General features: G+C 36.2%; 4 protein-coding genes across 10 annotated transcripts; 2 read left to right on the top strand and 2 right to left on the bottom strand.

Annotated features, from left to right (window-relative positions):
* Positions 1-4,379: 4,379 nt before the first annotated feature.
* On the bottom strand, positions 4,380-19,361 carry LOC148848612 (denosine deaminases acting on tRNA). Of its 4 annotated transcripts, none has more exons than XM_088951842.1 (11): positions 19,087-19,356; positions 18,656-18,776; positions 18,199-18,374; positions 17,933-18,067; positions 11,137-11,247; positions 8,735-8,907; positions 8,574-8,650; positions 8,365-8,484; positions 6,115-6,202; positions 4,912-5,107; positions 4,380-4,796 (listed from the first exon to the last, which is right to left on the bottom strand). In XM_088951842.1, the coding sequence occupies exons 1-10, from the start codon at positions 19,253-19,255 to the stop codon at positions 4,994-4,996; spliced, it is 1,284 nt and encodes a 427-aa protein (XP_088807968.1). In that variant the 5' UTR covers positions 19,256-19,356; the 3' UTR covers positions 4,380-4,796; positions 4,912-4,993. The 4 variants fall into 4 exon arrangements, with proteins under 4 accessions (XP_088807968.1, XP_088807971.1, XP_088807969.1 ...); XM_088951845.1 differs by having other exon boundaries at positions 6,115-6,186; positions 19,087-19,340; XM_088951843.1 differs by lacking the exon at positions 11,137-11,247 and having other exon boundaries at positions 19,087-19,361.
* A 14,462-nt stretch (positions 19,362-33,823) lies between these two features.
* LOC148848611 (tobamovirus multiplication protein 1-like) lies at positions 33,824-34,766 on the top strand. Its single transcript, XM_088951343.1, has 3 exons — positions 33,824-33,871; positions 33,956-34,158; positions 34,199-34,766. Exons 1-3 carry the CDS (start codon positions 33,824-33,826, stop codon positions 34,764-34,766), a joined length of 819 nt encoding a protein of 272 aa, XP_088807469.1.
* A 1,512-nt stretch (positions 34,767-36,278) lies between these two features.
* Positions 36,279-38,877, bottom strand: LOC148848610 (low-temperature-induced 65 kDa protein-like). The gene is made up of 5 exons (XM_088951018.1): positions 38,667-38,877; positions 38,356-38,565; positions 38,018-38,200; positions 36,655-37,557; positions 36,279-36,511 (listed from the first exon to the last, which is right to left on the bottom strand). The coding sequence occupies exons 1-5, from the start codon at positions 38,749-38,751 to the stop codon at positions 36,483-36,485; spliced, it is 1,410 nt and encodes a 469-aa protein (XP_088807144.1). The 5' UTR covers positions 38,752-38,877; the 3' UTR covers positions 36,279-36,482.
* Positions 38,878-40,663: 1,786 nt separating this feature from the next.
* Positions 40,664-58,191, top strand: SHOC1 (shortage in chiasmata 1). Of its 4 annotated transcripts, none has more exons than XM_088948761.1 (9): positions 40,664-41,116; positions 41,429-41,515; positions 41,701-41,784; positions 41,871-41,945; positions 42,793-44,771; positions 51,179-51,386; positions 54,650-55,165; positions 55,975-57,453; positions 57,535-58,191. In XM_088948761.1, the coding sequence occupies exons 1-9, from the start codon at positions 40,763-40,765 to the stop codon at positions 57,604-57,606; spliced, it is 4,854 nt and encodes a 1,617-aa protein (XP_088804887.1). In that variant the 5' UTR covers positions 40,664-40,762; the 3' UTR covers positions 57,607-58,191. The 4 variants fall into 4 exon arrangements, with proteins under 4 accessions (XP_088804887.1, XP_088804886.1, XP_088804889.1 ...); XM_088948760.1 differs by having other exon boundaries at positions 55,960-57,453; XM_088948763.1 differs by lacking the exon at positions 57,535-58,191 and having other exon boundaries at positions 55,975-56,086; positions 56,358-56,537.
* Positions 58,192-60,401: the final 2,210 nt, after the last annotated feature.

Here is a 60,401-nt window from a genome sequence, read left to right as displayed (position 1 = left end):
AACCTTCGAAGAACAGCAATGGAATATGATGGAGCGTGGAATAGAAAACATGGTTTTTCCCATAGACTGGTCTGAGCTGTTCCTGTTCTTCTAAACCCAGAGTCGTTTTAAGTAGAAACTTTTTAGAATGGGGATTAATAAAGCAATATGAAAGGATTCTGATACTTTCAGACGACAGACATGAATGCCATCACGGAGCCTTACCTCTTATTTTAATATAAATCCCCCCAACCCCCTAAATAAATTAAATCAAAATACCATCCACAGGAACTGAAACTGAAAATGACGATTAATCTTCTCCTGCATCATCTGATAGTCTGTTATCATACCAACTTCAAAACAACGCCAACTGCAACTGTAATCGCCACACCGACGACGCATGCAGCATCTTCCATGGTTCCATTCGTATATTTTATATTTGATGTTTCTGGCTTGTTGTGGACTTGTTTTTTTTCTGTTTCGTTTATATATAAGCCGAAAGAAACATACAAACACATCGTCAGTTTTCACACGGAAGTCCAACTGCAGCGGGTCACCGACGCACACACTATGTCCACCCAAGCTATCCTGTCGATATACGTCATTCAGCACGAGAGTTGATTCAATTCTAACTCCCCACCATTTCTTTCTTTTTTATCAAGAATGTGTCCACTTCTTTCTTTCTTCCCACTGAAGTCATGCTTTGGCGTGTTTTCCACCTTTTCTAATCCAAACATGAATTGAAGAACAGAACAGTGTATCATGGGTAACTACCAGACTGCTGAAAGCCTGTAACCATAACCATTTGATTGGTAACTAATTAGAAATCCCGAGAACCAACCAAAAACCCAAACCGAACCAAATAAACAGCACTTGTGCCTACAATAAAAGTAACACGTTTTAGTTTTTAGCTTTAGTAGGACATGCATCCACTGTTAGTCCTCCGAAGAAACTCCAGTCCAGTATGACTCTGCCACGGGGTGCCCACTGCCCTGCCCTCTTCGGTTTTACAGCCACAATGCGTCTGACCGACCATGTGCAGAGGATCCACATGCACCTTCAATGGACCCATCCCCACAGATTCGCTGCAGCTGCACGGAAAGAAAATTGGAATATGCCGACCTCATCTTCTTCATAAGAGATGAACTCTTTAAAAACCTTTTAACATGTATCACTAATCTCAGTGACAAACATGGTATGATGTTGCTTTCTGGGTACATGCAATTGATACATACACAAATATAAAATATAGTTAGTTATACAAGTAATTTGATTGTTTTCGTGGATGTAAGGACAATCAAGCAGAATGGGCCCATTAGGATGAGGCTTGGTCCCTCGCCATTGTGTAACAATTTTCAATCCAGACTGTACAATTGAAATTTGGAAGAGAACCTTGAGTCTTAATGGGCCAAAAGTCATTCACACGCGAGCACGAATCGATTAGGTCCAAATCAGTTTTATTTATTTACGGATTTCTAACGTATTCCGTCTGGTATGGTTATGGTAGATAGTCTAGATATTCTATAAACAGTCACCTAATAAAGGGCGTTCCTTTTTGGATTTTGAGAGGGGAAAAGCAGGTCAATAGGATTTTGATTTCCATTGACCAAAAAATCCATATTATTTTCAGATTTATGTGGGGGTTAGGAAAAGTTTATTTTCCTGTGTACCATTTACTGAGGGAAAAGTCTCTAACACTTTAATAGAACAAAAATGACCCCAGTAATAACGAATTTTTATGGATAAAATGATCATTGCCTTATTTATCTGGGAAATAAAAGAACATCAGTAAACATATTTATCCGGCTAAGTCTTTCATGGGAAACACTTACCCAGTGCCTTTACCCAGGTAAGCACCTTACCAAAAAACCAAACGGGCCTTAAGAGATAAGACTAGAATTTGTAGATTGAATACCATCCTATTCTGAATTGGAATTAGATTGTAAAAGATGGGATATTCCTGCAAATTGCAAGTTGAAAAGTCCAAGAGTGGATTAGAAAATTTGGGCTACCACATCTGTCAAGAGTCAAGACTAATACCACACTAAACCATTTGTTTTTCCAAATATCGGGTGTAAAAGAATGGGAGTGCACAAATCCTGATTGTCAAATTGACAATTCCTTTTGCTTTATATTTGACTGTCTTGTTTGTAAGAATTAAGAGCCCATTTGGTTTGTATTTGGAATAGGAATCAGAATCAGAATGGTCTATTTGGTTCAAACTAAAATTGGAATGGGAATTACAATCAGTTGGAATGGGACTTCATTCCCAAGGGAAGGGGAGGGAATGGCCATTCCCTCAAATGGGGGAATGTCATTCCACCAGGAATGGGAATGGAATTCTAATTCTGCCCAACCAAACAGTTGGAATTGAAATGGCTCATTCCAATTCTGATTCTAGACTTGTATTCCCATGAACCAAGCGGGCCCTAGAATATGAAGTAAAATGATGTAACCCCCAATTTATATGAAACATAAGGGTGCTAAGATAAAGGGTATTTACTTGAGGGGTTCAACTATGAAACCATAAAAACATGGATCCAATCAACTGGTATCATAAAAGTGGTAACCAGTCAGGTGGTATTTATCTTCACAACTCTTCTGGTATCACATCTTTTCGGTAGCATAGATTTTTCTCTTGTTTGGGAGTGGGGTAAGAGGGAAGATGGTGTGATCCACTTTATTTAGAAAGAATTGTAGGAAGGTGGTGCAAATTTTGCATCACTTTTTCATATGCAAAATTTACAGTCAATAAGTGCAAATGGGACAAGTAAATTTTGCATCATATAGAAGTGCTAATCATTAGAGAGAAACAGATGCAGAACTGAATCGAATGCATAATTTACACCTGTTTCACACAGGTTCAAAATATCATTTCGTATCAGCCCGTATTGGCCAATACGTATACGATACATATCGTATCGAGAGAACCCCAATATGCCCCTACAGAGGGTGTACCGGGGTTTTGACCGGTTCAGGGGGTGGAGGAACCTTAAACCAGCCCCTCCGAACCAGATTTGAAAAAAAAATAAAAAGATAAAAAAAAATGTTCCAATGCTGCCCGATACACCTCTACCGACATATCGGCTTATCAATATTTAGAACCATGGTTTCACATTTGCACTACCAACAAATACAGCTTTAGCAAATATAAGACGAAACAAAGAAAATAGACGAAGAAACGAGGGTGGTTAAGAAAAGGAAAAGGAGATAATAAACCTTGTCTCAAAGATGACAAGAGATTTGGTATTTTACAGTTTGATAATGTACATCTTGGCATTATTTGTGTAGAATCAGATGCGGAAATGAATATAACAAAAGAATATGAACAGAAAAGACCAAAAAAGAAAATGTAAAGAGTCAAATAAAGCAATTGGGGGATTGGTTAATGGGATTTTTTTGTTCCCATTGATCAAGATATTCAGATTTGTAGGGCCCACAAATTTATTTTCCTTCAATATCACTAATCTGGATAAGTGATATTTATCTCGCAGGTAGATAACTTTTCCATCTGGGGGAAGTTGATGGGACAAAATTGCCATTTTTATTTTAAAATGGTCATATCTTATTTATTTGAAAAATAAAAAATATATATATGAATAAATACACTTACTCAAATAAATACCCGGGTAAATGCATCTATCCAGATAAATAACTTACTGAAAAACGAAACCATTTATACTCCACGACAGTGGTCGGCAAAGATAAAATACCCTACACCTACAAGCTACAACTTACCAAAACAATGCTACAAAGGGCCCTACACCATTCAAGCCAAAGGATAGTTTCAGCCTCCCAACTCGCATAAGAGAAAGGTGAGTGACCGAACTAAACATGAAATGATGAAAATGAAATTATCTGCATTATTTTAGGGCCTTTATAATTTCTTGCCTCGTTGAATCAGCTAACGCTGGCCTGAGTCTTGCACAAATGCCTCTGTTTCCGCCCTTGTTCATTGCACTTGCACCATTCATTTAGATTTTAAGCCATCACAAAGTGGCCCTACTCCAGTTCAGCCTCAGCTTTCGTTTTGCTTTCTTCTCCTTCACTTTTCTTTTTCTCACAGTTTTAACAATGACCAGCCCAGATTGTGTTTGACAATTATAATATCTGTTGCATATACAGCATACAATTTACCCTCTCTATTCCCACACTGTTCCAGTCCTAAATGTTGAGATGCTTGGCTGGACTTGTTCCGTCAGTCTTAAGACTTCTGGTCTATTGGTCAAGCATGTAACATACCTACAAACTACTAGCAACATTCAGATGTCTTCGTCTCTTTGAACCTGACTTGTCCAACCAATTAACTCTAGGTTTTACCCAGTTAAAAAAAATCTACACTTGAACACAAGATGCAAACTACGAAAATGGTTACCACCTATCAAATTATCAATATTAGCTTTGGACCCAAAAGGATGAAAATAAATTCAATCAGAAGCCACACATCCAGTCTTTTGAAGTTTTCTCAGAGTCACAGGGCACCACAAAGGACATAATTAGCTCAAATGTCAAAAGGATTTGGGGCTAAAATCTACCAGATGGACAGATTCGAGAACACTTTTGGGCCCTATATTGCAACATGGAGGATTCTGGTTCATTTAGACCCCAGCACTGAGAGGTTCCACCAGAATACAGGTTCTCCAAACATAAAGGTGCCTCATCAATTAGTTGGCCAAGACCAATGAGTAAATTTCATGAGTCAATGAAGCCATGCCCCTAGTTCATAAAATCAGCCCAACCTCAAATTGTATAATGTGGGACCAACCCAAACAAGAAGTTTCAGACACTAGATCTTTTCGACTTTGAACTGCTCCAATCTGAAATCAAACAAGTCAATCCAATTATACCGGCCAGTATTTAATTTTCCTCTTGTTTCTTTTGAGTATCTGTGCAAATTAGGCAATTTGTAAGATTTAAGCATGCAAGGATTACCTTCTTGGTTTTGAAGATAACAGGAGTCCTGTCTTAAGAATTCAAATAAAAACCACTGGACTTGAGACAAATAGAACCATCTTCACAGGCCTGATATAGAGAAAGCCTCAAGATCCAGTGGTTTCACAAACCAATTGCTGAAGGGTGGACTATCTTTAAAAATCTTCAAGGAGGATCTATAATCTTGAGATTTTGCCTGCAAGAGAATGTGATACTTCAGAACAATCTATGCATATACTGATGATCAATAAACATTACCAACTGCTACCTACTGGTTGCATAGATCTTTCATAGTTTGAGAATATAGTAACCAGGTTTAACCAAATAAGGTGAATGACTTGAATAAAACCCTAGATAAGGATAATGTCAACTAGATCTAACTGCAAAGAATACTATACTGACAGTGCTTGGTTAATAATATTCACAAGAGGCCAGATGTAGTACAAAGTCAGGAAACTCGCTCCCCTGAATTATGTGATGGCTTCCACCTGGTTCTCCCATTAGTTTCTTGAATGAAGATAAATACTTTCATGTTACCAAAATCATAAAAAGATGTTTTGGCATGCTGCTATAAAACAACTAAAAGATGTCACTTTTTGGTTGCTTTTTTTTTCTAGGACAAAGTTATTTAAATGAGTAAAAACCACCCTAAAGCCCATATGATTTTGTGCTTTGGGATGATGGCAATTTAGAGTGGTTTAGTGCCACTTCAGTAGGCATATTGTGCTTCTTGTCAAGTTTATATCCTTTAACCCTCTTTTTTCCCTAAATTTGATCACTGAACTCCTCAACTTGGAACCCTAATTCCAGGGCTTGTTCTTAGGGAATTGTAGAATCAGTTTAGAGCCTAAGTCCAGTAACAGAATATTAGCCCATATTCCAACTTTTTGTAGTTAATTTTTTTATTCAAGCACACCATCTTCATGTCATCTCAAGCCTAGTGTGTTAATCTAGTTATAAACCAGCAAAATCCTTCAAATCTCAGAATATTTTAAATCCTATATGTTGTTTTCTAAAACCTAGCAAATAGGCACTTCATAGTGGTTGCCCTCTATCAACCTTTTGATTTCTAATCTTTGTCCTCAAAATGCAATTTACTGAATTCCTAATTGAGTGTGTTCAAAGGGGAAAATAATAAATTCCATCTGAATATCTTTGCCAAAAAGTATATTGACTTTTTGATAGTAAATTACTATATATTACCTTCAATTCTCGATAAGATACCTCGTCAGATTGCAGTTCATCAAAGCATTCTTGTTTCAATGACAAAAAAAGCTGCAATAGTCGCTTCCTAGCATGAGAAAAATGCACAGGATATAATGATGTATTACCAGAAAAGTTCCCATTACCATCCATGCATATCAAGCAAGTGTAATACAACAGATGTAATGCTTTTAAAAGCATGAGGTGTATGCTATGAGGCATGCCATTAGTGAAATTGCCCTAGGGTATGAATCATGGACTCCTTAAGTTGGTACCTTTTAATATACAAAAAAGCATGCTTTTTATTGAGGCAGATTTTTTAATGCCACAACCCTAGGGTAGGCTATGCTATAAAAAGAAAATTGCAAAAGTAAACAATGTTTACCAGTAACAAGCTTCAAGAATGGGTTAAACAATCAACTTTAAGAATGGATTACCATATGACTTCAGTTGCAGTGGATCAACAGCCGTCTTAAGCCTAGGAATGGAAAGAAATAAAACTTAGAAAAGAAACATTCTCCCTCATCAAGCAGAACCTAGGGGATGAAAGATTTTAGGGCTCAAGATTGATGACAACAAAAGGCACCTTCACATTCTCCTTGGAATTTGTTAGAGCTTCTCCGGAGCCCAGGCCCATAGCAGAAGAGTGCCCATGTGAACATAGGCCCAGCATGGACCAGGCATATGACATGAACCAGAAAGAGCTCCCTCCCCCCCCCCCCCATCTTCTGATCTCTGTTCTCTCTGGGGGTGAACTTCCCTCAGAGGAGTTCCAGAGTTAGACCAAACCTAACAGAACTCATCATCAAAATATAGAGATTCTTGATTCAACTACCCAATTTGAGGGTTGGCACTGATTTTCATGTCCACAGTCTACCCTCTTTGTCTCTGATTTTCTTTTGTCAGTCCATCAGTCCATCCATGTTGACCCACTTGTCATGTTTGATACAATTTTTGTTACTTCTAAAAAATAAATAATTCATTTATCAAAAAAATTGAACTAACCCTATGCAACACTATTTTTTTTCAATTTGCATTCTTTGTTGGGTTTCATCAAATTTACCTTCTCTTATCATTGAATTTCTGTTCAGATTCCCATGTAGCATGAGAGTTTAATTATAAAACTCAACCCATCCCTTAAAAACACCAGTTCTCCCTCTCAATTTTTTCAGTTACAGGTCCAAATAAGATGTTTCTTCTTTTCCATCAATACAAATCAACTTAGCCTTAACCCTTAACCCCAACTGTATATGTTTGGCTACCCGAATCATGTCTTGTTATCATGCTCTACGCATATTTTCCTTAAACTATAAAACCTTAGATTGTTTATTACCGCTTTAAGTCTTCAACCACATTTTTCTTTGGTCTTTGACTTGCTCTTTTAGAGTCTTTTACTTGTGCCAAGTCACTCCTTAGTTGACCTTTTCCATCATCTAGTCATCAAATGGGGCTACTCATTTCTAATTCCATCCTTTCTAGTTTTTTTTTTTTTTGATAAGTAAAGAGTCATATTCCATTAATTCAAAGATCGGTTACATGAGAATCCCCTTAGAGAGGCGTGAGGTGCTGCCTCTCCATACAGAAAACACAAAAACTACATAAAAAAAAGACTGTTAGGTCTTATAGCTGATGTCTTGTAAAATTTTTCTTTTAGTATCGTTAGTATGCACCAGTCATACAGAACATCAAATGCAAGCCTGCACTTGTTATGGGAATTGCTTCTGCTGAGAACACTGAATTACTGCTGCTGCTGCACTAAATTATTGCTGCTGCTGCCGGCACCCACATCAGCACTTCAATCACCCTGCTCTAATTCCGACCAACATCCTCTTCAATTCTACATTATAGATGATTGATCCAAGATACTGGAAGTCATTAGTTTGGGGTTTGTCTTTATCATCAAATTTAATTATACCACCATTGTTACTACTATTTTCACTTAAATTGCAAGATATGTATTGTTACTCCAACTTGAAACCTTTTTTACCAAGTCATTTCTCCATTTTTCTAGCTTTGCAGTTATCTCATCTTTAATATTAGCAATCAATATTATATCATCAGAAAACAGTATAACATCATGGGACCTCCTGTAAATTTCTGTCTAAAATGATTCCTAAAACCTCTCCCTAACTTGTCTTGCAGCATCAGAGCACCTCACCTCATAACTCACTGTTTGAAAGCATTGACAGACATGCATGTGTGATACATACAAACTCAATGGAATATCTTAGATAAAGTTTGTTAAAGTACTTGCATAAAGATGACTCAGTAGAGGGGTACAATGCCCCCTTTGCAGAGGTGCCTTGCTTTCTGCCAGTGGTTCCAAGTATAACTTCATGCAAACCAGATTTATTCCAGCAGATAGAATACCTGGGTACAAAGCATAAAGCTTGCTTTTGTCAAGTAAATGATTTGTAATACAGTAATTGCATAGGTATAAATGAATCATCTAAACCTACCCACAAGTCAAAGTTGTTGCAGCAGTGTCTGATTGCTGAAACTCATTTGGCGGTATAGGAGCCTCCCAGAACAACAGCTGCAAACAGTGTAATAGTAGTTTTATCAAAATGCTAGTTTACCATGTTGATTGAGACATTATACTTTTACACACATTACAAACCTTGTTCACTTGAAATGGAGGCATTATCTCTGTAGATAGTTGAAGGATGCGATCACAAAGTGCTCGTTTCAAATGAATTTTTAGTGGGAATTCTTCGGAAGCATTGCTAGGAGGCCGCCCAACATTAATGGAAGATAGATAGACTGGCTGAAGAAAGAAGGAAAGTAAAGATCCTGCAAAAAGGGAGGGGTGAGAGAGAGTAACACAAGAGCAACCTAAAACAACACCAATCTTAGTGGAAAAAAACAATGTAGCAACAGCACAAATTAATAATCAAACTTGGCATTAATTGGTTCTTTTAAATAAAGTCATCAGAACTTGTTTTGAGTTCAAATTTGGCATTAATCGGTTCTTTCAAATAAAGTCATCAGAACTTGCTTTGAGTTCATAAGCATTTGTTCAAAGATGCTTTAGATCTATGAAAATGCTTATTTTCTGTTAAGATCAGCTCTGACACACACATACACACACAAGTCCATGTTGAGGTCTTAAAATTCTTAATCCCTAAAAAAAATGATCTCCGGTGAGCCCACTGACTGAAGCTTCGAAAACCCTGTACTTTCTAATATTGTTCATTCATTCATCCTAATAAAAGATATTTTTAAAAGATAATTAAAATTATAAAATCGTTTTTTTAGGGTTAAGAATTTTAGGACCCTAGCATGGACTTGTTTGGGCTTGCCTCAAGGGACTTGGTAGTTGGTACAAAGGCAGTTTGTAGAATTAGGAATGAAAGATGTAACATCACATTAACTATTTTAAATAATGAAATTGAGAAATAAAAAAAGAAGTTAAAAGTTAGACATGCTTGAATATGTTTTGCATGCTATTTTTATTTTAGTTTTGCATTTTTCACTTTGAATATGTTTTATGTATTATGTTTATGTAATTAAATTTGAGCTAATAGACATTTTTAAACATTTAGTTTAGAATTAGTTTGATTTTTTAATTAATATTATTTTTAGTATTTTCTTAATCTATTTTTGAATTTTTACATTTTGTTTAGCAATTTTTTGATTTTTTTTTTTTTGTGTTGCTTCAAAAAGGGATGCACCTCGCCTAGTGCCTTGCACCTTGGGCACAGAATGGCCTTTGCGCTTTTTTTGTGCCTTGTGCTTTTAAAACACTGGTTGTTCCTATCTTGTTCTGGCACTTTTTTTTTTCTTTACAACTGAACAGTACAGCTTTACATTAAGAGAATCTTGAACTGGTTGGCCGCATGGTCATGGCTCATTATAAGTATCTTTGACTTCATACAATTACCAATCAAATAAAAAGTTAATCAACATGCAATCCTAACACCTCCTACAACCATTTTGGGTAACAGCTAGTCTTGGTATATTTAGAGATATTATTGCAAACCATGTAACAGACCCACCCTTGACCCAACTCAGATAGGAGCAGGTCATGGTTCCAACCATCCAGTTCAATCCAGGTACTACAACACTATTATGGCCCTAATCTGTACTAGTTCATTTCATAAGTTAGTATAAAAGAATAAAAATAACAGGTCAATACACCTTTTTCATGCATATTCGATAAGAAAATAAATTAAGCATGTAAAGTTCGGACTCACAATAGATGAATTATGTGTCATTCAGTTTGATCAAAAAATTATGCATCAGTAAATTGTTCAACCATAGTTTCAGAGCTCTTCCAAGCTTTTGCAATTCTTCTGGTCCCTCTTTTACACTATTCTTTCTTGACCTTCAGTGCCTGTTTGGGAGGGGCTTTCATGAAACAGCTTCTAGCTTTGCAAGGTGGGCCCCATTTGGAAAGCCTATAAGCCATGTTTGTTGAAAACCCTGGAGAGCCCAAAATGATTGTTTGAAAACCAAAAACACGGTTTTCTAAATAAGCTTCTTTAGTGGCTTCTCCAAAGCAGCTCAGTGAAAGTAGACCAACCAATACTGAAGCCCTCCCAAATAGGTTGTCAGTTTCCTTGGGTTGTGGTTCATTAATGCATATGGAAGGAAAGAAACTACAGAATTTTTTAAGGGATGAAAGGCCTCTAACTTCCATATTTGAACTTGGAAGCAGTTTTACGGATACGATTTTGGTTTGAAACTTGAAAGATGTATAATTTCAGTCAGAAACGATTATTTATTAAACTAGCAATATGTTTTGGGTGTAGAGGGGCCATTTCTTGGTACAGTGATAAAATCTTGGGCTCAGAAATTTGAGATCATGGGTTCAAGTCTGAGAATGAACACTTGATGCAAAAATTGGTAGGTCCCTACCAAGACAACAGGTATTTGAGAACAGCATTGGGCAATGACGCTTTTAGGATAGTACATTGTGCAGGTATTTTTGGGCTTTGCATCCCTTTGTCTTTATATATATCTTTAAGCATGATTTTCTGGAACCTTTTTGCTTGATTATTAAATAAGCAGGTAACAGACCTTGAATCCCCACAACATTCCAACGTGCTATTTTATCAGAGCAGCTCACTGACAATGTTGTATCACCACGACCAGGCTTCCTCTGGACCATGCCAATGACTTGCATATGACCTTTTAAAAATTTTCAAAATGCAGACTTCATTTAAGCAAATCAAAACTAGTATTGAATCTATTTAGTTTTCCATTTATTTAAAGTAGAATGGAAGCCAAATATGTAAAAGTATGGTATAAAAAGAAAGTAATGGAGGTATCTACTAGAAAATAATGAACAATATCAATTTCATAAACACCACATAGCAATAGGAACAAATTTACACAGCCAACTTAGGAAAATAGGTAGAATTCACATGCTTCATTCACTTGGTTGCCAAGATCTGCAAATTCTCTAGCTGATTTACGTGTGAGAGAAAGTACAAACAGACAGGACATGCATTTAGGATCATAACCCCTGAGCTAGTGGGATAAGGCGATTAAAGGGACTAAGAGTGACTTTAAGATGAGTAACCAAGGGGGTGGCTCTTCTTTTCTGTTTCTTTAGGATAGACGAAAGCCTATTTTCTACTTGTGCCTTGCCTCTCATTCTTTTCTTAATAAAGTTGTTATCAGTTACTGTCTCACCAAAAAAGAAAAAGAGAAGATTACTGGATTTAAAAACAATAAGAAATAGATATCAAAGCAACCTGAAAAAAAAAATGGAGAGAGAGACCTTATGCTCAAGCATGATGTGAGAACCCAAACCGAGATAGCATCAGAGTCTTAACTAGTAATAGAAATAGATAGTATAAAGAACTACCGAAGGTATGTGCACATTTTACTAGGGACATTCACACCAAATTTTGGTGTGGGTATGCATCATTCTGATCCTCTTCCAGACATTGACGTGGAGAAAAAGGACAAGTATATTGGTGCTTAGCACCCTCAGAACGAGAAGGAAAATTTTGGGTTCCAACGCTGAGGGGAGAGTTGAGAATTTGTGAAGTTAAACTTTTAGCCAGCCCAATTAAATGAATTCTACACCAAGGTCCAAAACAAAAACAGGTGCTTGCAGAAATGTCTTTCAAATTGGTGTATTTTCCTGTGGGCATAATTTGGGTGATAGAATTAAAAAATTTTGTTTCTTCTTGTTAGAATAGCTAGTTTATGTAATTAAAATTAAATAGTTTCTGTACTGTAAGTGCCACAAGGACATAAGAGTCTTTTTAACTGTTATAATTCTCACCCTATACATACTAACAGATTCTGGTGCTGCAAGAACTGATTCAACCTCCCAACCTTTTCTCTTCTCTTCTCCATTCTCTCTTCTCTCTCCTCTCTTCTTTTTTCATATTTCTACTACTTTTTATTACTAATGTGGTATCAGAGCAAGATTACTGGGCTTGAGAGCAGATCAAACAACTTCTTTCTCCTTCATCTTGCTGTCTTCTCCAGATTGAGATTAAAAGAACAAACCTACAACCGATACAGCAGTTCCCCCCTTCCTCTTGGTCATGTACCAAGGAAAAAAATCTATGAACTAAGGCGGCTGAATGGTGGAGAAAGTATTGTGAATTTTCAAATCACTTTTCTGTGGATCGTGGGATCTTTGTACCTGAGAATGGGATTTTTGTAGGTCACAGGTGACCTGTTTTTGACATTTTTTGGTCTGACAGCACTGTTTGTGGTCTCTCCTGGTGGTTGGTGTGATTAAATGGTATGAAAATGTGGTGGACTGTGACTGTTGAGTCTGTTCAGCCCTGAAATCAACCTGGAATTTTTTTTTTTTTGAGAAATTATGACTGGTTTCTGTCCAGACTGTAGTGTGTGCATGTGGGTTGCAGTTCTAGGGTGTTTCTAGGACTGATCTGTGTCAGGAGGGATCCGTGGGTGTGTGTTTAAAGCTGAATAGTGAGCCGAATCATGTCCTTCGAAAATTCTGCAACTTCTGGGATTTCTGTTGGTCAAAACAGAATGATTGGGGAGCTGGATATGAGTTTCCCTATGGCTGTAATTCCCTTTGATGGACTAAAGTACCTTGAATGGTCTAGGGGAATTAAGCTCTACATTACTGCTAGGGGGAAAATAGGGTATATCAGTGGTAAAGTGAAGGAACCAAAGACTAGAAGTGCTGAACATAACAGGTGGATCAAGATAATGGTATGGTGATGTCATGGCTCTTGGTTTCCATGCTACCACAAGTGCAAAAGACTTTTATGTGGGCTGAAATAGCTTGTAAAATATGGGAACAAACAAAATCTACCTATTCAAAGCAGAGGAAATATGCAAAGATATACTAATTGCAAGCTGAATCATCCACTTGTAAATAGGGAGAGAGGAGTCTCTCAGTATATTACTCAGATCTGACATCAATCTGGAAAGAGTTGGACCACTATCAGAGTGTGAATTGGAAATGTGATGAATATGCAAAAGCTTACAAGTCCCTTGCCTCCCAGCAATGGATATTTACCTTTCTCTTGGGACTGAATCCTATATATGAACCTATCAGATTACAAATCTTGGAAGTGTGATGAATTGTTCAGAGGGGGAACCAGTTGCCCTAGTAGTCAAGGGGGGTACAGGTAGAAATGGAGAGAGTTCTTTTAAGAAGGGTGACTTCTAAAAGAGAGTGGATGACAAAAATAAACTTTGGTGTACTCACTATCAAAAGTCCAGACACACTGGAGACACATGTTGGGATATTCATGGGAAGCCCAAATGGGCTCAAGAATTGAGTAAAAAATCAGCATCTCACCAAAGTAAGAAGTCGGTTCAGCGGAATCAAAAGAAATATAACTCAACAAATGTGGCCTCTCAAGAGACTTGTCCCATGGTATCTTAGGAATGTCCCTCTAGTTCTGATCCCAAGGAAGAGATTATCGGCTCTTTTTGGAGTTATATGATAGGACACTTCACCAAGTGGATTCTAACCCTACTCCGGCATCCTTTGAGTCTACATTAGGTAACTCTGCCATTGCCTCCCATGTGTCATCTCATACATTTGAATCCTCTTGGATAATTGACTCTGGAGCTTCAAATCACATGACTGGTAAGTCAAATTTATTTTAGGCATATAACCTCCTCTCTAGGAGAGGTAAGGTGAGACTGGCTGGTGGCCCATTCTCTACCATAGCCGGTCAAAGAACCATCCTCCCTTCCCTATGGCTTTACCCTCTCTAATGTGTTGCATGTTCCAAAATTACCTATCAATTTACTTTCCATCAATAGCATTACTCAATCCTTGGATTGCTCAACAACATTTTTTCCTTCTTATTGCATGTTCTAGGATTTGACCTCTAAGAGGACAATTGATAGAGGAAGTATGGTGGACGGCCTCTACGTGTTGGAGAATAAAGTTGGTCTTGTGGCTACAAAGTCTTTGAGTTTGTCCAGTGAGAGTAAATCCTACTTATGGGATAGTTGTCTTGGTCACCTTTCTCTTGAGTCATTAAAGGTTGTGTTTCCAAAGTTATTTAAGTCTTTGTCATTAAATGAGTTGCAGTGCTAAGTGTGCCAATTGAGTAAACATTGTCGAAGTTCTTTTCCTTTAAAAAATAAAAGATTTTAATTTCCTTTTCACATTGTTTATTCAGATGTTTTGTGCCCTGTTACTCTACCTTCTAAAATTGGCTATAAGTATTTCATTACTTTGATTGATGACTACTCTAGATAATATCTGGATTTATCCCATGCAATCTAGAGAAGAAGTGCCAAAGATTGTGAAAGATTTTCAATGCATGATTTTTACTCAATTCCGGACTGAGATTCATATTTTCCAATTGGACAACACAAAAGAATATTTTCATAGTGATCTCACGGAGTTCTTGGCTTCATGTGGATCCCTTCACTGAAGCTCCTATGGTAAGACACCTCAATAAAAATATGTTGTTGAGAGAAAATATCGTCATCTTCTTGAAGTTGTTCGTGGATTATTATTACATATGAATGTTCTGAAACGTTGGATGAATGTTTTTATGTGTGTTGCATATTATCAATTGTATCCCATCTCAGTTGTTAGATTATAAGACCCAACATCAACTTTAGGGATGGCAATTTTCCCCATTTCCCCGATCCCCGTGGGGATCCACCCCAAATGGGGCAGGGATGGGGATGATTTTCCCCCCATTAGCAGGGACGGGGATTCCCTACCCCGGGGACCCCAATCCCCGCCCCATGGGATCCCCACTAATATATATGTATATATGTATGCATATGTTATATATGTATATATGTACACATACATCTATATATTAATATTTTTAAAAATATGGTTGAATATGTTTGAATCTTTTCTAATAGGATTGTAAATTTTAATTATTTTATTTTTATTTTTTTAAATAAAATAAAAAACAAAAACAAAATGGTTAACATTATAAAAAATCATGGGGAATGGGGATCCTCCAGGGACGGGGATGGGGATAAACTTGTCACCATTAGCGGGGATGGGGATTTTTGCGGGGATGGGCTCCCCGTCCCTGCCCCACCCCGTTACCATTCCTACCTCCATTGACAACACTTTTGTTCCTAAAAATGTGGCAGAAGCTTTATCCATACCAAAATGAACAGATGCAATGAAGAAAAAAATCAATGCCTTGCATGAGAATGGAACTTGGATGTTGGTAGATCTTCTTGAAGGAAAAAAAATCCTAGTGGGATGCAAGTGGGTGTTCATAGTAAAGCCTAGGGCTGATGGTATAGTAGAAAAGTACAAAGCCAGATTGGTGGCAAAAGGGTTTATATAGGTGTATGGAGTGGACTATGCAGAGACCTTTACCCCAGTAACCAAGATGAACTCCATCAGAATCCTCCTCTCATTGGCAACTAATCTTGACTAGGAACTTCACCAACTAAACATAAAAAATGCATTCTTGAATGGTGATCTAGAGGAGGTGTATATTACTCAGCCTCCAGGGTTTTGTGCCAAAGGTAGTGAGTAGAAAGTGTGCAAGTTAACAAAAAAAATCATTATATGGGTTGAAACAGCCATCTCAAGCCTAGTTTAGTATGTTTCACTTGGTTGTACAACAGATGGGGTTTAAACAATGTCAGTCAGATCATACTCTACTTGTAAAGAAGGGTGAAGGGAAAATTGTAGCTCTAATAGTGTATGCTGATGACATAATGGTCCCAAGGGATTACAAAACTAAAATATAGAAGTTGAAGAAATTCTTACCCACTCAGTTCAAGGTGAAAGATTTGGGTCCCTTACATTATTTCTTTGGAATTGAAGTTGCCCACTCTCGAAAGGGCATCTTTATTTCTCAAAGGAAATACGTCCTAGATCTATTAAAAGACACAAGCAAGTTAGGAGTGAAGCCAATTGATTCACTCATTGACCTTAATCATCAGTTGGGTAACAGTCAGGGGGAGGCTATAAAAGATGTGATTAAGTTCCGAAGACTTGTAGGGAACCTCTTATGTATGTCCATGACTAGACCTGACATTGCTTATGTTGTGGGTGTCCTTAGTCAGTTTATGCATAACCCTAAGACCACCCACTTTGAAGCTGCAAAAAGAATTCTTAGATACCTCAAGAAGTTCCTAGGAGCTGATGTGTTATCTAGAAGCATGGACATTTGAAAGTTGAAGTGTATACAAATGTTGGCTAGGCTGGGGCAGTTGATGATAGAAAGTCTATTAGTCGGTATTGCACTTTCGTGGGAGGAAACTTAGTCATCTCGAGAAGTAAGAAGCAAAGTGTGGTAGCTAGGTCGAATGCTAAAGTAGAATACAGAGTTATGTCTCATGGAGTTGTTGAAATCATGTGGATAAAGAGCATGTTAGGTGAACCAGGCTTTGCAATTAACAGTCCTATGCCACTCTATTGTGACAACAAAGCTGCTATCAACATTGCAACCAACCTAGTCCTCTATGATAGAAAAAAACATATTGAAATAGACAAGCATTTTATTAGGGAAAAACTTGTGAGTGGAGAAGTATGCACTCCCTATGTCAGCTCAAAAGAACAACTTGAAGATATCTTCACCAAGGGTCACCATCACTTGCAGCACAACAATTTGTGTGAGAAGTTGGGCATGATTGACATCTATGTCCCAACTTTAGGTAGTTGGGACATAAGAGTGTTAGAATGGCTAGTTTAAGTAGTTTATGTATTGTAAGTGTCACAGGGGCATAAGAGTCTTTTTGCCTTGTTTAATTGTCACCCTATATACTAATAGATTCTAGTGCTGCAAGAACTGATTCAACCTCCCAACCTTTTCTCTTCTTTCTTCCTCTCTTCTCTCTCTCTCCTCTCTTCTTCTTTTATATTTCTACTACTTTTTATTGCTAATACTTCTCTTTCTTCTCCTTTCAGGTGGCTTGTCTTCCATGGGTATGGATGCACAGGATATCAGCCCCTTGTCTCATCTAAGGTCACACATTATAAGCTAAAATCCAACCTATCATTCAGAAACTGAGAACCCAATAATTAAATGAGTATGTGATAGTAATGTGTATTCAAATTACAAGTTTTTATTCATGATCTATAAAATCCTAAGCTAATACTTTGTTATATATACCATACTGCATGCTAAAGCATCTATCAATTGCATTAAGAATCCATAAAAAATAAATTTAAATAGCCAAGTCATATTGCATACTACAAAACTTAAATCTTCAAAAGCAGAACTTGTTGCATTCATGACAATAACCTTCTCCCCAACCAAAAGCCTTCCAGATTTCTTTTTGGACCCTTAAATCTTCAAGATGTGTTCGTTTAGTGGTCCTATGTCATTGATAAAATAATCTCACAAATCACAACTTCATACTCCAAATAAGCATATCTATTATGATACACAAACAGTTTTAAATCCTCCATTACCATTATTCTTGATTGATGTTTCAAAACATTCATCCACAAAACCATTAGGTTTGCTCATATACATTTGTGAGCTCTCTTTCTTTAGGATAAGATCTCTTGACAAAGCCAGTGGTGAAGTAGTCGAGGCATCCCCACCTACAAGACACACAAAGGAAGGACGACATGATAGCGGTACATATGAACACTTTTTAAGATAAACCATTAGGATCTCTCATGCAAGAACAGAGACAGTAATTTCAGAATTTTCTTATGCCAATTAGACTCACAGGGCAACTGTGAAATGTATAAGTGCAACTGCCAACCCGGTCTTATTGAGTACTTTCCTTGGTAAGGACCATTTGCCTCCAAACGAAAAAGAAAGTCCATTGCATCATTTTCTCCTTCATAATGCCCATACTTATTATAAACTTCATTAAGATTCGCAATCTCTGTATAGAAAAACCTATCATCACCAGGATTAAACATTTTTGTACGTTAATAGGTGCATAATTTTCCTTCAAGTGCGCATTACATCTTATCATTTCAAATTTAGCACTGAATAAAGTTTAGACCATTGAATTTGTTAAAAGGTAATACCATAAAAGGTGAGACTAAAAACGTCAAGAAGAAAAAGAAAATTTGACAATTACATAGCTGAGAGGTTCCAAGAAAAGATCTGCATAACATATAGCAGCAGAAGATAAAAGGACGCAAAAGATGAACAAGGAGGCCTTTAGTGAAAACCTCAATAGTGCTCTTCGTGCAATAATTTCTGCATGGGAGTCGTTTACAACATCTCCGTGTGGACTCAGGAGTGAGCGTCCGAGACATTTGGTTCCAGTCCCCAAAGCAACAACTCGCAAATCTGACAGAGCAGAAAGGCATCAGACCGAACCAGCGCAAAGCAACAAATTGTCTCTAGTCATAAACGTAGGATATGGGAACAACCAAACAAATTCCAATTTAGTTCCAGTACAACAATCTTATTCAAAGCCTTCTCGAGAACATATTATGATTCTCTATGTTACCAACAACCAAACTTCCGCATTGATCAAATAAATGACTTAAAAAAAAAAACACGGGATAGAAAAAAAAAAAGGGGGGAAATTTATTACACAGCTTTTAAAAGGAATAAAAAGTAAAAACATAGGGCTGGTGTGGACAGAAAGTAATACCTTGGGAAGGAGAAGAGACGAGGAATGCAGCCAAAACGGTGGTTTCTCGGCCTTGAGGCTTTCCTTTCTTTGGGAGAGAATTATAAACCGAAAAAACCGCCTCCGAAACCTTCTCTCCCCAGTCCTCTCCCGAACGATACAGCGGTTCAGGATCAGAGCAGGAATCCATGCTTATTCAGAGTCTCAGAGACGCCGGAGGGGTCCGGATGTACTAGGCACGTTTGATAGCACAATGAGTAGGCACGTTTGGTAAGCACAATGAATTAATGCACTCTAAATCCAAACATTATGGAGACAGAATTTATCCATTATTTTATTATTTTTTGTCAAAATAATTAAAAAGAAAAAATAATAAAAAGAAAAAACGTAAATGAATCCTAACTCCAATACTTTTAGATTTTCCTTTTTCATTATTTTATTTTTAATTATTTTGACAAATATAATAAAATAAAAATTAATTACTACCTAATATAGCAAAAACATTTTGATGAAAGGTTATCTAATATGCCTACTGCATCCCAATACACGCCAAGAGGGCATTTTTCTTCATATTAATTACTTGAATTTTTTGGACTAATTTATTCTGTTATTTAGAGGGACTAGTAATTAAGCACATGAAACACGAGGAATTTTTCTTCATATTAATTACTTGAATTTCAGATATATCATACTTAAGATAGTATTTGAAAATTAACAAACGTAACAATATGATTAAAAATAAATTTAAATATTTATTATTCAATTATGACATCATGGGTTTCGTTGAAAAGTTGAATCACTAAGCCACCATCTAGATAAGAATAGCTTTGCTTTTGAATTAGTTTTAAATTATGAAAAATTATAGTCAAAGCCGATTGTACATTTAAAATTAGGCAACAAGTTGGTCCATAAATCAACAAAACTCTGACAACCGGCTCTATATTTCAAATTATAAAAACCCTCGCCATGTCATTAGAGGCTTATATGGTTATTGCCAACATGGGAATCTTAATTATTAGGCTCGACTGGGGCCTAAAATATTGGGCTCGACTTTTTTTTTAGGTCACGCTTGGGTTTTCATTATTTTTTTAGGTTTTGAGGTCTTTTAATATAAATAAATTAATTTTTAATTGAATTAAAAAGGAAAAAAAATATTTTTTTCAAATTTCTAGCTAGGCTCGGGCTCAAGCCCAGGCTTCATGCTTTATATGAGGGTCAGGCTTGGGCTCAAGACCTAGGCCCGATGAGCATATTTTGTTAATGTAGAGGCAAAGTCCGACCAATGAACATGTTTACTCTTAATCCATGTTGGAAACAACAAAAAGCTTATACTGAAATTGCCTTTTAATGTTGAGCGATTGAAAAATATGAAGGTCAGGCTTAGGCTCTCTCTCTCTCTCTTTCTCAGTCTCCCTCACACTTTCTATATATATATATATATATATATATATATATATATATATATATATATATATATATATATATATATATATATATATATATTTATACTATTTACATTTTGATTTCCTTTACTTTAAATATATACCTTTTTGAAAACAAACTTTTAATTAAAAAATTTGGGGATTTAGGTCCCCGATGGGCCCAGTGTAATGGATGGGAAAAAGGTGTTAGGGTTTATTGGTCTTAAAGTTTATTGTTTTATGGTGCTATACAACCCAAGGGTAGGGATGACAATTTTTCCCATCTCCATCGAGTCTCTAGCATCCCTGGCTAGGTGGGGATGGGATTAATAGGAATACTTGATTGGGGAGCAGGGTGGAGATTGGGAGTGAAGTCCACATCTCGCTCCGACCTCGATTATATATATTAAATATATAATATTATTTATAATATACATTAAAATAAAATATTATTTGAATTTGATTTTTCTTTTGTTTTAAATGAATACCTTTATGAAAATAAACTTTTAATTAAAAATTTGGGGATTTAGGTCCCCGATGGGGAACTCATATCCATGGGGGATCGGTGATGTAGGCTGAAATTTTCAGACAGGGACTGGGGTCAGAGATGAGTCTAACTAGAGTCTAAACTTTATGAAAACAAACTTTCAATTAAAAATTTGGGGATTTAGGTCCCCAATGGAGAATTCATGTCCATGGGGGATCGGTGATGTAGGCTAAATTTTTTCTGACAGGGTTGGAGTCAGATGAGTCTAAGTAAAGTCTTTTTCTTCGGTGTGAACTACACATTGATTTTTTTTATAAGAATAAAATTGGTGTTTGCATATTGATTTTTTGGCTAGGAAAACAAACCAAATATTAAAAAAAAAATAGAAGTAAACTATACAATACTTTAGGAGGGCTGTTCCAAAAAGATCTTATACACGACTGATATTGGATTTCTTTAACTATGGTATGAGCAGCCCTATTTGAGTTCCTTGGAATATAGCAAAATTTATATTCACAACAAGATGTTGATGAGTTTGGATATCTTCAATCCAATTAAACATAGTCAAAGGAAGAGGGAGCCAAGATTCAAAAAAATTATAATATTCTTGTCATCAGATAGGACCAAAATAGAGGTGGAGGCATTAGGTTTAGCCACTTCCAAGGCTGTTCTGACCGCAAAACGCTTTGCTTCCACAGAATTACATGAACCAATAAGTTTACCATATACAATCAAGGATCAAAGTATCGGTATCGGGTATTATATCAAACAAGTCGGATATGAATATATTTTGGAAATGTATGAATACAAATAAAAGATATAGAAATGCTTAGATATGCTAGGGAAATGCATGCAAATCAAATAAATACATTAATAATATTAACCAAAAGCTGAATTGTCTGTGAATAATATATAATTAAACACATAAGAAATGCATACTTCAATAGGTTACATGAAGAGAAATATTACATAAACAATACCAGGACTCTAAAACATTCAAACATCATACAATAATTATCACTCTTTCAATTTTTACAATTATAATTTTCAATTTGTATTAAATATTAGGAATATTTATTAATTTAGTATTTTTATTTAAATAAAAACTCTTTTTTAAATAATAAATATGTTTTCATTTTTAACATATAATGCTTTTATTGTACATATAATTGTAAAATAAAACAAATAAATCATTTAAGGAGATAAAATAAATTATTTATAATTTCCATTTTTTATTAAAAATTTTGTGGAAATTAAATTTTAAATTATTCATTTCAGTTTTATATAATTTTCCGTTTTCCATTAATTTTGTTGGGAAATTTTATTTATTTAATATTTTTATATGATAACTCTATTATTTCAAATAATAACTATGCTTTCATTTTTAACATATAATCATGTGGAAATAAAATATATAAATCATCTAAGTTAGATGAAATATATTATTTTTATAATTTTTAGTTTTTATTAAATTTTTTTGGAAAATTTAAATCTTAAATTATTTATTTCAGTTTCTATAATACTATTTTTTTAATTTTTATTAAATATGAAATAATAGAGTCATCACCTCTATATCGATGTGTTTCAGACCATATACATTGATATTGTGCAATACGGCCCAATACGGAGGCGTATCATGCCGATATGCATGACTTACGGGATATGTCTCTAGTCGTGATGTATCCTGTATCCATGACCATGGATATGGATACGATATGCCCCATATTGAGAGTATCGTATTGATACCTTAATCCTTGCCTGCAACAAGAATAAAAGACTTTGAGCTATCAAAGGCACATAAACCACAAGAGATACCCCACCCTTTGAATTGTTCTACGACCACATTTTATGATAACTTGGAAATTCTCCAGGGGAGTTTTCATATTGATTGAGCTTCCGTTTTACCAATTATAATAGGGTCAAGAGTCATGAGAGTGACTTGCCTTTTTTTCAAACTATTTAAGACTCAAAAGGATTATGATTATGTAGAGTTCGTTTGGTTTATGAGAATATAAGTTTGGAATCAAAATCGGAATGGTCTATTCTAATTTCAATTGTTTAGTTGGGTGGAATTGGAATTCAATTCCCATTCATAGTGGAATGGCATTCCCTCAATTAATTCTAATTTTTATTTGAATCAAACAGGCGGAAGGAACAAATCATTCCAATTCCAATTCCGATTATAAATCAAGCGGACTCCTGTAATGTATTATATACATGTTTGCCTGAAATACTTAGCCAGACTTGGACATGCTTAAGGTCAACCCAAGCCCAACCCTAAGAATTGGTGTTTAAGGTATGGGCTTGAGGTAAAGCTTGATTAATTCAAACAGGGCCCAAATCAAATTGAAATTTGACATATTCGGATTGTCCTAGAGCCAAGCCCGGCTCAGGTTGGTCAACCGGACTTAGGTGGGCCTATTAGGCCCAATGTATAAAAATCTCATATGAACCTATTTAATATGTATTTATCTATATATGTGTATGCAAGTTTATAGTAGGGCTCACGGTACCTAAGGGCTAGGGCTAAACCAAGCCCAAAAAAAGAAAAGCCTAGGGTTTTAGGTCCAGACCGAGCCCAAAAACAAAAAATCCAAGTCAAATCCATCATGCAAGATTGTGGATTTCGTCAATCTATCCGGTTGAAATTGACCAAAGTTACACCCCTAGTTGATAGTTCCACCATAAACATTTGCTTGGGAATGAGAGTGGTGATTAGACCTGTTCATGGGCCGAGTAGCCCGATAGAGCAGCCTGGCCCGTTCTAAGTCGGGCCTGAACATGCATTTTAAGCCTATGGGCTCAGCTTCGGGCTATCTCAAAAAAGACCAGCTGGAGCCTTATATGTTTATATATTTTATATAATAAAAATGTATATATAATATGTTTATTTTTTGTTCCTCTTCTCTTTTTTCAAGTAATAGTGAGGATTTTCATTATTTTTAGGTTTTGAGATCTTTTAATATAAATAAAGAAACTTATTATTGAATATATATATTTTTTTTTAAATTTTGATTGGCTCGAGCTCAAGCCTGAATATATTCTATTAATATATAAACAAAACTCGTCCCGACCCGTGAACAAGTCTAGTGGTGATCACGGGTCATGTCAATGCTTTGTTGTGTCCAAAGTTCATTTACCACCCCAAGAACTATATCAACTTTACACCTATTGCACTTAAAACCTCAATAAAAAGGCCACTTTATGGAAGAAAGATGACCAAAGACTATGTGGTTACGAACTCCTCAGCATGGGAGGCTAGCGAGGTGTTTGGATCATACGATGATGATTCCTTTAATAAGATTTCTCGTAAACTACTAATTTATGAGATCATTGATTTCTCAAAAACCAAAAAAATTGTTGGTTTGGTAACATTGCTGCCATGACAGTCGATTCCTAACAAATCGGCTATGAATTTATTTGGTAATGATTTCTTTTATAGAAACCCCTTCCACGTCAAATGCAACATCTTCCAAAAATAAAAAATAAAAAAACAAAATCAGCCTGAAAAGAGGAATCACCGAAATTGGTGTTGTCTCTTTTCAACCCGATTTTCATAATTGATTTTGACTAATTTTCCGATTTCTCAAAAATGACCAACCAAACAGCAAAATAATCAACGATTTTTGAATCACAATTGTAGTTCTGATGTAGGGTTGATTTTTTGAGAAATTGGCATCAGTCCCAAAACACCACCTAGATAACCCTTAACATCAGCCCTATTCTCACAATTACAAGAATCCTTCTAGGATCCAACTCACATCCCTTGTGCCAATTTTAAACCGAAGTTGCTTCAATTCTAAAGGCACCAACACTAATATACTAGATTTGTGATGGATTTACAGTGAGAGGTTTGTATTCTACCCCTTAGTTCTTTTAAGGAACATATTTACAAGCCATGGAGGTATGCAATTATAGGTAAAACATTGGGATGAGCCCTTAGCTACTAATTTGTTGTTCAACAGTTACATTAGCTATAGAAACTAGTTGGAGGGATTGATATTATTGACCTATCAAATAACTTCTATATTTTTAAGTTTAGTGATTTAGTGGGTTATAATTAATCATGCCATGTTTGAAGGACCATGGATTGTACGTAGCTAATTGAATATTTTGATTATGACGTCTTGCAACTTATTGCAGCAATTGAATTGGTTGTTTTATTAGAATTGATGAAGTCAAATTAGTAGAGGTAGATTACTTTGCTTCAACGTAAGTAAGGTTTTAAAAGACTAAAGGTGTAATTGAGGCACTATGGCCCCAAAGGGTAAGGCGTGTGCCTCAAAATATAAAAAGAAAATTTTAGTTACAACTTATAAATCATAAAAGGAACCTTTGAAACCAAGATAACAAACATCCAAATTTCATAAAAGAGAAATTTCATTTTATACCATATATAGCTCATAAGTCCAAACATCATGTCATCTTAAACCTTTTACTATCATATACATTTCACATGGTTTTATTTAAAAAAAAAAAAAACCTTTCCCATGGAATTCACGTTCTATAACATATCACAAGAACATAAACTATTCCCATGGTTTCACCAAGAAAATAAACTTTACAACCTATCAAAAAAGACAAACCTTGCCCAATTCCCATGGTTTCATAAAAATTGGACAAAAAAAACTTTTCCATGGGATTCACCTTTTTAAATCTATCAAAAGAATCATATGGAAGAGTATTCAATGTAGAAACCTATTCATGGGCTTGGTAACCTGATGGGCTGGTCCAACCTGTTATTTTTTAGGCTTAGACAAAATTTTAGGAGCTTAAAGTCTGTGGGCTTGGGTTCGGGCTTTCTCAAATAAATCCAACCTAAGCTTGAGCCTGATCCAATACTATTACATATAATAAAAATTATATCGTAAATACTATAATATTTATTAGTTTATTAAGTTATTATCAAATACTAATTTACTATTTAGGAAATACAAATTAATTTATTAATTTTTTAAATTAATACCAAATCAATATAATATTAGTTTAATAAATTATATCGTAAATAGGAGATCTTGTGTGCAAACTAGGCTTCAAGCTCGAGTTCAAGCCTAGAAATTTTTTATTGATAAAGAGGCAAAGCACGACCTAAATTCGAACCAGCTTGGCCTGTGAATAGGTCTAATTCAAATTATGCTTTAGGCTTACGCTCGAGCCTCGACATTTTTTGTTCATAAAGAGGCAAAGCCCGACCCAAACCCAACTTGTGAATAGGTCTAATTCAATGGGAGCCTCCTCCTATGCTTTAGGCTTACGCTCGAGCCTGGACTTTTTTTGTTCATAAAGAGGCAAAGCCCGACCCAAACCCAACTTGTGAATAGGTCTAATTCAATGGAAGCCTCCTCCTCAAGGATGGTATAATCTTAGAGTTCATTTGGTTTCTATGAATAGGTGCCTAGAATCAAAATCAGAATGGCCTATTCTGGTTCCAACTATTGTTTGGTAGGAATGCGTTCAAATTCCCATTCTTGGGGGAATCCCATTCCCCTACTCCCTTTCCAAGAGTCTATCAAGAAGTAAAGAACTCATGACAAACCCCCCAAACCCTAATATTAATAAAATAGTAAAATATTATTTAATAATAATGTGATAAGAATAATAAATAATATATATATATATTAATATAAAATAATAACAATACAATATTAATAAACAATTTATGAAATAATAATAAAACATTATGAAAGTAATAATAATAATATAAGAATATATTAATAATTAAAATAATAATAAATATTCATAATTTATTAATAAAATAATAGTACTATAATAAAAGATTAATATAATATAATTAAAGTAATAATAAAATACTAGATTAATTATTAAATAAAATTAATTTTATAATAATAAAATATTCATAAGAATGATGAACACTAAGATATTCATTATTAAATACTAATAAAATAATAATTATATATTCACAGAACATTAGTAAAGTAATAATAAAATAATAAATAGACTAATACAAAATTAAAAAAAATTCAGTTGATTCTGATTGTAACTCCAAATGAATCAAACAACAATTATTTGAATCCAATTCCAGTTCTCGACCAAATCAAATAGGTGATTCTGATTCTGATCTTGTCTGCGATCTAAATGGACCCTTAATATACATGACACTTATAAAGGATAATTGAGACTGTGTATTGCTGTGGAGATCTGAGAGATTATTTGGGTCAAGGGATGAGAGGATATTTGATGTATATCAACATCACAACTCATTACATGGTTGAATTACCAGCCATATCTATGAAGGGATTTAACAAGCTCAAGTTTGAGGGCATACCAACATTATCGTTGAATTCGTTATCCACAATCTAATCTCTACAATCTCGTTAATGTCCTAATGGCAAGCTGAATAGATTTTTATTCTCTATCACACCTATAATGTGAAAAACTCATTGGACTTGAAGTGTGAACAAGCACAGACCCATCCATACCGTGTGCTGAAATTTAATTATTTATAATGGGGTGACAAGGATTGAAAACTAGGCGATGTGGTCAAATAGGCTTAGATACCATCTCAAGGGACCATTCAACCTAAAAGCTTAAGCTGTTAAGTAAGGTCCTTGAATAGGTTTTTATTCTCTAATAGAACAAAAAATAAAAATAAAAGCCCCAAATTGGCATTGGAGTTGAATATTATTGATATTATCTCAAAAGGTGATGGCCAAGTGGTTACTTTAGCATTGCAAGTTAATAATGATGTAGTTTCTCGGAATATTAAACATCCTATTGCTGATTGCAAATATGGGTGCTTACGGTTCAGTAACTGAACCATGAACCTATTTTCCAAGCTGAACTGGTACCACTAGCTTTTGGAAAACCATGAACCAAAATTGAACCAAAGCCATGTTAGCCGGCTAATTAATTTGATTCGTTGGTTTTTTGGTTTTGATATTTATAATATATAAATATATAAAAATATTAGAAATACATATAACATATTATATTATATTATATTATAAATAATAAATATAATATGTTATATATTACAAATAAATATATATTTATATAATGCATATATATTCATTTATAATGTATAAATAATATAAAAAAATATATAATACACACTCTCTCTCTCTCTCTCTCTCTCTCTCTCTCTCTCTCTCTATATATATATATATATATATATCTAAAACTAAACTGGTACTTTCTTTTTTTTTCAAAAATATCGAACCAAAACCAAACCTCAATCGATATTTTTTATTCAACTTGGTTTTTTGATTTTTGATGATCACACCTAATTGCAAATCAATCATAAAGCACTCCCGCCCCCCCCCCCCCTTTTTTCTAATTTCCACTTTTTTGGTAAAAGGATTTCCGCTCTTGTGACTAGGGGTGAGCAAATGGGTAGGTTCTACCTGGAATTGAATGGAATCGACATTGAACCGGTCTTGAACCGACCTAATGAACTGGCCTTGGTTGCCCTTGGTGGAACTGGTCTTGGAATTGAACTTGCCTTAAAGTAAATCCTAAAATATTCTTAAGGATGCAAAGTTTTGAACCCAAGCACTAATGGTTATAAATGTCATGGTCTCACTTTACCATTGAGTTACTTAAGTAATTTGATCATTTGTTTTCATTTTAATATTTGAATATGTACAATAAATAATGTAAAAGATAATATTTACACAATTTAAATTATAATGACACATTTTGAATCATACATTAATATATTATGATAATCTACATGTTATAAAATATTCAATTTAATCAATAAAGATAATATAAGTTTTAAACTATATATTATCATTATTGAAATCAAGTTTTTAAAGGACATGTTTCTTTCCTTCTTCTTGAAGGGGGAGAACAAAGAAAGAATATGTTCCATTGGTAGGCTCTATAACCAACCTCAGAATCACCAAGGGCAGGATCAACCTTAGAATTGACCTTAATAGGATATGTTCTTGTTCCAAAAACCTGGAACCCAACCCCTATAGGGTAGGTTCCAGGTTTTACCATGAAACCGAACTGAACCGACCCATACTCACCCCTACTTGTAAATGTAACAATGTTACTCACACTATTGCAAAATTGGAGGTAGGAATGAGGGGAGTTAGTTTGGAACATTTCGTCCGATTTAATTGCTTTTGTCATTCAGAAAGGAACTGTATTGGTTTATAAGCTTTTGTGCTAAAAAAAATCTTATAATTGAGTTTCACAAATTTATAAAAAGGCTTTTTACAAAAAAAAATAATAATAATAATAAAGTTTTATGAATTTGCAAGTTCTGATACATTTTAGGATAGGGTTTGACTATGATATGGAAAAGGTATGATATCCAAAAACAATTGACCAACCGGAATCATAAACGTGGCAGGGAACATGGTGTTATTTAACAAAATTCATGGGTGGGTTTTGATTGGTCAAAAGTCAAAACTCTTTTTATATCATATCTTTTTTGAGCCATAGATTTATATTACAAAAACGGTAAATGGAACTTTTTTTTACCAAATTGCCCCTTTTCATCGAATTTAGATCTTCTTCCTCTTTCGAACATTGATGTCTGGTTACTATTTTGACGTTTAACCCTGATCTTTTTGTGTCAACAACATTATTGTTTATATCTAATTGAGAACAGAGGTGGATGAAAGAAAAGTCACCCTTCATTTATTTGGGTCTATAGAAAAATCCATTTAATTTGAAACCGAATCCTAAGCTTAATTCCAGTTCCGATGATGGTTTTTCCATTACACAAATTCTGCAAACACCGTTGTATTTTCCAAGAACCGACTCTCCCTCTTACGGCCATGAAACAAAGGAATCTTGATATTTTAATTTGGTGAGTGCAGGTTTATACAACCTCAGATTTTGGTGATTTCAAGATATGGGGGCTCGGAGGCATAGGTCGAAGGCACATGATTAGGCTGAAGATCGGTAGGGTTAGGGCGGCTTTGAACGTAGGGCTGGTGGTATTGGTAATAAGGAGTGCTGCTGTAATCTCCTTGTTCCACCTCCAAAGTCAAGATCTCCCCTTTAAAGAAAGGGAGATATTTGGAGATAATGTCGGTTCTTTTCATGTCTGTTATTAATCCTTGTGCCCCTAATCTCTATACTTTTGCCAGTCACGTTGTATGTTTGTAACGAGAGAGAGAGATTTCATGTTATCTGTTATTAGAGTTGCAGGATAAAGAAGACTGGGAGACGACGAGAGGAGGAAGAAAATTGAAATAAAAACAGAATCCGTGGGCTATTCTTTTAATAGGGAGTATTTTAGTTCAAAAATAAACAATATTTCTCTTGCTCACTATTTTGATTATTTTTGAGAAAATTTCCGACTAGTACCCTGTATTTTGGGCCTAGTGCCATTTTGGCCCCTGAATTTTTAAAATGCGACAATTTAGCATCCAAACTTTTAAAACATAATAATCCAGTACCTACTGTTAATTAATTGTTAATCGGCCATTAAGTGATATTTGAAAAAGACACAAATACTCTTCGAGTGTCATCTATATTTTTTTATTAACCATCCAAGCATTGACAAAAAATTAAGTCTCAAATTCTTGCCTCTTTTATTTAAGAAAGTTGGAGACATTCTGACCCCAACTTTCTTGAATGAAAAAGACAAAGATTTGAGACTATTAATTTTTTGTCAGCACTTAAATGGTTGATAAAGGAAATTAAATAACACTTGAAAGGCATTTATTCCTTATTCTTAATGACAGGTATTGAATTGTCATATTTTAAAAGCTTGAGTATTGAATTATCGGATTTTAATGTTTGGGGACAAAAATGACACTAGGCCTAAAGTACAATATGGAATTTTCCAATTAATTTTTTATTTTGAAAATGTATCTGACTTTATCAAGTGACTAAACCTCATCGTTTTAACATTTTTTATGTAAAAAGACCATTATGAAAAGGGTTATTATCTAAAACACCTTTTTTTTTTTTGACTTTTTAAAAACTTGGCTTGAAAAGAAAAAAATACTTCTCTTAAACTTATCCTAACTTTTCCGTACCTCCGAAGACCCCTGTTAACCCTTGTTAAGTAGTTGCCACTAGAAAACTAATGGTGTTTTGTAAGATTACAAGATGCCCTTCTATTCAACATGGTTCGAACCAAAATTACAAAAATAGGCTCTTCCATACGCTCAAATTGAATTATTGGCGAGCGAATGGAGCTGTTGGTGAGTTGTGATATGAGTGAAATAAAACAAGGTCATTTTTATTAAATAAAATTAATTAGTAGAGTAGATTGCTGGTTGGTCAGGGTTAGCTTTTTTAATTAAAAAATCAAAATGCCACATATGGATTAGTTCATGCTATAATGTTAAAATAGTATTAATTTTGGTTTTAGTTGCCAGACTTTGATCATAAAGAAAACCGAAAATCTCTTTGGGTCACTGGTTTATTGATTAAGTTGATGATTAATTAGATTGTTCAGCCCATAAAATCCATCAGACCTTGAAAACTAACTGGCCGTTGAACTGCTGAACGCTAGACTACAAACCGCAAAAATCCTTGATACAGTCAATGAACCGGTGATGGTTAAAATTGTTTACTCCAAATCGGTGGGTCACGAATTAGATATTTATTCTTTTTTTTTTTTTTAATTACCCAAGAGTTTGACCAATCAAAGCACTCGTGAATTTTGATGAATTGGTTAGTTATTTTATGATGTCAATTGATTTGAAGTAAGTCAGAACCTTTTTTTTTGTATTTTTAATAATTTCTATTTATTATTTATAATTTTCATTTGATGCACTAATTTTTAATTAATATAGTGAATATGTAACATCAGAGATATGCTTCATCTTTTTTTTCGACAATGTAAGTGCACATGCTATGTATATGTGCGGCTAAAAAATAACGGATAAAGAAATAAGTTAAGATTATATCGCCAAATTTAATTTTTATGATTTGCATGTAAGGAGATCAAAGCAAATATCTACTTTATATATTATTAGTAGGGACCCATGAGATGTATAGGAAAACCCAATAGTTGATGATAAAAGGGATCATAATGATGTTTTAAGTGTTGGCCGCATGAATTATTATTTAAACAATTTTTTAAATAATTATGAAATAATTTTCAGTAATTAATTTCCTAATACTCTAATTCTCAATTTTATAGAAGTTAGTAAATTACACTAATTAGTAATGATTTTTAGCAATAAATAATTATTGTAAGAAAAATTAGTGAAAATTTATTAAATTACAATGATTAACATAAATTACACTAATTGGTTGAAATTTTGAACATTTATTAATTATCCAAAAATATCGAATAATGGATTATCTATTAATATTTGATATATTATTTTCAGAAATTATTTAATATTTTTAAATAATGGGTTATTTCCAAAATAATTATTAAATAACTTTTGGTAGATTATTTTCCAGAATTATTTAATAATTTTCATAAATAACGGGTCATTTAACAATAGATTATTATTTGCTAAATAATTACTAAATCACTATTTAGTAATTACTGATTACTAATTAATCCATCCTAATAAGAAGAGAGTGCATCCTGAATATCATCAACCCATCCTAATAAGTGCCAAGGAGCTTTAGCTTTGTCATTGATAATGTCAGCCATTATCTTGGACTCACATTTTTCATTGGCACATTTAAGATATTTAATTGAAAATGAGCTTCTCTCTCTCTCTCCCTCTCTCTCGGGGAGGCTGACCTGGGTTGTGATAATTTAGCTCTTGAGTCCATGTAATAATTTTTTGAATAACAACTTGGGAAGAGTGAGCTTTATTCTCCATTCTTTGAGAGCTTCTCTCTTTCCATATCTCCCAAACAATGGGGGGAGGGAGGGAGTGGAAATCAACATATTAAAATGGGACTACCATTGGCTACTCAACTGAACCAAAAAAGTATTTGATATCTAACACTTTGATGAGGAACAAAGGGAATATCCAAGATTTGGCAAAAAAGATGCCATACTTAGTAGCAAGGGTGCCAAAAAGCCAACAGATGATCAGCTGATTCAATTTTCCTCTCCTTGCAACAATTGCATTTTGAGGTTAAGGCTATGTTTGGTTTGAAGGAAAAAAGTAGGGAAAGGAAGGGAAAGGTAGGGAAACCAATACAAGGTTTGTAAAGGTTTTCCTACCCTTCCATTCCTTTCCCTATTTTTTTCCTTCAAACCAAACACAACCTAAGAGAAAGGGATGAGAAAAGGAAATATTCTCGAATGATTCTTCCTTTCTTGTGTTTGTTTGTTGGTAAATAGTGTTTTGGTATGAGAAACAAGAGGGACACGGGATCCCAAAATGAAGTGAGTGGGATCGCACCAAAATAGTGCAACCCTGATGGAAAAAAAAAAACTAAGAAAATTGGTCGGGCTTTGTCAGAGCAAGAAGTCGGTAGGTGGTTTGTCGATGGAAATATTGTCTCAAATGTTAATGCATTCCAACGAGGAATAGAAGTTTAGGTCGTCGTTAGGGATCGGTGATGTGTTAGGGAAGTTGGTGTATCCAAATCGCCTGGTATGAATGATGATAACAGAGGAATTATGAAAACGGAAGGATTGATGAGGTAATATGGCCAAGAGAAAGCAGATCGCCATTTGCTGTGAATTGCAATGGCGATTGAGAAGAAACATAGAGGGTGAAAGAGGAAGGAGGTGGAAGATGAAGGAGTAGCTGCCGCCCGTTGTTGGTTCATCGCCTTTGTCGAGAGCTCTGAGATGATGAACAGTTTAGAGAGGGAAACATTATGCCAGAGAGGGAGAAGGTTACTGAGCTGAGAACTTCTGCCGCCGGCTTGCCGTGTCCAGACGAGGAAGATAAATAGTGCTGACCTCCTTAGGTTTTGGTTGGATGAAAGAGAAGATGAACAGTCATCTCTTCTCTATTCGGACGAAGGAGAGAGTGAAGAGAGTGAGGGAATGTTGAAGCGAGAGAGAGGGGTTGCTGTAGTTGGTTCGCTGTCTCTGGTGAGAACTCTAAGAAAATTGGTCGGGGTCGTTGTCTCTGGTGAGAGCTTTGTGGATGAGTATGACAACTCCAAATAGCGGTAGGAAGGCTTTTTCTACACTCTCTGCGCTTTATACACCCTTGTTGCCTTCATCGCCTTGGTTCAGCTTACCCGGATTCATATGAGAGTACCAGGATATGGTTGGACAACACAAAAGGCCTTCCATTTGATGAACTTTGTTGTGAATGGGTTGCGTGCTATACTCTTTGGACTCTACAAGAAAGTTTTTCTCCTCAGGCCAAAATGTACTATCACATAATTTAATTTTAGTATAGATATTTGAGATGATACTTTTGGTTATCCCTAGACTTCTATTTTTCTCAACATACACATTGCTTTTCTTGTTCTGGGCAAAGATATATCACCAGGCTAGAAGCCTTCCCACAAATAAACTTAGACATGTGCATTTGATTGTTGATGGAGTTATGTACTTTGTACATGTATACATCTGGATATATCTAAGACTAAGTCAGAAGCCCACTGCAGTGGCAATTGCTAAACTCTTTCTTTTATCTATTTCTTTCTTCGCTGCTCTTGGATTCTTGATATATGGTGGAAGGTTATTCTTCATATTGAGGCACTTTCCAATTGAATCTAGAAGATGTCAAAAAAAACTATATGAGGTTGCTTCAGTAATTGGGATTTATTGCACATGTTTCTTGATAAGATGCTTTGTGGTTGCTTTATCTGCATTTGACAAGCATGCTGACATTGATGTCTTGAACCATCCCCTCCTCAATTTTGTTTATTACATGTTGGTTGAGATAGTTCCATCTTCTCTGGAGCTCTTCATCCTTGGAAAGTTTCCCCTCAGGCATGTCTTTGTCTCTAATCAATATCACCCCATTGAGTGAAACGAAGAAGCTAGCAGTCATCAATTCAATGCTATCCCTTTCCCTTTATAGCTCTCATCTGTTGGAAACTCTTTTGACATGGTTTGGCTTGCATCAAGACTCAAAAGAGAGTAATATTATGTCTATTCCATATAATCAAATCATGTAATATTATGTCTATTCCCTTCAAAAAGAAAAAGCATTTAACAACAATTAAAATAAAGTTCAAATAATGAACCATTTCTTACTCTTAGTAAAATTTTTGAATGAGCAAGTTTAATAAAACTATCATGCCACGTGGCAAGTTTAATTGCACGTGTCATACATTTGGGGGGTGCAAGTTGTCATAAAAGTAAATTACATGCATTTTATAGTTGAGCATGATTTTTCTCATAAATTTTCTTGCAAAACAAACATTGGAAAGTGGATTTTCTCACAAAAAATTTCTTAGCAAACAAACACATTATAACTAACTGAGAAGATAATTTTTCCTCTTCTCATCCCAACCTTTCTCAACCCAATTTTCCCAGCAATCAAACTGATCCTAAAGGAATTAATTCCAAGATACCTAATAGCGGCATCGGTTATGTTGCCCATTAAAACTTTCCAACAATGGAAGCCACTTGTTCAATAAAAACCTGCTCCAAGGAAAATGTCCACAAGTTGTTCTAATATCTTTCATTGCATCCCGATAGCTAGAAGAGTTGGGAGTTGGATTTCCAAATTCTAATATTTGGACCAGTTTTGTTTCACATATTCTAAGAGAGGCATCGACCTCAACAAGATTTTGGGCATACCAAATTAAAGGAGTATTAGAAATTGATTCTCGAGTAGTCGAGCCTAAAATACACCTTACTTTCTTTGATATGCCAATTGTAGTCAAAGAATGAAATTCCTCCAACATAGAATAAGTTTTCTTCCAAGTAGAGGAAGATTTGTAGGCTTGGTTCTTCTTAAAAACTAATAATTTTTTACTAAAAAATTGGGGCCACAAACCTTTCATGTTCAATGCTCTCAATAAGGATTTAAGCCAAAAACCTTGTTGACATCATTCAGATGTCTTAAACCTAGGCCACCTTCCTCAATATTCTTGCAAATATCACACAAAGCAACCCAATTGTGCTTGTTGTAATCCTCTAGGCTAGACCATAAAAATTACCATAACAGTTTTTCCATTCAATGGATAGTGTTTTTTAGCAAATTATTCAAAATCCATCATCATATAAGTGCTCGTAGGTGCAAGAGCATGTTTAAGTAAACTTGCCCCCAGATTAGAGAAGTTAGGCCTTCCAAGAAGCAATTTTATTTTGAAATTTCATAAAAAGATCATCAAACATATGTGATATGGCTTTATCTCTATGGATTGGCACCCCAAGAGATTTGCAATCATCTTCAGGAGTTGTGTTGGGAGGTGATGTATTCACTTTGATGGTAGAACCTCACGTAGATCACTCCCTTATCATGGGTATTGTGGTTGTGTATGGTTTAATCAATCATAAACTGTGACTAGACCTCCATTTCTTCTTAAATGATGATTATGAAATCTACTTTAATCTTTATTTATTTATTTGATTAATTGTTGTCTTAATTACTGCAAAGACTTCTATATATATTTACCCAAATACCACACAATTCAAGCATAAATATACAACACAAAATAAATTTAAGTACAAATTTAGACCAATACACATCTCCTGCCAGCTCCTGATAGTAACGATATATCATCCTTCAAATTGTTCACTCTTGAAGCTTCCGTCCATTTGCACCTACACAAGGAATGAAGATGAAAAGAATCAATGGATCACGTTGTCTTCAAGCCTCTAGAAGTACTTAATTAAACTTATTGACAAACTGCCATGAGATCACACTGAGGCTATATATATATCGATAGATAGATAGATAGATATACCAGCAGGAGCACTGTGAGAACCCTGTAACGCTCCATGTTGTCCTTCCTTCCCGAACCAAGAATAAACCGCTCCTTTGATCTTACTGACCATGCCCTTTCGATACCTCTCATCTGCAGAGCTGACTCTCTCTGTGGAATTCTTTTCCTCGGAGCTCAAACGGATTTGTGTACCCGTCGACTCTGTCACCTCCCTCTGAGGTGGTGATCCCTTTTCTGGCTCCTCCTTGCGATTATTCAAAGCTTCGGAAATTACCTCGGAAAGTGCTTTATCTTCATCACCAGGCCTCAGCTTTTCCGCCAAGTATTCCTTCACAGAAACTCCTTTATCAGGCACAATAACGTTCCCGCCTTCTGAACCGGTCCCCGTCGCTGCCGCAGTCGCGGTTCCGTTCCCTCTCCCGTTCGAGTTCATTTGCATCTTGGATACCACCGCGCTTCCTGCCCCCGAAACTTTCTCGTACACTGGGGCTAGCGTTCCCGTCACCCCTTCAGCAAATTTTCGGCCATATTCACCGGCAGGCGCCGACTTAGTTGAGTCCCCACCTTCTGGCGTTCCCGGCACCGCGGCATCATTTCTACCATAGCCAAGTTTTGACGCGACTGCATTTTTTGCAGACACTGCTTTCTCGGCTATTGCGGAGGTAGCAGAAGAAATTTTCTCAGTATAGCTGCTGGGCTGTGTTGTTGGATTTCCGGCTTCCCGGGCTTGTGAATGAATTACTGCTTCGGTAACAGGGACGGTCTGAGCATTTCCTGGGGATGTATTGGTCTGGTCGGGAGGCAAATCCGGAAAGAACTGATCATGACTTCCGGTGTTGGACCAGGCTTCCGGTTCTGGCCGCTCGGAGACCTTCATTTTCCCGAAGGACTCGAGAATGGGCTCGACTCTTACTTCTTCGCCCCCTGATCAAACATATTAGCACAAAGTTAATGATCAACAATTTAGGTTGCGTTTGGATGAGGAGCTTAAAATTGTTTGGCTATACTTTTATAAGCAAATCTTAGTATCTTACCAAGCGCTCAAACCACTTTTTTTTTTTGCTCAATTTTGTTTTCCACAGCCCGAGGCTCAAAAGCAAAAACCTTATCCTAACGAATACGGAGTAGGTAATTCTGAATTATACTGTAGTTGATGGTTAATTATGGACGATTAATTGTATGATCAATAGACTAATCATCTCTGTTGTATGGTTTATAGAGACACATGTATAAATGCATGCTATTACTCTAAGTGATTATTGTTTTTCGTACTTAGAACAATAAATTAATTAATTAAGAAATTAGTACAGTCGTGTTAATTAAGAAATTATCGGCTACAATCCCAAGTAACAACCAAACATGGCATTAATCCTTATGACCTTACCTGCGCCTGTGGGATCAGTTGCTTTAGTCTGATAATTTGCGGGGTCAGAGGTATCACCTCTGCCCTTTGGAGCATCAGTGTCCTTCAACAATGGCGGCAACCGTCCTATAGGACCCAAATTGACCCTAATCGATTGCCCTGAGGCATCCTCTTCCTCGATCCGATCCGCTATGGATTCGTATACTGAAAATTTCACAGCAAAATCATCAACAAACCTTTCATTCATTAATCCCCCCTATTCAATTCCTAAAATAATTGTTACCAGCAACTAAAGGCAGGCTATCTCGCTTATAATCTACCAACGCCAACAAATCTTTAATACTGAGATAAGAACCTACTCGGTGGTTCCTTATGAACTTCAGTGTCTTGTTCATCTTCTTCCACTTCGTCGTCGTCGTCGTCGTCGTCGTCATCATCGTGATCATGATCATAATCGTGGCCGTTGCCATGCTTTTTAATACCGAGTGTATCCTTTATCTTCTTCGCCTTAGCTTTTACCTTCTTTAACACAGATTTCTTCTCATGGTGTTCATCCTCACCTTCAATAACTTCACCCCAAAAAATAAAAAAATAAAATGCTTGTAGCAAAATGGAAATAAAAATGATCTTAACAGATAAGATAACCCTCTGAAAATTAATGCTTCCTCACCGGAGCGGAGACCGGCAGTATGAGGGTCATGTGGGCCTTCCTCGTAAGTATGGCCTTGAGCAGTTGCCACTCGATCAGTATCCATTTTTTTGGAGCAAAAACGCTTTACTCTTACTAGTCAGTAGTCACCACACGGAGAGACCTTACTTCGTCGGTCAGTACGAGTACGACTAAACTGAAAGAATAGTAGATCCACTGAACTGTAAGGTCTACAATGAACGAAATTGGCTGTTATATAAGAGGGGGGCGCCACAGGCAGAGGTCATCGTATCATGTTTTCGCCACCTTTGCAATGGGTTGGTCATTTTATTCAAATACATGCAACACGTGTTTGGTAACTCTTAACGTGTCCTCGAGAGACACGTTCTAGCTTTACACGTGGCTCCGAAGTGGTGCATGAATTAAATAAGCAGTGCAATAAGAAGATGAGGATGAGGACACATTGGGCGGCTCACAGGCACATCCACCGTGCAATGGGAACATCTGTCCTTGTATAATAAATTATACGAGGACACATTGGGCGGCTCACAGGCACATCCATATCAGCATAAATAACAATTTTTATGATTAAATCACCCTTAAATAGCGCATTAGAGAAAAATGGTCTTTTTCATTTTTTTTTTACATTTTAGTGTTTTGTTATAATTTCTAATATTTTTTTATAATTTCTGTATTTTTTTTGCATTTTTCTTTTTTTTTACATTTTTCTATTTTCTACAATCTATAAAATTTCCTGTATTTTTTTTTATTTATTTGTAATTTCTGTGTTTTTTATAAGTTTTGGTGTTTTTCTACAATCTTTATTTTCTGATGTTGTTTTTTAACTTCTATAGTTTCTATAATTTGAAAATAATTTTTTTTTATTTTGTATGCAATTTCTATAATTTTTTTTTTATATTTTTTACAATTTCTGTGTTTTTATGTATTTCAAATATTTTTTGAACTTTTTCCTTTTTTTTCATATCTAAATATTAAAATATATGTATATATTTTATATTTTTATATAAAGGTTAAAATGGTAATATATTAATAGCCGTTGGTCTCTTTAAGGTCAAGTTAGTGACATAGTGAGTTTTAGACATTTTGAAAAGTTGTAGTGAGTTTAAGAGAAATGTTGAAAACTCATGATGGGTTTTTGACAATTTCCCTAAATTATAGGTACGGGAGATGTTTCCAATGCATGGTAGAATGTGCATGTACGGTCGGTGTGAGGCACCCTATGTGAGGAGTAGATTCGGTTTTGGATTGAGGACTGAGGTGTGGAGGACCATGAGTGGTTAAGAGCCTGAATCTCCTACCCACGAGAACCTTGCCCACGTTTATTGCAACTACACATGGAGAACATCTCATCCTCTACATAGTATTATGCTGGGGGAGATGTTCCCAATTCACAAGGGGTGGTGTGTTGTGGGTAAGTGTGGGCAGGAGATCCGGAGTCTGACTGAGTCTGGATCTATTGCCCATACAAAATTCTACATATTTATCGCGCCCACACATGGAGAACATCTCATCATTTGCTTTATGTAGGGGGAGATGTTCCAAATTCACAGGGATACTGTGTTGTGGGTAGAGATGGGCAGAATATCCCGAGTCTGACTAATTGTTCTTTAGGCCTCATCGCTGATGTGGCCATCACCGTTGGATTTTCGGTGGGGCCGTGAATTTAGGTTATGCATCAGGCCTCATCGTTATCTAACACCATCACAGCGCTTTTAGCCGTGGATTAAGAATATCTCCCGTACTTGGAAGATATTTCCAATGCACGGCTGCGATGTGCTATCAGTTGGCATGAGGCGCCCTCTCACAGTGTCACCCTGTGTGAGGAACAACCGAGCAAATCCGATTTCTTGAAAATCGACAGGGCCCATCTTCACTAATTTGGTGCTTACGTGGAGGAGGGACAATAACGGCAACGTCACACTATCGTACGCATAGTGCGCGTAATTTAGTGGAGATCCTCACCTCTATTTAAACTGATCAGGCGGCAATTCATTCGCAAAACGGCCTGAACTTCTCCATCTACTCTGCTGCTTCTCGCGACAAAGAAATTGAAGAACACTACACCTCTGCTTCATCGAAAAGCCACCGTTAATAGCATGCGTACTCGTTTTCTCAATATCGACTACTTCAAAGCTTCGAATGGAGCCCTAGATGAACTAAACTTTCTCCGTCTTCCAGTCCCTCATTTCCCTCCCTCGAACATCTGCTTCGGAGGAGAACTTTGTTGCTTTGATTCCGTTTTAAGCGTCTCTTTGGACGTCGAGGGATTTTCAATTGATGATGCTCTCTCTCGCTTCTTCTCTGACGTTCTTCCTCACAGCATTGTCGTTGAAAATGCAGATTTTCCTGATTTTTGCGCACAGAATCGAAATGATTGCACTGTCGGAAGGAAAAGAATTGCAGAAAGGACATTTTCAATATCTCAACTCGCCGACTTTCGATCCACAGAGGTGAGATGGAAGTTTCACTAAATTGATAAATAGTTCCTCTGCACCATTTTTTTTACTAAGAAAAAAGGCGTTATCCACTTATCTGATTCCCCCCTCCCCCTTTGCTTGAAGTCTCTACATAGAGTCCTTTGCCGCTTCTGTACATTGTTAAATTTTAAAAAGGAGGAAAAAATTGGAGAACTTTAGATCTCAACTCTTCATTTCTGTGCAGAGAGCCGCTAAGAACTTCTGTTCATTTTGTTTTTGTTTTCCCCGGTTAGAATGCTTTTCCTAAACTCTTCATTTACTATTTATATTTGAAACTCCTTGAAGGAGAGAAGATCCTCTTTGTATGACGGAATTATTTCAAATAAGGCAAGGAATTTCGGATCTGAACTTCTGGATATTGAAGTAATAGAGGTAAATGATTTATTTGAAAGGGAGAATGAACTTCGAGTTTAGTTGTTTCTTGTTTGAATTTATTGATCGGAATATCTTTTAGCGAATATAAGTCCTATTATCAGCTGGAAATAGATGATCTCTTGTTATTTGAATTTCGGTAAGGATTTCACTTTTACAGTCTTTGGTTCATGTTTGTTGCAAAGGAAAATGAGCCTACTGGTGAAGACAAGTACAGAAGCGGGTTTAGAGTTATGCAATTTGAATCACATATGCTGGATTTCTTCTTGGTTAGTCGGCAATATGTTAAAGGGATTATTACGTTTATGTTTCATCGCTGTTATTTCATTTTTTTTCCATTTTTCCCCTTCCACAGGATGAGCATCTGTTCTTTGATGGAAAAGAAGATGGACAAATCTTCTCTGAAATCCTAGAGCATAATAGTACTACAGTAAGTATTTATTTACCTTATTCCTCATCTAACGCATAAAACAATAATTATATTAATCTTTCTTTCTCTCTCTAAGACGATAGTTAGTCTCTCTCTGCGGCCCTTAATATGAATGTTCAGATTCAGATTTTGTGATCAGTTCCTTTGTGGTACCAGAGAAAACTTGGGAATTCCCATTCCACTGTTGCTAAAAATAGATGACGAAATGTCAGAACCATGTATGCTCGTAGGAGAGCCCAAATCCTGGAAATGCCCCAGTAAGAAGACAACGTGCTGTCAACTTAGAAGTTTATTGTTATGGTCCTGGAACAATAGTTGACTCCCGTACCCTTCCTTTTCTATTTCATCTCTCTTCTATCCATATAGGAGAGCAGATAGTTATTATCATATGTTCTAGTAGATCATCAGAAGTTGAAACAATTACCAAGCGGTATTAAATGAATCCGTTAGCATGACTATTTCAGATTTCTAGGGACAACGCTGATATTTTCAAAGAAACTAAAGACACCCAAATATTCATTCAGTTCTCTTTTGATAGATAACAAAGGATTTCTTTTTCTTTTCTAATAAATAATGAACATTTGAAAAGATATATTATTTCTTTGTGTAATTGGGAAGAAGTCTTCTGTATTAGCCTTTCATCCATGTCTTGTACCTCTTATTATTAAATTTTGTTTGTTTATTTATTTACTTGTTTGGTTTTAAGTTGATTGCTTATTTATTTCTGTAGCTACTTTGGGAGTTATTCACAGTTATTAGCTTATTGCATATCTAAGGGGACACCTGTCACACGCTAAATAGAATTCCAGGATAAGTGCAGCAGATCCTGACTTGGTCCTTGTTGCAGCATATGCTGGATTTCGTGCTGGGAATCACAATTCAATACCCTCATGAAGCTACAAAATCAGTTTATTCAGTTGAAGAGATAGCTTCAGACTATCATATGGAGGAAAGGGAATCTTATCTTATGGAAGATGCAGGTTCTGCACAGGATGCGATTTGTTACTATGGAAACAAATTACCTCTTTTAGAAGCAAATGAAATTAGCACGAGATGCTACACAGGCCCATCCATGGATGAAGAGCTTCATTTGCTATTTGAAAATATTGGATATCAAAATTTGACTGAGGAAGATGTCCTAGTGATTGACAACAAGGAATTATTGAGATCTATGGATACTGATGTTTTAGAGTGCTTACCAGAACAATGTCCAATAAAGCAATGCCCTCAACCTGAACTGACACATCTTGATTTGGCCCTAGAAATGGAATTTATAAATGTAAAGGAAGAGAATGATCTTAAAGAGGTATCAGCGGTTAGCCTGGAAATGTCAGGTGGTGGTTCTTTTCTGATAACCAACCTACCTTATTTTCAGGAGTTTCAGATCCTTGATTTAGACTACAAATCTTTTGAAGCCTTTTCTGGCTCACAAACAATCAAAGAACCAGAGGCATGTGCCAAGATGTTCAAAGAAGATACAGACTCTATTTGTAATTTTTATGAGTCAATTGTTAGTCATGAGCTAACACTGGCTGATGACTCATTCAAACCCTTACCTATTCCTGTTGTCTCTGATGGCATAGATGTACAGTTAATGTCTACAATTATTGAGGAAATATTGGTCGACTCCAAACCACATCTTCCATCTGCATCTGATGGGATATATTTAGATTGGCACTTCTTGGAGGAAGATGGATGTAGACATGATATTTTTACTACTCAGTGGAACATACTAGAGGGGATAGATACATATAGCACTGATTATGAGTCTTTTAATACTGAACTGGTGGTAACTGATTTTGTTTACCTTGAGGATATTCCTGATGGGTCAAACGCGTTAGAAAGAAAGGAAATATTGAATGAGATTACCAGTGTTGATAATAAGCAAGTTTCTTCAAGTTTGTCAAAATATGAATGTGAAACCGGAAAAGAGAATCTCCAACCCAATGGAATTGTTGAGAAGGTTGTGCCATTATCTGAAATGATGTCAAATTTCAATGATCTGGAGTTTTTCTTGAATCCTCACAGAGCTGCTATACAGAGAAATAGTGAACCTGCTGTTAAGGATACACTTGACAACAAAGCTGAATTCTCTGTTGTTTCACCCAGCAACTCAATATCAGCATGCGCTTCCACTGAAGCAAAATTGCAAAAGTGGGATATTGAGGTTCACCAAGTTAAACTATCTGACAATATTCTGGATCTTATTGTCCACTTCCAAAAAATCTACTTGGAGGTATTGGAAAGTAGTACAGATCTGAAAAAGAACTCATCTTCAGTTGTTAATGATGTTAACTTGCTAAGCATTAAAAAGCAAAAGCTGATGGATTGGATTAAATACAGAAGTGCAGGGAGGGCAACATTGGCTTGCAGTGATGAAACCCTCGTAGCATTTGCCACATTATATGCAATTAAACAGATGGCTTCTTACTTGTGCTTTTATGGAATCCATGTGACTTCTTTGTATGTAAACAAGTTATGTAGAAGCTTCAATCACTTGAAACTCAGATTAAGCTTCCTCCAATCCTTGATTGAGAATGAGCTCCAGAAGGCTGATATTAAAATAACTGAATCACACCCATCCCTATCTGTTATCCAGGAGATTTTGTTGGCAAAAACATCTGAAAATGGTAAAGTATTGATTGTGGCTGACCAAGTTTTCTGGTGTCCATTGAAGAGATTGTTGAATTCCATGGGAGTATTATTCCATGAAGTACAAAATATTCAAAAACATGCAGATCAGCCAGATGCTTGGGATGGTGATGAGGGCAGAGAACTTGCAATGCAAGCCTTGCAACATTCTGATTGCTTATTAATATCTCAAGAGTAAGTCTCCATCTCTACTTATTGACATCTTCACAATTTCTATGGGCATGAATCCCAGGAAATTCTGCTAAATGCAAGTTATAATTCATTTTTCTTTTTAATATTTCATATGTATAGCTAGTTGAATTTTCACTTTTTTCATTATTCCTCTTGTTGAATTATAAAGTTAATCAACATCTGCATAGAATAGGAAAAAATGTTACAATTTAAATGTATTTACTAGACATTGCAACTTTCCCCATGGCATGCCTAAATCCTGAGACAATAGGTCAGTTAGATGTACTACACCACAATTATGAGGTTATTTAATCCCATTCTATCCACAAAAAGAAATCTAGTCTATTATAGTTGTAAGAACACTGAATGTGTTTGGCATGCATGATATTCATTTTAGCTTTTATAGCTCATTTTTCTAGTCTTTCAAAGATTGTAGTAATAAGTTCTTAATTTTCATATTTTAACTTCTAGCTTTTTCTTCTTTCCATAATAAGAGTCTTTACATACTTGTGGACTTGTCCTGCAAGATATGCAGGTTGTATTTTTGGATTCTTGAAACAATCTTTCCAAATTTGATATGATGCCCTGGTTTATGCCTTTTATAAATAGATAATTATTATTTTTAGTTTATTAGATAAGCGACTACTGTTCTGTGGGATCACACCTAATCACATCATAAGGGATTTCTTGGTGGTAGACCACTCCAAACTTGAAAGGATTTACAGCTTGTTTTGCAGTAGTCCCATTTCAGGTTGAAAGGCTGCTACATCAGCACCACATAGGCGATTCAACTTTAACGTTCAAAAAACATATTTGGTATAGCAGATTCAACTTGGACTCTGGATTTTGCATCAGCTTTTGCACATAGGGGGGGGGGTGTCTGGAAGAAACATCAAAATGATGTTTATTGAATTTGGAGGGTATTCCTGCTTCATTTGTCTTGTGGTGGCCTACATGTTTGAATTACAAAATATTGTAGTCTGATTTTTGTGCCAAAATGTTTCTTTGTTACCTGTGTAGCTTGAAACACCATGATGTAAGCTGAAACATTTCACCTTGAAACACGACTGTATCAAATACCATCTTAATTTGATTGTGATGGGCCTTCAGCCCATATTGCAATCCACACCCACCCTAGATACGACTCAGGTTAGCATTCAGCTCAGACCAGCATCAGAAGCCCAAACACCAGCTGGCCATGCACGTGAAGTTGGTTGCCCTCCTATTCGCTACATATACACAAGGAAGCCATGCTAGTCGTAAATATCTGCCATGCATGTCACTTGTGGATCCTTGTATAAGCTATAAATAACACAATAAGAGATCACGGCAGACCCTGATTATTCTCACTCATTCGCTTTTTCCTATCCCCTTGTCTTCAGGAGGATAGGTTACCCTTGAAGAGACCTCTGTAGTGGGCAGTATCCCATTAGAGTGGTATCAGAGCCCTGATCAACGAGCTGGTTGGAGAATGAGGATGCCAAACATGAGAGCTTCAGCAGTGGAGGACCGCACAGACTGGCTAGAAGGGAGCTCCACAAGGTGCTAGGAGAACTCCGAGAACTGAAGGAGTTTGTCTCGGCGGTAGCTGGTCAGTGCCAGAGGAACGCAAGTTCATCTCAGAAAGAAGGCGACAGTGAAGGGTCGAGTCAATAGGACCAGTCTCACACTAGAACCAACTTGGTATGATCAGCCAAACTGGTATTTCTGACGTTTTCAGGTGAGGACCCCCTTTCTTGGATATTTAGAGCTGAACAGTTTTTCGAACTTAATGACATATCTGAACACCAATGAGCATCAATGACCTCAATCCATTTGGAAGAGGAAGCCATCCAATGGCTACATTGGTATCAGCATTCCAACCCCCCAGATGGGATGGTTAGAACTTACAGAAGTTTTATGCATTCAGTTTGGTCCTTCTAGGTTTTAAGACTTTGGTGAAGCCTTGGTGAAGTTAAAACAAGTGGAGTCTGTGAGAGGCCAAAATGAATTTGGAAAGCTAGCCTCTCAGGTTTATGGGTGGCCTTAGAAAGCTTTAGTCTACAGCTTTGTAAGGGGACCTTGAGAGGGTATCCAAGTGGAGGCAAGGCTCTTCAGCCAATGACAATGGTAGTTGTGGCCGACTTGGCCTGTTTACATGAAGAACTTCTGAATAGACTCAGACAGATACCAAGGCCCAACCACATCGACCCAATCATTAAAACTCCACCTCCTAACATTGAATTGCCCTCGGTAAAACCAATTGGACCATTGGGCCTACCTCTCAGGAAATTATCTTGGGTGGAAATACAGTCCAAAGGGAATGGGGCCTCTGCTACAACTACGATGATAAGTTTGGTCTGGGTAAGAAGCCCCCATTGTTCTTACTACAACTTGATGAGGGGGATGACAAGGATCCTATGGTTACAATTGATGAGGAGGATCCGATTGAGCCAAGGGAGGAAGAAGCCCCAAAGGTATCTTTCCATGCCCTCACAGGTACCTTCTCCCCTTAAACCACGAGGCTTAGGGGAGTTATTAAAGGCCAACCCATAGCTATTCTTGTTGATAGCAATAGCTCTTTGAATTTTGTCTCTAAAGTATTAGCTAAAAGGTTGAGCATGGTGGTTGAGCCCATTGAGACATTTTCAGTACATGTGGCCAATGGATACAAATTGGTCTCTGACGGGGGGTCTGTAAAGCAGTGGAAATTTAGACCCAAGGTTATTTGTTAAAGGCTGACTTAGACCCGTTGGAGTTAAGGGGGTTGGATGTAATCCCGGGGGTGTAATGGCTAAGATAGCTGGGCCCAATCACAAGCAACTAACCAACCTAACTATGGTGTTTTAGATGAATGGTCAACCCTGCACCTTAGAGGGCCTTGAGCTTAGGCCACAAATACAAGAAGATCCGGGAATGGGCCTCAAATAGTGCCAACACCTGTCTCCACCAGCTGTCTTATTCATGGGCCTAGATCTAGTTGGCCCAACCCTCGCGACATAAATGTGTACAAATGGGTTAAAATCGAATTAGATGGGCCTTTAACAAATTCTCAACTCCTAACATGATGTCTTCCAAGAACCTAAAGAATTACCCCCCAACTAGAGTCCAAGACCACAAAATAACTAGCATACCTAGAGCGGGACCCACCAATGTGAAACCATACTGATATTCACACTTCCAAAAAGAAGAGATAGAGAAGATAGTAGTGGACCTCTAAGAAAAGGGGATGATACAACCCAACTCCAACCCTTAACTCCTCCCCAGTTTTTCTTGTTAAGAAAAAAGAAGGGACGTCGAGGTTTTACGTGGATTACCAGACTCTTAACTGCATCACGATAAAGGACCGGTTTCCAATACCTGTCATAGATGAGTTATAGACAAGTTGGAGCTGCTAAGGTGTTTTCTAAATTGGATCTCAGAGCCGGATACTGCCAAATTTAGGTGCACCAAATAACATTTCGGACACATGACGGGCACCATTTTTTGTTATGCCTTTCAGCCTAAACAACGCCCCATGCACTTTTCAAGCCTTGATGAATGATATATTCTGTCCTTATTTGAGGCATTTCATCTCAGTATTTTTTTGATGATATACTTGTGTACAATGACGGTTGGGAGTCCCACTTGCAATACCTTATCATCACCCTAGACGCCTTGCGAAAGAACAATCTCTATGCTAAGACTTTAAAGTGCTTATTTGGACAGACTGAAGTACATTATTTGGGACATATAGTCTTGCAGAGACAAGTGAGAGAAAACCTAGATAAGATCTTAGCTGTAATCAACTGGCCTACCCCTTACACAATCAAAGATCTCTAGGGGTTCCTTGGTCTTATAGGCTACTACAAGCATTTCATAAAGAATTATGGGCTTCTGGCAGGCTCACTGACTTGGCTACTCAAGAAAAATGCCTTTAATTGGGATGAGGAGGCCCAAAAGGCTTTTGAAACTCTCAAGGCAGATCTATTAGCTCCTCCCATTCTTAGCCTACCAGATTTCTCCCAAGAATTTTTTGCCTAATGCAATGCCTCTAAGTCTGGGATTGGTGCGGTTCTGATGATAAAGAATTGATGGTTGTGGCCTTATCAGTGTTGAAATGGTGACCCTACCTCTTGGGACAACCCTTTATCATAAGAATTGACCATCAGAGTCTTAAACACCTACTAGAGCAACCAGTACACAACCCAGAGCAACAATTATGCCTTTTCAAATTGTTGGGTTATGATTACCGAGTAGAGTACAAGCCAGGCCCAGTCAATCAGGCTACAAATGCCTTGTCTCGAGTCCATGAGTTATTAGTGATGGTTGATTCTAGGCCTACATACCCATTGTTAGAAGGGCTCCAGGAGGAGGCCAAAAGTGGCAAGGCAGTTAAGGAGATTACCAAGAAGCTTTAGACAAACCCTACAACCACACCTAGGTACAACCTAATAGGTCTCGACCTCTTCCACAATGGTCGATTGATCATTTCAGCCCACTCTCAGTTCATTCCCAAGGTGCTGAGGTTGTTCCATGACTCATCCTTAAGGGGACATTCTAAGGTTCTAAGGACCTATACAGGGGTGCACTATCATTTCTTCTTGCTAGGTATGAAGAAAAGCATACAACAGTTCGTGGCCCATTATGTTGTCTGCCAGTAGTGTACATATGATAATTAGACTCCTGTTGGTTTTCTTATGCTACTTCTTATCCCGAGTCAGGTCTGGGATGACATCATTATGGACTTTATCATGGGGTTGTCCCTCTCTACCGACAAGTCAGTGATCATGGTGATTGTAGATAGATTGACCAAGTATAGTCACTTCATGGGCCTTACACACCCCTACACAGGAGCCCAATTGGCCTGAGCATTCATCCAAGAAGTTACTCGATTGATCGTCACTGACTGAGATCCAACATTCATGAGTAGGTTTTGGATCAAATACTTCAAGGTCCAAGGGGCCAAGCTGTGCCAATCCACTAGTTACCATCCACAAACGGATGGGCAGTCAGAAGACGTGATCAAATGCCTGGAAACTTACTTAAGGTGTTTTACCGAAGAAAGACCCAAAAATTGGTTGCAGTGGTTGCCATGGGATGAGTTGTGGTATAATACCACGTACCATGCCTCAACAACTATCACTCCTTTTAAGGTGCTCTATGGGAGAGAGCCCCCTTCTATCTTGCCATATGAGCAAGGATCATCAGTGGTAGCTAAGGTGGAAGACTCCCTAATGAAGAGAGATGAAATCATAAGATCCTTGAAAGAGCATCTAGCGTGGGCCTAGTAGTAGATGAAGGCCCAATATGATAAGAAACACATGCCCGCCCACTTTGAGGTTGGTGATTATGTCTATTTAAAACATTGACCTTACCGTCAGGTGTCCTTAGTCCACAAGCATTGGCCCAAATTCACACCATCGTACTTTGGCCCATTTTACATCACAAGCTAGGTGGGCGAAGTCACCTATAGGCTGGACTTGCCCGCTTGTTCCCGCTTGCACTTAGTATTCCATGTTTCACTACTGAAGGAAAGCCTCGGGCCTAACACATCAATTAGCCCAAGCATTCCTGAGTTCGATGATGAAGGGAAACTACATCCTGAGCCTGTTGAGATCATTGATTTCCAATAGGTCAAGGTAGGGAAGAAATATAGCAAGGAAGCCCTGGTAATTTGGAAGTATCTACCTTGTGAAGATGCCACTTGGGAGGAGTATCTGGAAAAATAATTCTCTTATCTTAACCTTGAGGACAAGGTTAAATTGAAGGGGGGGGGGGAATTGATGGGCCTTCAGCCCATACTTCAGTCCATACCCCAGATATGGCTCAGATTAGAATTCAGCCCATACCAGTGTCAGAAGCCCAAACACCAACGGGCCATGCACGTGAAGTAGATTCCTTATGTTTTGAGTGGTTTTCACTTACGGTGTAAATGCTGTAATCCATGTTGTGCAGGTGGTCATATTATTAGCATGTATCCGAAGGCTTTTTTTTTTTTCCTTTGTATATTAGAGGATATGCAACACCTGCTTTATAGTTAAATCCCCTCTTAACTCCATGGATTCTATTTTTCATTTTTACAATTACTGGTTATTATGTGACAGAGAAATATTACAATCAAAATGTTCATTACAGCCTTGAAGACGTGCATCATAGTTTCTCTTTATGGTTAATTAGTCGTAATCTAGTAGAAAATAATTCCTTTTCATTTTATTCCGAAGGCAAGAGCAACTGCCTTTGTGCATGTTACAAAATAAGGAATGGCTGATATGATAGTTAAATCCTTTCATATCCCCAAATCTCCATTGTTGTTTGTACTTTGTACATTTATTGGTTATTGTGTTACAATAACATATCACATATTACTGCATCTGAAGGCAAATTTATGTATGCTTTTTGGTTAATCACTAGTACAAAAGATAATTCTTCCTTTTCAATTTATTCCGAAGGCATTTTACTGCATCACTTCCATTCAACAAGTTCAGAATTCTCTTGGAATATGGAGGTTCATACAGCTCATCTAGAATATCCACAATTTTCCCGAAGGTAGTTGGTTTGCCTTTTGTCCACTTCCTGAAGGTGGAACTAGATGAATGCATTGCTTCCAAAGCGCTTTGTGAAGGTGTTTATGTACCAGAAAGTTCTCAGTTTATAATGGTAACATTGTTTCCTTATGAATGGGTATCAACTATGAGATAATTAACTATTTCCTGAATATTCATACATGCTATGGATTGATTGAGTTACAAGGATGGTCAGTAGTTTATATTTTGTTTCTCTTTTCATTTATCAAGTTCTTAATTATTTTTTTAAGTTAGTTTATTTATGCAACGTTTTGTAAAAGAATGGATTTTTATATTTAAGTTTTCATACTTTATTCCATTAGGCATTAATAGATAGCAAATTCAGAATGTCTATTGTCTTTTAAGTGGTTATAAAAGATGGACTTGTCAACCTGATTTCTACTTATTTTCTGTATATGAAAACAGATGATTTGAGTTTGATGGGCACAAACACAGTGATTCTGGAAATTATCTTACTTTGTAACTCAGTTAAAATTGGTATTCAGGGTTTAGAAAATAGGAAAAGGTCAGATTAATAAGTTAGACTTTGGGTTAAACTGAAGCAGCTCAAGAATTAAGGTTTGTCAAGCACAAGCAATTAAAACATGTGTCCAGATCCTCATCACATATCTATACATTACTCAGTTTTCTGGATATTTAACCCTTAAATTATGGGTCCGTTTGGCAAGTCTTTTTGAGAAGATCTTCTCGTAGCTCTGACAGTCAATAGATGCATTGAGCTTTTGACATAAGATCTGGGCAGCCTGAAGACCGTTTGGCAGACGTGCATCTTTCCATGCGTCGTTTTGGGTCTTTCTGTGTGAGATTAAGACGCGGAAGACGCGGGAAGCTTCATTTGGAGCTTCCCGAAATCAGCCTAAAATGGGCTTCCCGTGTCTTTTGGGTACCCTGTCTTTTGGCAGTGGGATCTTCCGCGTGCCAAATAGGAATAGACCGATTTTCGGTCTTCCTGGCTTGTAAGCATCCGAAAGACTGTGCAGAAAGACACGCCAAACGGGGCCTATGTCCAGATGTTTTGCATGCAGCTACTCATACGAACTTTCATTTTGGACACAAGATTGTGCAAGTGTGTATTACAGCTATTTGGATGAAGCTTTAAATAATAAAATTAAGGCAATGTTCTGTTCTTGAAACAGAACTAAGAGGCCAGACATAAAGTAAGATACTTGAGACTATCTCTATTAGCTAACCTGTTCATTTGAGTGTGACCTGTTTTACCTCCAGTATCAAATTTTACTTCCCAGCAATGCTTTTAAAATCAAGCTGGAAATGGAACCACTTTTTCACCTGCATGGTGAGTAAGCAGTTCAACCATTTGGGTCAAATAAGTCAGCCTGTGACATCAAAAAAATTAAATAACAAAGATATAAAAAATAAACTAAAATGTAAAGGAAATTACAGAAATATTGAGCATTCTCTAATATTTTATATTTGTTATATTAAATAAAAATAAGTGTGTTAAATGAGATATTGTTATTAATGATGGAAATGGCTAAAAATATAAAAGGAAAAAAAAGAATATATGTCTGACATGTGACCCAGTGAACAGGTCAAATGTTTAAGTGGTTCAACTGGATTGGTCAACAGATTGTTGACTAAGTCAACAGTTTTTGAAGGTAGATGATTCCAGGTGTGATTGGGTTGAAAACATTACTTCCTAGGGATTGTTTCATTTATGCAATGTATCTAAATGACTTTGTTGTCAAACAATTTATTGTCTATAAATCTGTTTGAAATCATAGTTTGCATTTCACATTACTCTTATTTTTACAGAACAATTTTCCATAATGTTAAGTGTGCTTTCATGGTTCAGTGTTTCTGTTTAGCACAACCTTACCCTCCATCCTTCTTTACTCCCTTAGTACATGTTATTACTTGGCAAAGAATCATAAGAAATTGTGATAACTAAAAATATAGTTAGTAGCGTAGCATGCTGAAGAAGGAAACAGGTAAAGTGTCAGTTATAGATATGTTATGTTAGAAGATAGAAGAGGGAACACTGTAAGATGGTAGCAAACCTTCCTATGAACACTAGGCAGTTGGTGAAATTAAGGAATTGTTGTAAAAGGAAATGGTGAAGAGAACTGGGAAAAGTGATAAGTTAAGAGCCAGGTTTTGGGGCTGGAAGATGTGAATAAGTCCAAGAAATGGTTTAGGATTGGTATGGGAGGTTAAAATTTCAAAGAGAGGATTCTAGAGCGAGAAAAAAAGGCTAAAAACAAGCATACACAGAATTTTCAAGATTAAGAAAGGGTGAAGAACTTTCTTTGAAATCAAAGACAGGTTGAATCAATAAAATTGTTGTCTTCTAATGGATTTGAGTTACAACTATAATCAATATTTAGATCAAAGTTACAGATAAGAAGAAAAACTAAAGAATACGAAGAAACAATTAGTAAAAGAGTAGTAGAAGAGGATTAGGGTCTAGGAGAAGAAAACCTTCAGAAGATCTAGAGTAAAAATCCATTTTATTAGTCCATTCTGCATTGAAAAGAAAAGATAACAAATGCATATAAGTAACTAGGATGATGGCTTTGGAGTTGACCATAATTATAATATGGTCACTGCAAACTAAAGTAAGAGAAAAGAAACACTATAACTTATAATCTACTGATCCAATGGTTCTGAAACTTCACAGAAACCCTAACAATGATCTAATTAACAACTTAAATTGATGAAGTCCACATAAAAATGTAATATCACCAAATCTGTGACAAGATTAGAGAAAAATTCAAGAAAAAACAATAAATTCCTAGGCTCAACTCTAAGACTACTTTGATGTCCATATTAGAATGGTGTACTGCAGGAAATGAAGTTAAGAATGAATGGTTCAAGTTTGATGGATAAAGGGGTATTATATAAGAAGGGACATGGTCCCTCCTCTCTCATTGGAGGTAGGGTCATTTTACTTTTTCAAACAAGGACAAGAAAGTAACAAATTAAACAATATCTAAACATAACATTTAGATTTTCTCTTTCTGTTGCTTATAAGAAATTTTGTTCTTCTGTTATATACAGTTTTGTAGGAAGATGAATTTCAGATGCAAAAGTTAAAGTAGACAAATTTCATATAGGAGCTTAAAATCGTAATGAAAATTTCCTGTTTTTAAATTCTGAATTCATGTCATTGATTTCTACACTATATATTCTAGTTCCTGTTCTTTGATGGTTCCCATGGCTTTGTCATTTCTCTGGTTTCCTTTGTACATCTACATATTTTTTATATGATTTTTTCACTTTCTTTCTCAGGCTATGCATTGTCTATATTTATTATTGTTGATGTTATAACATATAGTTTGACATTATACTAATGCACTCACACTAGCTATGCTCTAGGGGGAAACCACTCAATCAATTCCTACCCTGTATGAGGGTATCTATGGCCGGAAGTTTGAGGAACTGCTAAACGTTTTACCTATTGAGGAGAGTTTTCAAATGGAAATTTTGGGAGCTACAGATCATGCAGGGACTTGCAGTGTGCCTATGACAGGTCCTAGTGTGTCCTCTGACATGGAAAGCAAGCAGATACAATCAACTATGCCTTCATATCCTGATATAGTCCTTGTTGTGAACACCCAAAATTTTGATAAGGAAATGCTAATATCCCGGAGAAGCTCATACCAAAGGATTCTTGCACTGGAGAAACAAGGAGTTCAAGTTGTGGAGCGTGAAATGAATCTTCCTGTGGATCTTGTCATTAGTGCTGCAATGTGCCTAGTATGGTATGATTATAGAAACATTGGACAAAAAACATCTACACAAGAAGCTTCTTCAAGCATACCATTGTGCATTGAAAATATTGCGACGAACATTCTGACATCACTCAGTTTTGCTTTCAGCAATTGTATCCTGGTAATTGCCTTTTTTATGATGCTTGGCTCTTATTTAGACATTAAAGTAGGCTATTTCACTGGAAAAGACAAAACTAACCAGGTGCAAATGATGACAATTTCTTTCTCTAAGGTATATAGACAGATGGTATGTCATTAATAGAATGAACTGAAAACCCAGACTTGAACCTACAACTTAATGATTAAAATTATATTATTCATGTCAACTTTACTAGGTAGATACATGGTAACTTCATATACATATGTTTGGATGTTGTCAGATTGAATCTAAATCAGATCGGATCAGATTCAGTCCAGTTTGGTTGTAATGTATATCTAAAACTAGAGATCCATAACCTACTTAATTGAGCCCATCAAAGAAAAAAAGAAAAAGAAAAGCCTACTTAGTTGGATTGTATCCAACAGCCGAAGGTAAGGTCACAAAGAGATGGTGAAATTTTGCATGAAAAAAGATCACTCAAACAGCAAAAAGATGTTAAGATTTCCTGTCACAAATTCCCAATCACTTTAGGCTATCTTTGTTGGTCTTAGTTTGATCGTAACTGAGTGCACACCTACTTAAATGAAGGTTCCTGGTTGTTGCATGCCTCTATTTGTGCAGGTCCTGCATGATGTAAGTCAATTTCCTTCAGTCAAAATGAACCAAACATGGTTAATTTAAGAACCATTTCTTTAGTCATAGAAACATTTATATTTTGCTTAATGCTTTAAAATCCACAATAAGCCTACAATGAAAATTATTTTATATTGCTTATAAATGATACTGGATGACAACCTTGGCTCTTTACCTTCCAGTCTTTTTCTTCACAGGTATTTGAGGGGGAGAGAAATTTCCTTGCTTCCACAATGGAGTCATCAGATGCAATCTACGCTGCTGCAGCTAGTCTGGGAGTAGATTTACAACTCTTTTACTCATATTCATGTGAGTTAACAGATGAGATTATCCTTAGTTGTATCAGATATGCTATTAAGTTGAATAGAGGCCTATATCCAAAAATGCTTGAATCAGAAACCCTTGCAGAGTCATTTCTTACCAGCTTTCCTTCAGTTAATCCACTATTGGCTCATGCAATACTGTGTTCTGGAGGCCTTCTTGTTGAATTTCTTAATTGGTCACATGATCGCAGAATCAGGGAAATTGGGAAGTATCATGTTCCTGATGAAAGTCTTGCTCTATTTGGTGCTCTATGTAGATTTGGGGAGCTTGAAGAATGTAAGTCTGGAATGACAGAATGTTCATCAGTATCTTCTGCTCCAGATTCAGGGGATAATCACAGCAGAAGTGCCTCAGATAGAAAAAAGAGAAAATGTTTAAGCGCCAGCACACTTGAAATACCCATGGATGACTTGCAGTTTGATAGATTAAATCAATCTACAGGTGACAACTTGAAGTCTTCTAGAATGTTTCAGCCATTTCAATCATGGAATTTTGGCAAAGGTCCTCAAACATTAGACAAGATTGAGGGTTCCAATTTTTCTCTGAATGATCAATTGTTTGGTCCAAAATGGGGCTTGAATATTTTTCGAATGGATAATGTAGACTATAATGGCAACAGCCCTGAAAATATACAGGAGGATTTCAGAGGTGAAGTTGTTGAGCCCATTAATAATTCACTTATGTGTGAGGACTTTCCCTCCATTGCTAACCCTTTCAGGATGCCAAATATAGAAAGAGATCATATAACAGGAAATTTTATAACCACTAGATCATCATTTGGTCCAAGCAACCATCCTTCCTTCCCAATGTCTGAAGAGATCAGCTCTAGCACAGATATCTGGAATCTTTTAAAGGATCACAAACCAAGGTTGGAGGAAAACATTTGTGGATATCCAACTATAGATGCCAACAAGGGCGCATCTGCATTGAAACAACAAGAAATGTTGGACAAAAGAACTATCCAGGGCTCTAACAGAAATGCCAAAGAACAATTATCTCAAGATAGTGGAACAGTACTCTCAAATTCAATTCGTTCATCACAAATTCAACAAGCATCACCTTGGACAATCAAGTTTCTTAATCGAATCAAAGAAAAGAGCAGGGCACATAGGTTATCCCTTCCATGTGAAACTGCCATAACTAATTTTGGATATTCTGGGAATGCAGAGAAAATTACAAAGAGAAAAAGTCCAACTTTTGATCATTATAGGTATCAAGGAGGAAGCAATCCAAAGAAAATAATCAAACAAAAGAGGCAGAAGTCATCGACACAACCAACTTCATCCAAGTATGAGAAGATTGCAGATTCCATTCTTCCAACATGGACTCCTATTGATAAGAGAGCGAGACAGGTATATCTGCAACACCTGTTTTAGATTTGCAAATAATTTTCTTGAGATTGTATGAAATTTATTACACTTGACCAACTGCAGACTCTATCTTTTGTGAGGAATGCAAGCGGAACACAAAGTAAGCTAGTTTGGAGTAATAGAAATCTAAGATAAAGATTGCAAAACAAAGCATGAAATGGCTGGATCATGTGCCAGGTACAGTTCCTGCACCTTCTGATCGCTATGGTTTCTTCATTTCTAGTTAACAGTACAATACATTGGATTAACTTGGAGCAGGTTTTGGTGTATAGTTGAACCAAGACTGGTTCCCTATGACTTGATGTTAACTTCATTGAGTAGTTTTAATGCACAAATACGCTGCAAACACTTTGGCCCTCTGGTTGACTAACACATGTTTGACTTGCCAAAATATTATTTAGTCCTATGCAAGTCGGTATGGGCCTGAATGAATAGTACAGAGACAAAGCTTACCATGAAGTAAATTCCTTCAGGATACCCTGGAACTGGGACAAGGCTTTAAGTTTAGAATCTGATTCCTCCATCCACAGTGCAAGATCCTTGTATCCTACTGTATATTGACAAGCATCTGGTGAACTCATAAATGCAGCAGAGTTCCAAAATGTATAGCATTATAATTAGTTTTCCTGGTGTATCAAAAGTAAAGGTGGGGGGGGGGGTGTATCAAATACTGTGAACCAGAAGGCTACTGCTAAAACTTTAGAAGCTGTGGTTGTTCAAGAAACGTGATGTGAATCTATCAGTGTTTGTATAGACTAGAGGTGTAGTTAAGGTGACCTCGATACTAAAGATATAACGAGAGGAATGGCAAGAGGGTGGGACGGCGTCACGTTTTGCATGCCCTGTCCCCAGCCTCGAATTTAAAACCCTGCCCCAAACCCCACCGGGGCTAGAAATCCTAACCCCATCCCGTCCCTGCAGGAAATGGGGATCCCCAAATTTGCCCCGCCCTGTCCTGGCCATTCCTACTGCATACTGACAATTGAATATAATATGTATTAACAATTTTTTATATATATTATGCCGTATAATATAAGTCGGGGTGGGGCAGGGTGGGGCCTATGGGATGGGTCAAATTGCCATGTAAGCCTCAAAAAGTATAACTAAAATAACGCAGAAAAATAATGTTGCAACTGTTTCTTCTAACATTGCTGAATTAAGATGCTGTTTTGATGGAAAATGGTCGTTAACATGGAATCTTGTTGGTGACATTGAAACAATTGTTTGAATAGCATTTGCTTATATTAATCACCAAATTTAGACCATGGCAAAGTAGTGTGTGTGATAGATTGGCATTCCATAAAAAATCTGATTCAACCTCATGGAAAGGCAGGTTATCGTTGTTGTACAAGTCAGTGGGCCCTCCATTCCCATTAACCCTACTAACAGGTCTAGACTATGGCTACAAGTTGCTTGTAACCTCTGTCCCTATGGGGTGTCAATGGACTGGTTTTAGATTGGACCCTGTATAAATCAAACTTAATTTGGACGGATTGGATGGATCAACAAGACATTGAATTGGACCAATCTAGATTTAATGGTTCAAAGTATTTATTGGATTGGATTGGACTTAGGACGTCTATAATAAATTTATATTGGATTGGGTTTGTATTGAGCTTATATCTGATCTTTTGATATAAGATAAGAATATAGGTGCCAATGCATCAGTTTTGGATTGAAACTATGAAACCAATCTAAGTTAAAATAAATTTGACCAGATTGGACAGTCAAAACATTGAATTGGATTAGAGCTGGTCCATTTGTAATAGACTCACATTGGACTGGATTGGATCGGACCTAATCTAATCCAATTGACACCCCTACCTATAGGTGCTAAAGTCACGTTGCATTCAATCACAAAATCTTAAGATCCTGAAAATAAGAAATGTAAAATAGAATTATAGAAGACGTATTAATATCTCGCTTTACATGCTTCAGGACTCCAAGACACTACAAGTCTATAACAACATTTTTACTCCTTAACCAAGAAATTACATCTTAATTATTTTAAAACAAAAATTGCATTTCTTATGACACGATCCCTTTCACTTAATAAATCTCGTGCACATGGGATTTATTAAGTGAAAGCTAAATAATAGAAAGCATCATTTACTAAAATATCCCTTATAATTTCATGGATTTATTAAAATCTACCCTATTGTTAAAATTTTACTAAAACATCACTTGTAATTTGCAATGAATTTAATCAATCTTCCATTAAATGATAGTGGAAAATGACAGTGTTGATTTTAATGTTCATTTAAATAAATTTAATCAAAAGAAAATAAACATAAAAATACCATTTTTGTCCTTTAAAAGGCACGGGCAACCACTCTATTGGTTATATTTGGTTAATTTTGTTTTTTTGTATAAAAAAAGTATTAAGGGTATTTTTGGAATAAAAAATTATGGGTCTAATGGCAAAACAAACACTCCTTAATGAAAGGTTGATTAAGTAAATAAGTTGTAAAGTATATGGGTTGTTTTAATAAAATGAAAACCATAAGGTATGTTTAAATAAATATGTAAAACTATAAGGCGTGTTCTAGTAAATGACCCTAATAGAATCACATAAGAGTCTACAATTGTGTTATATTTTTAAAATTTTAAATAATTAATAATTATTCATATTTTATATACTATTTTTAATAAATTTTTTATAATACAAAAATAACAATAAATAATTTCAATTAGGTTTAATCATAAGACTGATGAAATCGATCAACTCAACCCGAGTTTGTTGGTTTTCTAGTATTTTAGGTCGGCTTTGGTTCAAAACTTTTCTAGTTCGACTGAGTTGGATCAGTTTCACTTTGGCCATTTGTAAATCAACCAAAATCGAACAACCTAACCATAGATATATATTAATATTTTATATTTTTAATATGAAAAAGTGGGGAGTCTCCCATATTTCTTAGTCTAAAATGTTT

This window comes from Nelumbo lutea, chromosome 6 (assembly GCF_056320005.1).
Source record: "Nelumbo lutea isolate HS-2025 chromosome 6, American lotus-T2T, whole genome shotgun sequence".
NCBI lineage: Eukaryota > Viridiplantae > Streptophyta > Magnoliopsida > Proteales > Nelumbonaceae > Nelumbo > Nelumbo lutea.
The sequence above is the reverse complement of the archived record's forward strand: the minus strand, read 5'-3'. Positions and strand labels throughout refer to the sequence as shown.

Excerpts from the sequence above, each read along its gene's own strand:
- LOC148848612 (XM_088951842.1), bottom strand. The coding sequence starts at position 19,255 with ATGGATTCCTGCTCTGATCCTGAACCGCTGTATCGTTCGGGAGAGGAC. Across the intron at positions 18,777-19,086 it reads CGTCTCTTCTCCTTCCCAAG|ATTTGCGAGTTGTTGCTTTG; the intron begins GTATTACTTTCT and ends CTGCTCTGTCAG. Across the intron at positions 5,108-6,114 it reads TATCTTATCGAGAATTGAAG|GCAAAATCTCAAGATTATAG; the intron begins GTAATATATAGT and ends ATTCTCTTGCAG.
- LOC148848611 (XM_088951343.1), top strand. The coding sequence starts at position 33,824 with ATGTTGAAGCGAGAGAGAGGGGTTGCTGTAGTTGGTTCGCTGTCTCTG. Across the intron at positions 33,872-33,955 it reads TAGTTGGTTCGCTGTCTCTG|GAAGGCTTTTTCTACACTCT; the intron begins GTGAGAACTCTA and ends AAATAGCGGTAG. Across the intron at positions 34,159-34,198 it reads TTTCTCCTCAGGCCAAAATG|GATACTTTTGGTTATCCCTA; the intron begins TACTATCACATA and ends GATATTTGAGAT.
- LOC148848610 (XM_088951018.1), bottom strand. The coding sequence starts at position 38,751 with ATGGATACTGATCGAGTGGCAACTGCTCAAGGCCATACTTACGAGGAA. Across the intron at positions 38,201-38,355 it reads AGTTCATAAGGAACCACCGA|TATACGAATCCATAGCGGAT; the intron begins GTAGGTTCTTAT and ends TGAAATTTTCAG. Across the intron at positions 36,512-36,654 it reads TTCTCACAGTGCTCCTGCTG|GTGCAAATGGACGGAAGCTT; the intron begins GTATATCTATCT and ends TTCCTTGTGTAG.
- SHOC1 (XM_088948760.1), top strand. The coding sequence starts at position 40,763 with ATGCGTACTCGTTTTCTCAATATCGACTACTTCAAAGCTTCGAATGGA. Across the intron at positions 41,785-41,870 it reads ATATGCTGGATTTCTTCTTG|GATGAGCATCTGTTCTTTGA; the intron begins GTTAGTCGGCAA and ends CCCCTTCCACAG. Across the intron at positions 57,454-57,534 it reads TTGATAAGAGAGCGAGACAG|ACTCTATCTTTTGTGAGGAA; the intron begins GTATATCTGCAA and ends GACCAACTGCAG.